The following is a 71,538-nucleotide window of genomic DNA, read 5'->3' on the forward strand; positions in this document are numbered from 1 at the left end:
GTTGTGACTAACGATGCTTCAGAAGTTGTCTTTGTGGGGCCACAGTGGGAGCCCTGGAGCTGAGTCCTTACTGGGGAACAGGGCTGGGCTCAGTGCCCAGAGCCCTTGCAGGGAGCGTGCTGTGTGCATTCCCACTTGCAGAAGCTGTGACTGTACAGGCATCCCCCACCTCCGAAGCATGCTAGTCTTTCCACCGTGGAAGGAAATCTCTGGAACTGTCAGAGCCCTGGGCAGTATCTGCGGGAATAGGTGATTAAATTTGGAACTTAATGAGCAGGCTGCAGGACTCCTGAGCAATAGCTTAATGTGCCCTTACAGGAGCTTTGCTGTTTTGTGTCTGAACTTGTTTAGAAGCCTGTGCACCATAGTGCAAAAGCAGGGGGTAAGTGGGATGGGGCCTATTTTTCCCTGCTCTTCCTCCCAGCTGTTGCTTGGTGCTCAGTTCAGCTGTTGCAGCTGATGCCTATCCACAAGTGTGAGAAGGGATACCAAGGTCTCAGCTATTTAAACTCTGACACCTGTCCTCCTCCTCTTGCAGCTGACATCAGCCTTGCGGACTGGGGTCGCAAGGCCATTGAGATTGCGGAGAATGAGATGCCGGGGCTGATGAAGATGCGGGAGATGTACGCTGCCTCGAAGCCGCTGAAAGGTGCGCGTATCGCCGGCTGCCTCCATATGACTGTGCAGACAGCAGTTCTCATAGAGACCCTTATAAAGCTGGGAGCTGAGGTAAAGTGTCTCTGAGTTTCTCCTTCAGCATGCTCTTAGGTAATGCTCTGCCTGGGGCACTGCTTCAGTTTATATAACTATCGCAGGGGATCCTGGCAAGTTTGTCTGCTTTTTTAGAAGAGACTGTTGCGGGTGGATGGATGGCCTCTTCTTCCCTTAAGCAAAAACCTCGTCAGCTGTAATGCACACCCCCGAGGATGTGGTATGTGTCTTTCCTCTGGACAGGCTGCAGCTTCATAAGTGCCAGTTCTGGGCTGGGGCGCTGGCTTCAGCAGCTCTGTTGGCTGTGTGCAGTGCCCCGAGCAGCAGTGCTAGGAGTGGCTCTTGTGCATTGTGTTGTGCTCGGGCATGCAGTGTTGGGGCTGGTAATGCTGAAGCTCTAGTGATTGCCTGCAGCATGGATTAGTTTGTGTTAAGATCTACACTGTGCACTCAAATTCAGCAAAAACTTATGAGGCTGCCTGAGAGCTCCTGCCAGCCCTTCAGCCATGCAGAGAACTCCGCAGAGGCAATGTGGATCAGTGATGGCAGGCGGGGACTCCACTGAGTTCAAGCTCACTGTGTGATTGTGGACCAATTACCCTGGTCGATCTTAAAGACTCAGATACCTGTAAGCCCATTATTACATCATGCTGTGTGCCTGGCTTGCAGAATGGAGTCCAAACATCACAGCTGAGTGATCACTACACAGGGCATCTCAGCACAATCCAAATAGCTTATGTGCTGAGCAGGGAGCTCAGTGGTGAATTATGTTAAGCATGATTTGTGATCTGAAATTCCTTTGTTCTGAAGTTTAGCTGCATGTACCCTGGCTGCCCAGAGATAGTCCTATATGGGATCTGTTCCTGGGAGTACATGCCTGGGAATGGTTAAAAGTATTGAGCATTGTCATACTGACCCAGAGGCACTGGAAAAAAGGGAAGCACTCTCTAACAGATAAAGCATTTCTTCAAAAAAAAAAAAAAAAAAAGTGGAAATTGGGGGAATAGATCTAGTCAGAATGCCAGGGCAGCATGTGCTGTTGTGTATGGAGATTGTCCTGGACAGAGAAGTTGTGCTAGTGCAGTGCTGAAGGAGAACTTTGATGTGGATATTGTCCTGGCGTTGTTCCTACTACTGTGTGTGTAACTTTGTCCCTTCTCAGGATTTAAAAGCAAGCAGTACTTGGTAAGTTTTAGGAAACTCCTTGCTGTTCCTGTTGGTTGCTGTGTCCCAGTATGACTGGCTTAGGCAGCATTGTGTCCTTTCTTAAATATAGCTGAACTCCTTTAGTCCGAATGCAGCCCAAATTTAATGTCATATGGGATTCATCTAAGTCATTCAGGGAGGTCCCTGCAGTGATTTTGTTCCTCTAAGCATAAGCTAGGCCTGTGCCTTGAAGATGTGTGCTGTCATATTAGTTTGGTGCTTGACTGTGAGCTCCTTTCTTGTCCTGATGCCCGCATGTTCAGACTGCTTTGAGTTTGGATTCAGCCCTGATTCATCTGTTCTATCACAGTCTGGCTACTTGGGAGGTAGGAAAGTAACTGCAGTGAAACTATATTCTACGTATACCCACCAGTCTCTTTGGGGGTGTGGGTTGGGGTGTCAGAACTAGATGATCTTTAAGGTCCTTTCCAACCCAAGCTATTCTATAATAGTGAGGATATAGCTCACTGCAGTGTAGTAGTCTTAGTATCCTTTTTTAATGGTTAGGCTAACAAAGGTGGAGTAAATTCTGTGTGCCTTCAGTCTATGTAAGTTCTAAAATTCTAGCATTGCATCCTCTTTGTGACTGGTGTGATGTGAATATTAGGCTCTGAACCCATCAGGTACACCAGTTATTCTTGGGTCTGTGCCATTGCTATGGACTGGTGTTACAGGTCTGAGGATGCAGAGTAGAAGTACTTAATACAAGCCACTTTTCAAGTGTGAATGGTGTGTAAGGTGTTCAGTATACTCTGAATTTCGTGATGTCTTCTGGCGTTGTCTCCACTGATATGGAGGGAAATCAGAAAAAGACAAGTGAGAAGGAAGTTGTCGTGCTTAACTTTGAATTCAGATTTCCAGTGCTCCTTCCAGGTCTGTTCTCACTAACAAGTATTGGTGGTGTAGGCTCCCATGGGAGAAAACAGGGCTTGCTACTGCAGCCCTTGGTTTGAAGTGTTAGTTCTTGAGACAGTGGGATGAGTGTCTGAGAACAGGTTAAAGAGTTGTACCTGATTGCTCTCTCTCTTTCCTTAAGGTCTGTTGCAAATCATCATGCAGATACCCACTGGATGGTCAGCTCTGTAAGGAACAGAGCGAGCGCACCAGTGCGCAGCTCCTGGTCACAGGGTGGACCTGGAAGCCACTACTGGGGAGCTGCAGTGGGTGTGCAGGCCCTTTTTAATGCAACTCAGTGACATGCTGTTGCTTTTCTAGGTGCCTGAGCCTAGTTATGAAATCTGTGCAAAGTGCTTAGCTCAGCTGGAAAAGCTTCCATGACTGGAGAACAGAGTGGGAGCTGTGTGAGCATAATCTCAAGAGAATGCCTGTTGATAGCATGCAGCATTTCAGCTGCATTTCTGACTTTCTTGAGTGCCAGCTGGTGTATTGCTGCATGGCCATGTCCTTTACTGGACGCTTGTTACGTGGCTGTTCTGAAAATCTGAACTTCACTGATGCAAACTGTCTAAACCCATCGTACTGTGCTTTTCCTGAAGATCTGTAGCTGAACGTATGCTTTGGCTATCTGGCACAAGTTCTCACGAGTAAAGAGGTGGCTGAATACGTGGCACAGCTGAAGCTCTGTTATCCTTCAGAGTGGCATTGCTCTCCCTGTCCTAGTCAAATACTTCGTTTCCCTATTAACTTTTACAGAGCTATGTAGGAAGGCAGGAATTTACACTAGTATACTTTTCTGCTCTTGTTCTCTTTGTGTCTGAATAGAGTTCCTGATATCTCAGAACTTTGTTCAGCAAATAAAACCTGAGTTTTTTTTTCAGGTACAATGGTCAAGCTGCAACATTTTCTCCACTCAGGACCATGCTGCTGCTGCTATTGCAAAAGCTGGCATCCCTGGTAAGTTTTCTGTGTTCTAATTGGGCTTTGAATTGGGGTAGAGAACCTGTTCTAGCTAAAAACTGTACAGATCAAGCTCTTCTGAGTAAGCTTCAGGATAGAAATAACTTGTGAAAGCCAGTGTTTTTTACAAAACAGGATGTATGATTCAAGCTGCATTGCACCAGACAGTCTACCGTGACTAACAATGGCTGATCTGGTGTTAGACTACAGAAGAGCTGGGCTGTATGTTACCAACTTTAAGCCTGGTTACTAAAATGATTGAATGGGCTGGATAATTAGAGATTGGTGCATAGGTGTGTATGGACAGGTGTTTGGTGCTTTCCAGCAAGCTTGATGCTAACAGGGTTTGGGGAAGGGAGCCTGGATGTTAGCAGAGGCAAAATCTATTTTCTGGCAGCCTGGTTCTTTGCTTTGGAAGATGTCTTCAGCTACTGATATAATTAGCTATTGCGACAAGTCTTTCCCCAACTGTCATCCATTCTAAAGTAGCAGAAGAAGGCGATTCCTTCCCTAGCTCCTGTGGTATTACTGCCTGCGGGCGTCACCGCCTGCCTGCCTTTACCATGTGATGTCAAAGGACCAGCAGGGACTTCCTAGATCTAGATGTTAGGATATTGCATCCCTCACTGCTTTCAACACTCAGATCTCAACTGAAGAGCAGTCTGTGGGTGGAGTGTTTATCTGACCTTTTGACTTCCATCCTTGGTATCCTTGCTTGGTGGAACTTGCTCTTTTTGTTAATATTACACTTCATGCAGTGAATCTGGAGACGTGGGAGGAATGCTGATCCTTTGTAGACAGCAAGGGATACTGATGCACACTTCTGCAGAAGGGGCAGCTGCGGGATTGTCTCTGCGTCTCAAAGCTGAAGTTTTCAGTATAAACAGCAGAAACATGGCAATTTATCAGGTGTCCAGTGTTAGGGTATGTAAGTCGTGCTCAGAATGTTTGAGTAGCTGAGTAACAGCAGGGCTTGAGCGTAGCATGGAGCAGGTACAAATGCCTGGAAAAGCAAAGGTACTGATAGACACATAATAGTTGTTGAGGCATGTTGTTGGTAGTGAATGTACTGATATAAACTATGCCCTTATAAGAGCAGAGGAAGCACAGCAGCATGGATTTTAGCACTGTGCTGGAAACTACAATTTAAAACTGCTGGAGACTTTCTGGTGTTGTGCTTTGTTCGTGTTAAAGCCCGGTGCATGTTTTCTGCTGTACTAGAAATGCTGTAGTTGTGTTTTCATTTGTTTGTATCAATATATCCTGTGGCTATTTGTAATTCCTGGTAATGTGGTGAATTAAGGGAGTACTTGGGACATTGTGGATGCGAGTCAGCTCTAGTTTGCTTTGATTTTTCTCTCTTAATGTGGAATAGTGAGGAGGGCAATGAAGTCTTAATTTTGATCAAGTTAATGGCCTGGAACAGAAGGCAAAATGATTTCACTTCTGCTCATTTTGAGATCTTGATCTTCTTTCCAATGAAAATGTCTCTTCTGGCCTGCAGGCACAGATAATCATGTGTCTGCCAGCTCTGTTGCTGAGTACTGCTGATGAAATCTTCATTTAGCTGCTTTGCTGTTTGCTCAGTAAGAAACTAATTGTGTGTATTTGTTCCTTTGCAGTGTTTGCCTGGAAAGGAGAAACAGACGAGGAGTATTTGTGGTGCATTGAGCAGACCCTGTACTTCAAGGACGGGCAGCCCCTCAACATGATTTTGGATGATGGTGGAGATCTTACCAACCTAGTTCATACCAAATACCCACAGCTCTTGAAAGGTATCTTGCAGTTTTTGTCAGGTGCAGGTCTACCTGGGAGGCCAGCTTGGCACTTCTACTGTGGGAATTCCCTGCCTGGGTAAAGGTTGGAAAGGCATGTGCAAACAGGCTATGGATGTGTCTGCGAAAACTGCTTACAGTCCAAGAGCAGAATCTCTTTCCTGCAGGAGCTGTTGTTTCCATCTCTGCTTTGTAGTATTTATACTACACTGACTGTCCTTCTGGCCTTCATTCACATATCCCTTACCTGAGTGACAAGTTGGGCTGCTGACCAGCCAAATGGTCTGGAAATGGGCTGGGTTTTAGAATTGCTTAATGTTTGCTGGCAATTCATATTTTTAATATTGGTGCTTTTTCATTCCCTGTCATTTCAGTGTACCTTTAGATGAATTCATGACAACATGTAGTTTTTCTTGGAAAGGGAATGGTTTTCCACAGTACATGGAACTGCAAGGCATTAACTCGTCCTATTTATCAGTAAAGATGCTGATAGAGTCAGGGCTGGGACTCTTGCTTTTTTGATTTACTACCTTTAGTATAAGCTAGTAAAACAGCATGGTGTGGCTAGCACATGTTATTTGTGAAAAGATTTATCTGAGAGGAATTTGGCGTGGTTTGCAGTAGCAGGCTGATTTGTGCTGGGCAGCTGTGGCAGCTTCTTTGCTCTGCCAGACTCTCATATATGCTGCTGCAAACCACAGAGGCCTATTGTTGCTGAAGGATGTGTTTGATCTAGGATTTGGAGATAATTGGATGGATATATGGAGGGGAAACTAAACTGTTTACTGTTGTGTGTTCTGCTGTTCATTCTTGGCCCTTACAGGTGAGGTTGCTGTAGAAACCCGCTGGATCAGCTTTTTTGAGCTGTACTGCCTTAGCAGGGAAAAATCAGAAGTAGTCAGGACGCGGGGCTGTGGGAAGGAAAGAGGCTGGGCCTACTGCCCATCTGTGTGCTTATATGGGTAGGGTGGCAAGGAAAAGAGGAAACTGCATCCGTGTGACAAGGTTTGCTTTCTCTTTGACCCTCAACTAATGTCATTAATTCTCCAGCAGTGAACTGTAATGCAATGGAAATTGGTGTCTGCTCACCAGAGGTCTCTTTTACTTTCTTCTGAGCTGCCTTTGTGTGAAATTCATGACTTGATGCTTTCCTGCCATTTAGTGGCAAGGAAGCCACAGCTAATCATGTCTCCCTGGAACTGTGACAGGCCCCAAAATGCATTTTTCCATACTTGTGTTCTATTTTAACAAGGTTGTTCCCTTATTAAGCACATGTAGCTAACATCTCATTTGTGTCTATTCCTGAGGGTGCTTGTGCTGAACTTTTCACACCTGCAGCCTTCTTGTGATCTGCCCTTTTGTGTCCTCTTACTTGTCTTGCACTGCTGTTATGCAAGGAGCTAGTATTATATGTTCCAGCAGGACAGTGGCTGTCTCCTGTATTGGCATCCATCTCTGGTCTGCCATCCCAATTCAGAGCAGTGGCTCTTCACCTGGGTTTTTAAAGGACCTCGATGGGATGTCATACCTGTCAGCATTTCCCTTGCCAAAATGTGCACTATCTGCACTGACTGTAGTTGAGAAGCCTCCTCGCAGAGTTCAGTAAATTGAGACTAATCTCTGTGGAAGGTGACAGAACTTGGTCTGGTTTATCACCCAGTCCCACGCTTCTCAGAAGCAGAAAGGCTTCCAGAATGGGACCCTGTGAGTAGAGCCTTGATTGCATTTAAGATCTGCACTTAGCTCTTTGTTGCAAAGACTGGTTCAAAGAAGCTCTACAGCATCCATTTTTTTTGTGCCTTGAAGATAACAGTGGCTAATAAATCTTAAGGGCCAGTGGTGTTATTTGAAAGTCACTGAAGATGAATTAATGTCACAGTCCAGTGGTCTCTTTGTGGGTAGAGGTAGGGCAAGAGCAACGTTAGAGTGTGCGCAGTATTTTGAAGGGCTAAATTGTGAGTGCAGGAGGTGTTGCAGCACAGTATTGCTCTCTCCCAGAGACACGGGGAAAGCTGAGAAGTGAGCAAAATGTTAGTGCATGGAGCTGAGCTATGCACGGCGATGAACAGCAGTGTATCACTTGCTACTTGAAGGTTGGGCAAGTGTCCTGACCTAATTTCAGAGGGAGCTGTCTTACGTGCTGCAGCCATATCTAATCTATACGGAAGTTAGTTCAGTCCTAGTGTGCAACGAACAGTTGAAAATAGGGCTCTGTAGTTCATTCAAGTCTACTTAAAATAGGAGCTGTGTTAAACTGCTGCTTGGAAATGCTCAGCAAGCTTCCCCTCACCCCTAAGCATGACTGCCGTTAGAGGGCAGAATGGCCTTTGTACTACTGCCTTGTTTTGCTAAGCTAAATGCCCTAAAACCAAGATAAATAAAGGTAGGAAGGGAAAGACTTCAGAACCGAACAAAGAAAGTCATCTGAACTCATGCAAAGATGATTTCTGGGGTTGAGAAGACTGTATTGTTTGTGATCCATTAGAGCAGACTTACTGACTGATCAGGTAGGAAATACAGGAGTGTGAAGCAGGTTGAAATGTTCTTCATATTGCTTTGGCTTTTTTCCACGCTCTAGGCCCTTCTCTGTTCTCGAGACACTTAGGAGGTCACTCAGGCAGTGGAATGAGGTGCTTCATCTGGCAGCTCGGACCAGCAGTGTATGTCACCTGGGGGCCGCGGGCAGGTGGTCTTTGGGGAAGGGAAGCTGCTGAGATATGTAACAGATACGTTCATTTAGCACAGTTTAAAAGGTGGTCTGCTAAGCTTCTCTTTAGCAGATGTCCAGAAGAGAGGGCAGTTTTGAACCTGAGGCTTCTGCCATCACCTCCCAGAGATTTCCTTTGAAATGGAGAAGTTGTTACTGATCTAGGCAATTGCACTGGGAAAACGCTGCTTTGGGGGAAAGGTGCTGTATTTCACCACGCACCAGATGACATTCTTTAGATTGTCCTTGCCCCCTACCAGTGAGCCTTCAACGTGCCAGACCTGAACTTAACCATCTCAGCAGGTCACCAGGTGAGGAGCGTGGCAGTCGGGGCCTGTCCGTGCTGACAGATTGCTGCTGGGGATGGGGACGCCTCACGAAACGCGCTCCCGCGCTATTCGCCGCGGAGCAGCCGGAGGTGGCGGCGGTGTCCGGGGCGCGGCGCTAGGGGGCGCCCTCGCTCCGCGGCGGCTCCGCCCGCGCTGATCGGGCCGGGGCGTGTCGCCCAGATGGGCCGCGCTTCCTGAGGGTGGAAGCCGTGAACTTTGAAGATGATTTTAACAAATTTTGTCTTTATGGCTGAATTCAGCTCTGCGGCCACGAGAAACCTCCCGGTGCCTGCGGGGCCCTCCGGTGTGCTGCTGTGCTTGGCCAGACCTGGATGTTTCAATCCCCAGAATTCATAACCTGCATAAGCGTTGGTGGATTGTTGGTGCCGTGCCCTCCCCTCCGCTGCTGCTGGTCATTGTGCTGTGCTGGGGAGCCCGGCTGCTGCCAGCGGTGGCCTTGTGGCGTGGGGCAAGTCCTCTGGGATCTCTACTTTGTGGTTGCTGTTTGTGAAGTAGGAAGGGCTGGCAAGCACCTTGCTGCAGCACCAGGAGCTCTGCGCGTAGGCCGTGGGTAAAAGCTACGTGGGATTTGGTTGCACGTTAAGGGAGAAGAATTGAGAAAAACAGTGTGGAAAGGATCAATCTATCTGTTCCCGATTACTTCCATAAGGGTGACCCTGGGCAGTCACCTTTTTCAGTTGGACATAACAATCTATGAGTGCTAGTTTTTCTCAAAGTTTTTCCTATTAAAATGCCTGTAAAATTATTCTGCTTACAAAGCGTCCCTTCAGTTTTATTCAGTGAGATCAACTTCAGTGGTTGCTTGCCTGGATAGGGATTACCTCCTCCTAACTCTCAGGTAAATGTCAAACTAGGTGTTCACTGTTTTCAAGTTTTCTCTTTGCTTATGGATCCAGTTTAGCTCCTCCAAGTGTTGTATGGATCTCTGCACAGAAACATTGTTCTTGGTGGTGGTTTCAGCTTGATTTAGCAGAACTCCTCTATTTTCCCCCGTTAGTTCATACATTGACAAAGTAGTTGACTTGTAGTATGCTTCCAGGTCTTAAGGAACAATCTTAGGCACCATAACCTCTGCAATGGATGTGCAGCTCAACTGCGTAGGTGAATTTCAGATTTATTGATTGTCACAAATCGTCACCGCTTCCTTTTGTGCAGATAGGCTTTGAGCAATGCCCTGAATACTTACAATATAACAATTAGACGATTTACGTGCAGTGAGGTATTACTGAGATGGGGAGGGAGAAATATCCAGAATTCATACTTATACGATGATGCCAGTTCTGGCCAAAACTGTCTGCTGACAAAAGGTCTGTGAAGAGTCAAGGCCCTTAAAGCGGGGGACACATTTACAAATTTGGCTTTTGGGTGTAATTTGAAGTGAGGTTATTTTGTGACAGTTACTGTCATATTGAGGTCTCGTTCCCTTATCTGATGTTTGTGTTTTTAGGCAGTCTCTGGCCTCTACCTCTGGGACTGTTTTCAAACAAGGACCTATTTGAAATGATACTTTGTGAATGTGCTAGTAGTACCCTTGAAACTGAATTTTCATGTAGTTCATGTCTAGATTTGGAGTGTGTAGAGGATGTTTGGAGGAGGATTACTGCCAGAGGATTACTGGCAGGGGGATTGGGAACAACAAACTGTGAATTTGAATTTTTCTTAGTTGTTTCAAGTGCTTTAGACTGAAGTGTGGTTATCTCTCATCTCCTTTCAAGCCACCTTGCCAGCGTGGAACAGGCTTTGGAAACATCACTGAAGTGTGAACATCCAACTCGTTTTGCAGTTTGCTCAGTTTGTGAGAGAAGAGATAGAACTGTCTTTCCTGACTTTCTGGTCTAGAATTGGCCCCTTCTATTTTTCCGAAGATTACTTTGTCCTGCTCTTCAATAACCATGTGGGGGAAAACTTGTTTGAAGCTTCAAAGTGCCGTTTGAGGATCCAAATGAGAGCTCTGATCTCGTCCCTGCTTCCTGCAAGGATTTTTATAACTTAGGCCTCTGGAAGATACTACTGTCACTTGGATGTGTTGGTTTGCAGTGGCATTAAATCTAGCCAAAGATAAATCATTTTACTCTCCCCGTAGGAATTAGAGGTATTTCAGAAGAGACAACCACTGGAGTTCACAACCTGTACAAGATGAAGGCCAACGGGACCCTGAAGGTGCCAGCTATCAATGTTAACGACTCTGTCACCAAGGTACTGCAGTTAAAGCACTTATGCTATGTTGTGCTAACTGGTTTGGTGCTGGGATGTTGTCATTCCCCTGCAGGTATCCTTTCTCTTGTCGAGATATTCTAGGTGTGAAACCGAACAGGTTTTCAGCATATCCCTGAAGTGAGTCCGTGATGCTTCTGGTGTGATGCGTCCTTGTAAATATCCCATTTTCAGAATGGTCAGGGCTAATTTGTGTGCAAGGATGTGTGCTATTTCTTTTGCATTTTAGTAATACGAAGACATCTGCGGAAATCATAGCTGTGTTAGGCTACAGTTCCTCTGTCAAGGAACAGATTGTCACTATGTGGCTTAAAGCCACAGGCAGGTAACAGCTGGAAAGGAGAGCGAATGACCTGCATGAGCTTGTGGCAGGTAAAGGTATTTCTGCTAGCAACCATTGCTAAGGATAGAGCAGTAAGTGCTTATATTCCTTGTTTAGCTGTATTTCTGCTTCCCATGGCAAGTCTTGATGAATTGAGGAAAGAGGAAGGGATGGTGTTGAGAGAATGATGATGATTTTGAATGCAGATGAATTATGGTGGGGTTTTCAGGTGTGCGTAAAGCTGATGTATCCAGATGTTTTTAAAACTAGTCACTAAGTATCTGTTGAGTTTCTGTGTTCAGTTCCAAACAGTTTTCATAGTGAAACATTGTGATAATGGTTCCTGCCTGTGGTGGTGCCTGTGAAAAATAGCACTTTAAGGCACAACTGTTTCACTTCCCTCTGGCGGTTTAATACTCTGACTAACCTCAGTCTCTAGTGTTATCCTATTGGGAATGGCATTTCTCAGTGGTTTGGCAGCTGGTTATTTGAAGGCTATCTTGTTTCTGTTCACAAAGATGCATCTGGCATCTTTATTCCATAGCTAATGGGCTGGAAGCCAGTTGATTTTGGAAGTTCCTCTGCATCCTTTTCGCCTAAATCTTTGCCTCCTGCACAATAACTACTAATACTGATAGTATCTGTAAATTCAGATGTCTATAAAAAAGCCTCTGAAATGGATATGAATTGAGCTAACTTTATTCTAGTGCCAAACAAGTGCTTATTTTCAAGTACTGCTGATTACTTCTGCAAAAGAAGATTTGTATGAACTATGGTTATGGACCTCTAGGAAGACATACAACTGAATGACACATTTTGCTCTTCCATTTTGATATTTTGACTCTATGCCAGCTTCCTATGGTACTAGTAGGAGAGAGAGAGAGATTTCCTTTATTTTCATTTATGAAATGTTTCTCACCAGGGGCATGCTGAAACCCATATGTGGCATAACTATATAGACTGAAAATGGACAGATGAAAAACATCAAGCCAAATTATTTCCTTCCTGTCCCTCAGTGTAGTTAATGTTTAGCTATCTGCCTCCTGATTATGTATGCACACATAAATCCATTTCGCTTCTCCAAGGAGTTTTTACTCGAGTGAATTTTCTTCTGTTCTGAAACTGTTCCTATTTCTTCTTCAGAGCAAATTTGATAACCTTTATGGTTGCCGAGAGTCCCTCATCGATGGTATCAAGCGTGCTACAGATGTCATGATTGCTGGAAAAGTAGCAGTGGTGGCAGGTTATGGTGATGTGGGCAAAGGCTGTGCTCAGGCCCTGCGGGGCTTCGGAGCAAGAGTCATCATCACTGAAATTGATCCCATCAATGCACTGCAGGCAGCTATGGAAGGTAAGAAGAGAAGATGTAGAAATTACTGCATCTGAAGAGGGTGTCTTTCTGTGTTGATGACGGAGTATCATTTATTGCTCTACAAGAAAGCTTCAGTGGGTTTCAGCCTCTGTGTTGTAGAGGTTCTCCCTTTGTTTAACTAAGGGCAATGAACTCTTTCCTTACAACTTCTATTTTTGTAGGCCTTGAAGATATGTTTGGAGTTTTAAAAAGACTATGGTGGGGAAAGCTATCTATTTCATAATGTTGTAAGTCTGGTTCTGAATGGGTTAATTATCTTCAAGTTGGGCAACTCTACCTTCAGTGTAGGTTAGGAATTCACTAGAATATTTCCACAGTAAAACAGCAGACTTTGCCTTCATTAGATGCTTTCGTAGATTAATGCCACTCTGCCTTTCCAACATGAAGCTGTGCTTGCAGGGCGCTCTGGAAGCTGTACTCCAGCTCTTTGGTGGCTGCTTCATTTAGCTCTTCTTAGTGTCAGTTTATCCTGTTTCTATTCATACACGATTAGAACCTGCAGATATTGTGGATGCAGTTTCCTTGGCAAACAAGCCCCTGAATCCAATTGAAGAGCTGTAGCATACATTACACCTTTGGATGCAGGGCATTGGATGCACAGATCCTCACACTGGAAGTCTGCTTTTAAATGAGGCCTAAGAGGGCTGGAGCCTGGCTCCACCCCTTCTGGTTGCACAGGTGAATTGCCTTCACCTGTGCTCCCAGGGCTGACTGGGTCTTTCCTCCAGGTGCTCAATCAGTGGTTCAGGCCATGACTCAGCAGTTCCCATACATACATCCACTAACATGCATTCTCCTTAGATTAAGCATTGGCACAGCCTTCTATTACTCATAACTTTTTCTTTATTCTTTACTCGATATTGCAGCCCATTTTTGAACAACATGTGGTGGTTGGGTAGGGGAATAATTTTTTTTCTCTCATTTTCAGGTTATGAAGTTACTACAATGGAGGAGGCTTGCAAGGAAGGCAATATATTTGTTACAACCACTGGATGCACTGACATTGTTCAGGGCAGGTATGATCTAGCCGTTTGCTTCACTGAAAACACACTAGTACAGTTAGATTTTTATATAGTCATAACTTGTCAGCAACATGGTGAGGGATAGCATTAATTTAATGAGAAATCGGGACTTCAGTTTTTCAACTCTGTTGGATGTTGCCAAGTTGCAGTTATTCCTGTCTTACAATGCCTAATGCTGGAGAAACAAGGCAAAGCTAGACAGAGAGACTTTTAAGAAAATGGGAGGGCGGGCATGAATTCTGTTATTAATTTTGAATTCTGTTATTCTGAATTCTGTTGATATATGTGAACAGAAGGGAAGGTAGGTGAAGATTGAAAGTGATTCCATCTGTGAATACACACAACAATCTTGAAACTAATCTGTTCTCAATAAACTACCCTGCAGGTTTTTTATTATCACTTCTTCAATCTCAGTTCATAGTCCCTGAAAAACTCATTCCTGTATTTGCCATTAGTACTGTATGTGTTGTAGTGTGAGGTCAGATTAAGTGGGAGGAGATGAAGCCATTAGTCTCCAGATATGTGAAACTGCTGGAAACTTTAAAGTAATGGAGAAAGAGATTCTTTCCATGTAGGAAGGAATCAAACAACTGCAGATACTTTAGTAGTGACCAACTAAAAAAGTTATTTTAACTTTCTATACTGGGACAACAATTTGTCTTCAATAACTGCTTCCATCCTTGGGAAGAGTCCTTTCCTAGGAGCTTGAAGCTTTTTCTAGTAGGTTTTACATGTCTAGAAAATTACCAGACCCATGCGTCATGTCTGTGAACATCAACTGCAGGAACTCTTCATTTCTCCTTGAGCAGAGCTGTGGACCAAAGCATCTCCTGGATTTGGAGAAGGAACATTTCTTTTGTGCATTAACGTTTGATACAACTTTTTTTTCCTTCCCTCAGGCACTTCGAGCAGATGAAGGATGATGCCATAGTGTGTAATATTGGTCATTTTGATGTGGAAGTTGATGCAAAGTGGCTGAATGAAAATGCAGTAGAGGTGGTGAATGTTAAACCTCAGGTGAGACAGCCCTTGTAGAAGGCATCTTGTTAGAAAGAAGTGATAGCAAGTCTGTCTGCTACCGGAGTGGGAGGCATGTCTCTTCAGATGCTTCTATTCTTTACATTCTAGCTTTTATTTCATTTGTTTTTTGGAAGACAGGTTTATTCTAGGCTAATCTTAATGCAAATTCTGCTCTGCTCTTGCCCTGTTAGTCTGGAACAAGCTGAATGTAATATTCTTGCATTGATATTAAAGCAACTGGTTCCAAGGAGTGCCCAGGACTTACAGCATGGACTCTGACAAGAGATGCCTAGTATGGATACGTCTTTGTGTATTCTTACTTTCTGGGCAAACAGGAGCCTATTCCTTTGTGATGATAATTGTAGTTGATTGCATCAAATTTATTACTTACAGGAGGTCAACCTTGATGTTTTGGGAATAGGCAAGATATGAAAATGTGCTTTTTGATAGCCACCATCTGAAAGTAATGCCGTAACTTGGTTTTAAAAAAACAAGCTAGACGATGAATACAGAACAGACCGTAAAAGACCATATGAAACTTCTTAGGAACAGAGTCTATGGATTCCATGATGGCTGATCTCAATTTTGTCAAAGGAAGCTGCTTGCTCATGTAGCTGCCCTGCACCAGAACAGTTTTAGGTCTAACACAGAGTGCTAATACTAAAATGAATCTCAAAGGAATGTCTCCTGGGATTCTGTCAAGGTTTGAAAAATTCACACCTTTGTTTTCAAAGCATTTTTTGTTTTGAAATTAAAGCATCAGGAAAGCCTATGTGGTGCTCTGCCAAATTCAGACTTTTCTTCCAGACTCAGGGGCTTCATTTTAGAAACCTGTGGAGACCAGAAGTCTATGAGCGGGCAGAGAAGGCAGGATGTTTTATCCTTGCTCAGCTTGCATTCCTGCCATGTATTTACTTCATACTACAGCTGTAGTCACACAGGAAAGTAGGGATCTAAAAAAAAAAAAACTCCAACTTTTCAGATGTGTCTTTAAGAGAAACAACTAAATAAAATAAATAAAGCTAAATAAAAACTTTTTTTGTAACACAAACTTTGAGGGAGAACATCACCTAAGGCTAACCAAGCTCTTTCTGACTTGGCATAGGACTTCTGGTTACCTTTTGAAGAGGTAAATTTTGCTCACAGTGGGATTCTGGGACAGGTTTTTTACTTTTTTTTTTTTAACCACACCTAGGTGTGTGTCTTATTAGGTCTGTCTGCCCTTCCAGTTTTCATAACCCTCCTGTGGCTTATTGGCCAGCCACATCAAACTCTTGCTAAGCAGCTGTGATTGTCTTTTCACTATCATGTTTGTTGTTGAGGCACTAAATGTGGATTGAACTAAGTATGAAGTTACGCTCTCAAGTTCTCACTATGTTCTTGCCTGATCTTGCCTGTGACAGTATAGAGCTGACTTCACCCTAGCTTCTGTCCTAGAAGAGTCTGTAGCTAGCTGCTTGCTTTTGGATAGCTTGGGTTTTAAAAGGTTTTAAAATTGGGACTGTTCATAAACATTGTCAAAGGCTAAAATGTTAATGTAGTAACATTCAAAATACCTGCCCATGACCATTAAGTGTGGCTCTTAAAATCCATGTGAAAAATTAAATGTTAGTGTTGGAGGAAGCAGTGGTCCCTTTTCCTGTCAGGAGCCGGGCCTGTCACAAATATATTAGGTGCCCTGAACAATGAGATGCAGTGTAGTCCAAAGCATGAAAACTATTAAAAGTGTCTAGTTCAAAACAAATGTTTTATTTTTAAAAGGCTGGAGTTAGGGTCAAAGTAGCCCATGTGGTTTAATGTTGAAGACTTGCCTCCTTCCTATCCTAAATCTCTGTTGTGTTCTGTAAACCATTGCTATTGCAAGCAGGAGGTTCAGGGTGACCCAAAGCAGGTACCTGTTAACACAGGATGTTGTTCAGGGTGCTGTAGGTGACACGAACATGTATGTTTAAAAGTATTTAGCTAAAGTTTGTATATATTTAAAAAACAAAAAACAAAAATGAACCGTCTCTGAATGGACCATCTCTGTCTCAGTTTGATCTAGAGATAGATGGAGCTGAGAGGATTTATGGGGAAATTTGGCTTTTGTTGTATTCTTCCTTATCTATCTACTGCTTACTGCTGGAGATGGGATATAACTTTGGGTTTAGGAACAAGGAAGTATCCTGCAGCTTCATTCCTTCACAACCAGCATGGGAATTCATCTGCGCTGGGACTGGAATTGGTACATCTGGTGGGTGGCAATCAGCCAACCCACAGGAGGGGTATTGGAACTAGATAGTCTTTAAGGTTCCTTCTAACCTAAGCCATTCTATTATTCTACAATTCTCTGCAAGCGTTTGGATCTTTCTCAGTCCCCACTATGGACTGGCTGCCTTCCCCCAGCTCAGGCTGCCCAGGGCACAGCCATGGCCTCGGGCATCTCCAGCGATGGGGCACACACAGCTCTGGGCAGCAGTGCCAGGGCTGCACCGCCTCTGGGTAAAGAACTTCCCTCTCACATCTGACCTAAATCTCCTCTCTTTTAGCTTAAAGCCATTTGTGATTGGTGGCGCAGAGTCTGGTTGAAGGCCTGTATCTAGTGGTGTTCCTCAAGGGTCACTGCTGGGTCCGGTCTTGTTCAACATCTCCATCAGTGACCTTGATGAGAGGATAGTGTCTGCCCTCAGCAAATTTGGTGATGCTACAAAGCTGGGAGGAATGGCTGACATGCCGGAAAGCTGTGCTGCCATTCAGCAAGACCTGGACAGGCTGGAGAGCTGGGCGGAGAGGAACCAGATAAGGTTTAACAAGAGCAAGTGTAGAGTCTTGCACCTAGGGAGGAACAACCGCGTGAACCAGTACAGGTTGGGAGACAAACTGCTGGAAAGGAGCTCTGCAGAGAGGGACCTGGATGTCCTGGTGGACAACAGGTTGGCCGTGAGCCAGCAGTGTGCCCTAGTGGCCAAGAAGGCCAGTGGCATCCTGGGGTGCATTAAAAAGAGCGTGGCCAGCAGGTCAAGGGTGGTGATCCTCGCCCTCTACTCTGCCCTGGTCAGGCCTCACCTGGAGTATCATGTTCAGTTCTGGGCTCCCCGGTACAAAAAAGACAGAGATCTCTTGGAGAGTCCAGCAGAGGACCACAGAGATGATAAAGGGCCTGGAGCACCTCTCTTATGAGGAAAGGTTGAGCAACCTGAATCTGTTCAGCCTTGAGAAAAGAAGACTCAGAGGTGATCTGATTTAGAAATATCTAAGGTGCAAGAGGCAAAGGGACAAGGCCAGACTGTTCAGTGGTGTGTGGCAATAGGACAAGGGGAAATGGCCACAAACTGAAGCACAGGAAGTTCCGCACAAATGTGTGTTAAGAACTTCTTCACAGTGAGGTGACGGAGCACTGGGACATGCTGCCCAGAGAGGTTGTGGAGTCTCCTTCTCTGGAGACATTCAAGACCCGCCTGGACGCCTGCCTGAGCAACCTGGTCTAGGGAGCCTGCTTTGGCAGGGGAGCTGGACTTGATGATCTCTTGAGGTCCATTCCAGCCCCTACAATTCTGTGATTCCCCCTTGTCCTGTTGCTATCAGACCATGTAAAAAGTCATTCATCACTCTCCCTCCTGCTTGTAAGTTCCCCTCTGGTACTGGAATGCTGCAATGAGGTCTCCTCGGGCCATTCTCTTCTCCAAGCTAAGCAAGCCCAACTCCCTTAACTTTTCTTCATAGGAGAGGTGCTCCAGCGCTCTGATCATATTCATGACCCTTCTCTGGACCCATTCCAACAGCTCTGCATCCTTCTTGTGCTGGGGGCTCCACGCCTGGACGCGCTCACAGGGACAGAGCAGAAGGGGACAGTTCCCTCCCTGCCTGCTGCCCCCCTCTGTTGATGCAGCCCAGGGTGCAGTTGGCCTTCCAGGCTGCAAGCACACACTGCTGGCTTACACCCAACTTTTCATCCACCAAAAAAAAAAATTTCCCCCTCATCTCCCACTAGTTATGCAATTGAATTTCCTGCTTTTGGGGAAATCACAGGGGTCAGCACGCGTGGAGTGCTGTAAATGAGTAAGTGAGCCTTGCCTGGGAAAAACCACCTTCCTGATCATGGTGTCTCCCATGCTAGGTAAATGTCCTGTCCCTAGTCTTACAGGGGGCCTCAAGCAGAGGTCAGTCCCTGTGTTAAAGGTGTGATATCTTGCACTAGCCCTTAGAATTTTTTCACTTCAAGTGAGTTGTCCAACATGCTTTTCTAAAACCAACTACTGGCTCTTTAAAGACTTGAATTTTTACTAATACTTGACAGCTTTTTCTATAGCCTGTAGCAAGGAGGGGAATATAAAGCAAGAGCAAAAATCTGTGATCAAAACCTCTTATGAAAGCATCTGTGTCTTGATCTTGAGGATTAATACCAGAGCTGAGTGCCTGGTTGGTAGATGTCAGCTGGAGGTAAAGCGTAATTGCAAAACAGTGTCCAACCTTGTAATTTTCAGTACCGTATGGTCCCTATTTACAAGTGATGAGCTGGCAGAAGAAATCTTTAACACCTGGGAAAGGAAAATGTCTTAATGTGCCATTCTAACTCATCTGCTTCTTTCAAAGGAGAAGGAGAAAACAGGCTTATTCCTGAAAAGCTGGTAGGTTATTTTGTGTATCTGCTTGCACTGGTTGCAGTCTCCCTCAGCTGCGTTCTGGTCCTAGAGTAATGTGTAGCATGAACCCAACTCTTGAGGGGAAAGAAAGGTCAGGATGTGCTTTGGCTCTGCAAATAAGTCACTTATGTCTATTTCATTCATGGTCTGGAGGGAAGTGCAAAGGAACCAGAAAGGCCAGAGTTAGCTAAATGCAGATAGGGAAAGAGAGGAGGTGATTGTATAAATATGAACAGTTGGATAACTTGAACTCTAATTCTCTAGTAGCTTCCTGAGCTTCCAAATCAGCTGGTTTGTCTGTCCATAGGTGAGGCTTGTTTTCACAGTACTGACTTAGACCGTTACTATTCTGCATTTCTGTCTGTACAAAGACATGAACTTGCATTTTTCTGCATTACCTTGTGCATTGATTTGATCATGTCAGCAGATGGCCAAAAGTATGTGGTTCCATGCACCAGCCAGCAGCTATCTGGGGATTTGCTGGGTCAGTATATGGATATAGTATCTTGACGCTTAAAGCACCAGATTCAAACCTCAAAACTTAATTATAGCAGTGTTAGCAGTAAACAGTGTTTACTAGCTATAGTGTTGTTGCAGTTTTCAGGTTATTTTTTTAGCATTCTGATTTGTCTGCTTCCTTCTTGGTTTTGTTTCTCCCTCCCATAGTCTTCTGATGGTGCCTGTGGTGTTTTTTGGGTGAACTGAGCACTGTTGCTAGTGATCCACACCGGAGAATCAGCATCTATAAGAAATACTGCAGCTGCTCAGTGACAGAAAATTCTTGCTAACCTTACCTTGCTGTACTGCTCTTGGGTGGGAGAAATAAAGAGTTTTATTTGGAGCTTCTATTTGAGATGGTTACTGTCTACATATATGCAAAAGCCAGTAATCTGTATTATACAAACCCCAGAAATAGAGTACTGCGATTGAAGCACAGCTGGGGAAGAAGAGTAGAGGCCCAGACCTCCTCTGAAGGTGAAGTACCTATTCTAGTAAAACAGTCCTTGTTAGTTTAAATTATCACATCTCTACTACCGAACTAAATAAAGATTTTTTTTGGAAGGCAATGTTGTTAAAAATAAAACTGAATTCAGCATGGCTTTTAACCTATAGGTTAAAGCTTTAAGAACAAAATTAAGTGGCTTGTATTTTGCTTCATATTCCCTTCTGAGACAAAAAGTATAAATACAATTGCAGGGAAATAACCCTTTTAAGCCTTGTAGAGTGTCAGTGCTATGACAGCAAAATTTGTCTAAAACATTGTTAACCTTTAACAGAGTTTGCTGTTACCTTTTCAGTCTTTTCAAAGGTTTAGTCTGCTTCCATGTGCTTGATGTAACAGATGAACAATAAATACCAGGGAATAACAAACATTCTTTTAATTTATAGTCCAGATTGCCGTTTCATTTTAGGCTTTAATATTTAATATAACAACTTTCTACAGGGTGAAGGCAAGAGAGAGAAGAGCTAGCAACTGGCAGAAAGGAGAAGCAAAGGTAGTATAGGCACTGCAGGATTCCAGTCTGGCCCAGACAGCTGAGGCACATGTGAAGTGACAGTCTCCCAAACTTTGGGACTCTTGTGTAACTGAGCACCTGTCTCCTTAGCCATGAGACCTGATTTTGTTTGCCTGTCCTTTTGTCCCAGCACAGCTTGGAAATAAGCCTGAATGGAAGACTGAGTCTTTCTCGCTGAGAGCAAAGGGGTTGCACCAGAGTCTAAGACAGCCATTTAATTTACTGCTTCTTTTCAGCTATGTGTATAACCTGTCTTGCTTGATAAGTGGCTAGGTCCCCTTGCATTTTGACTTTGGGACCTGTCTTGGTCTCACTTGCGCCTGCTGTCATTGTGGGAGGTGAGCTGTCAAACCACAAGAGTTTTCAGGACTCCTAGAAGCTGGTGCCAAAGAGTTGGAAGATATCTACAGCAGCCTGTACCTGGGAGACAAACTGTGCATGCCTTGACCGTAAATCAAGGTCTTACTGAAGTGGGAGTATTCACTGGGGAGTAATTTCAGAAGGCTGAGCCATCTGGCCCTTAGTTGTGTGTTAGATGCAAATGCTCTGGGCTGCTGCACATGAAAGTGCTGGTTCTCTTGTCTCTCCACACCAGCTGTTACAATTACATGTATACGAATCACATCTTACTGCAGGCAGCATGTTCCCTGCCACAGAAACCGGAGATGATATGCGTGTGAAAGAACCAGAAGAACAGAATAACTGATTAAATGTGAAGCAGATGCTAATATCCATGTTGTGTGAAGTCCAGAGGAGTTACAGCTTTTACCGAACTCTGGCTGGGAATTGTGAGGGGTGTCTTGATGGTAATGGAAGTCTGCATTGTAAACCCATTGCTGAATTGCTGATGTGGGAAGGGAGCCCACCAAGTTTTGCATGACTTCTATGGGGATATTCAAAACCCATTTGGACGCCTGTGTGACCTATTGTAGGGTACCTGCATTAGCAGGTGGTTGGACTCGATGATCTCTTGAGGTCCCTTCTGACCCCTGTGATTCTATGACTTAAAATGCTGTCTGTGCCCTCACCTTTCACTGCTCTTTTCCCCACCCAGGTGGATCGCTATAAATTGAGGAATGGCCGTCATATTATACTGCTAGCAGAAGGCAGGCTGGTCAATTTGGGCTGTGCCATGGGTCACCCTAGCTTCGTTATGAGCAACTCCTTCACCAACCAGGTGCTGGCACAGATTGAGCTGTGGACAAATAGTGACAAATATTCTGTTGGAGTCCATTTCCTGCCAAAGAAGGTGAGTTGGAATAGCAGAAAGTGCAAGCTTACGGGGAAAGCAACTTCATATGTGATAATACAGTTTTTTGTTTGTGCTAGAGTTCATTTTCGTACTGAATGTCATCACAAAGAGCTTCTGCCCTTCAGTAAGTGCTTGCCATGGTCACACCAAATCTGAAGTGAGGTTTTTTTTTTGTGGCTAGGACATTGTGAAGAACTAGAACTTGTTTGTGATGGGAATGTCCAGTCTTTTTTTTTTTTTTCCCCCTTGACCTGCGGCTCTTTACTGAGGTGGTGGGAAAGCCTTTGCTGTCTGAGGATGGTCAGGAAACTCCTTCCTGAAGGGTTGGAGATGGTGAAGATTTCTAGTTTCACTCTGTGGTTGAGAGAATCTGGGTCCCATTTGCACCTGAGCAGAGCTTATCAGAATCTGGTCCTAATAGCTTCACCAAATATTAATGTCACAAATTCCCTTGTGTTTCCCTTTAATCTTATCTGTGGATTCTTTGTTCTTGAAGAAACCTGGGTTGTGTCATAAATAAATTCCTTTATAAAACTAACCTGGTTTTATTTTTGCAAAACAAGCATGAGAATTTGAGTTGGTCGTTGAAAAGGATACTGGAGTTAAATTCCATCGCTTTGAAATAGAACCAGGTGTGAGACTAAATGTGAAAATACTTTTCATCTGGGAAGTATAAAGTGTATTTTTGGGCTTATTTATGAAGTGTTTGCTGAAGAACTTAAGCTTCCAAAACTGCCCATTAATGATCAAGCAAAGTGTACCAGCAATATGATGCAGGAGTTGATCAGCCAGCTCTCTGACACACAGTCATCTTCAGAGAAATATTTTTGTTGACAATTCCCAGAAAAAAGAGAGAGCCTGATGTTGCTAATAAAATGTGGCTTCATACTCTTCCAGAGTAACAGTTTTTTTTGTGAGAAATAACACCCAGATCTGTTACTTACAAATGGAATTGCACGTTTGTGCAGTGTGTAGCAATGATGCGTTCAGGTTCATGTACTGTGACAAAATGATCTTTACCAACTGTGCTCCACAGATAATTTCAATGAACAAAGCTGTCTTTTTGTCAGAACCAACAAAAAATGGATAAAGAGCTTTCTTTCCTAATTTTTGGGCTAGTACCTTTCCTTGTTCTGTGTAGTAGCTTTGAGATCTAAGTGTAAATTTAAGAACTGCCAAGTACCTTACATTTCATTTTCTTTGCAAGACTATCCCCTTGGTGATTAGCTATTACAAACATGCCCACATTTCTGCAATGTTTTCCCTGGAAATCAAGGCAAACTATTGCATCCGTGTTCTTGGTGTCAAATCTGACCTTCCTTATGCTCAGCTTCCTGATTCTAAGAGTGCAGTAGGTAAGAATATCAGTTTGCCTTTCTCTAAATCTTGAAGTCCATAAGCTGAAGCATCTGTGAAACAGCTTCTCTCTGCTGCAGTTTGAGAACCTCATTTGGGAAATACTGGTGACTCAGTAACAGCTCCTTTTCAAGTAGATGTCATCTGCCTCAATTGTGCTGGAAATGCACCTGTCAGATCTCAGTATATTGCTACAGTTCGACCAGATATGTATTCAATTTTTAACCTTTTTTTCTTCTGCCATGATCTACTAAGCTTAAATATTTGTTTCCCATTCTAAACACAGTCCTTCCAGCTAGGTTTCATTTCTTGGTTTTCTTGATTCTTATGTAGTATCCTATAGCTTTCATGGTTTGCTTCCACATTCTTCAACTGCTTCATCTATTCATTTATTTGTATGCATTTGATTATCATAGAGGAGATATCACCAGTTTTTTCTCTGCTGCTGCAGTTTAGACTTGTCTGTATTTCCTTAGCAGTGATCATTTGTATCTCACAGGAGTTGCAGATGATACGATAACTTATCTTTCTATTATATGCAACTCATCCCTTCCTAGTGCTGTCCTGTCTCCTTGAATGTCTTTCATGGCTCTGCCTTCCTGTTTGACATAGCAGCTAGTTTGCCATGTTACTGTCTGTTTTCAGACTCTTTTGTACTTACTTCTTGTGGTACTTAAATGTCTTCTAACTTTCTCCTCGTTTTTCAGTCCCTTGAGTTTGCATGTCTGTCTAACACTCCTGGAATAAAGAAAAGCTCAAAGTGGGATATAAAGTATGTTGATACACTTGCTATCTTGGCTTTATTATTCACGAAGACCAAAGCAGTAGATAATAGTGTTCTTGATGAATTAGTGATTCGTGAATGAATGTTCTTAACACACATACCTCGGAGAAAGTATACCTGGAAAGGAGATGTATCTTTTTTGTCCACATTAGAGTTTCTCTAAAATATTTAGATGATAGTCTAGTATGTCCATGTCCAGGTGTTTTCATAGCAGAAACATGACTGGGGCTTTTCCATTCTACCAAGCTGGGCATTCTTATCTTTGAATAGTTTGATATCTGTTCTTTACCTGTGGATGGATGTGAATGTGTAAATGGGATTGAAACGGGCTTGATTATATATTTGTCAGTCTCTTACATTTGAGGGAGTCAAAATAAGTTGGGACTTTCCCATCTGAGGATGATTCTGTGCTCAAGGTGGGTGCTTCTGCACTCAAGCAGTTGGTGTATATTGACAGGGAAAGAGCTGTGTCAGTCTGTTAAATTCTCCTTGGAGCTGCTACTGGTTTTCAGGTATTCATTTCTCACTGTCAGCCATGATTTCCTGAACTGAAGCTACTAATATTTTTGTTTCAATGCTTTGTTTTCCAGCTGGATGAAGCTGTGGCTGCTGCTCATCTGGACAAACTGTGCGTGAAGCTGACAAAACTGAGTGAGAAGCAGGCCAAATACCTAGGCTTGTCAAAGGATGGGCCCTTCAAGCCAGACCACTACCGATACTGAGCAGGTGGCAGTACTCAAAGACCAAAGTGCAGGGATGCAACCTTCCAAAGCTCTAGTGTGTGCTGGGTTTCTGAGAACAAGCCCTTTGCCATCATCCTCTCAGTGCTGCAGGACTCATGCCCTTACCAATGGAGCTTCAGAGCCTTTTTAGTCTTCTTTTTTAATAAGAATCTTGGAATTAGAATTGGATACTTAGTTCAATTCACAGTGAAAAGGATCCTCTGCACCTTTAATTGGCTCCTAATGTCCCAGTAAGAGCTGGACAAAAGTGAATACTAGATTAAATGCCTGCTCTTGTTGAACGTGTGGCCAGCTGTCTGTCTGAACAGACTAATCAATGAAATGCAGAACTGTTTCTGCACAGAGGTGCTTTCTGCCATGCTCTGTTGGAATTAGCTGAATTCTATTACAAGGCTGGTGGTGTCAGGCTTCTCTCCATGAAGGTGCACTAACTGAAATATATTTTGTGAAACTGGGGGAACTAAGGAGGAGTATTTCTGCAGGTTGCTTGATCTGCCTCCTGTAGAATCAATGTCATCTCCTATGCAGAGATGAGAGCTGGCATTTTCTCTGGATTAGTCTATTCCAGTGATTTTAATCAGAATCAAGACCCTTGTATGCTGCTTCCATAGCAACAATAGAAGGGGTGTGAGGCAAAGGTGACTTACTTTAGCAGTCTTCTAGTGTTGTTGAATGGCTGAGAAGCCACTGAGGGGATGGTTAGGTTTAGGGATTTTGACCCTATGAAAACACCGGCAGCACACTTTTTACCCCCAGGTTGATTTTCAGAGTTGTCATATCTGCTGTATCTTTTCTGTCACTGACTCAAAGTGCTTTTATTAAAGATGCGACTGTGGCCTGACTTGTTTTGTGTAGTAAGATGCTTTGGGCTTTGCCGTGAATCTATTTGGTCCTGTGTATTCACTGAGTCAGTGAAAACTTTTTGTGTATCCACTTGTGGTTTTCTGGCAAAAGCCAGTGCTGTGGCTAGCCTATGTCATATATACTTGAGACGAGAAATGCTGTTCCTGAAGTTATTCAGTTACATTTGAAGGGCTGTGAGTGTTGCAAGATGGGGTGGGGTGTTGGGAGGAGGAGAGAGCGGGGGACAAAAGAACCCAACCAAGCAAAGACAACAAACCCTCGCACCTCTACCTATACAGATTCATCTCCATATGTCATGAAACACCTTTCTTTCCACTGCCCCCTTCAGTCAGTAGTATACAGCAGGCTGCTTCTGTTTCTGAATGCAAGAAAATGAGAAATGTGGTAGGATGTATTAAAAAAACAAAACAAAAAACAACAGCTGAAATGCTCTGAGATTCATGTTCAAGCTACAGGTGTGGATTTGTGTTCAAGCAACAAGTGTCAGTAAGCAATTAAAACAGATGGTGTGGAGTATGGACTACAGATAAGTTAAAAAAAGAAATGAGTAACCAAGTGTTGCTTGGTGTGTGCAGCTTGTTTTATTGCTTTCCATTCTGCAAGCAATCTGTTGTCAGCCTCTGAAGAGCATCAATTTTTGAGTCTCACAAAGGTAGCCTCAACAAATGAATCTGTATTCAGTCTGAGTTAACCTTTAAATATTCATGTATACAGAGTTCCACCCCAGTGTGCGTGCCTGCATCTGAATGTAGATGACAGGAGATGATCACCCTACACCATACATAGCTCTGTGTGTCAGAATAAAGATGATATATCAAGCCGGTAAAACAAATGCAATAGGGAAATGAGAACTAGATATTGTCCTGTTTGTTGCCCTTCAAATTCCTTGTTAGTCTCTTCTCCTCTTCAAAGTCAGACTTTGTCTTCCCTAAGCCCATCCCTCAGCTGAAAGTCTGCTGTTATGAAGTCTAGGGTTGTAATTGTGTTTTGGATGTCATTGCCTCTCTTTGGTCCATGGATTCATCAAATAGTTCAGGTAGGAAGGGCTGTCTGGGGGACTTTTAAGGCAGAGCTAGTGAGGTCAAGTTGCTGATCAGCTTGCACAGGTGAGTTTTGGTCTTCTCTAGGGTTTGAGATCACCCAACCTCCTTATGCTTGTCAACCAGTATGTGACTGCCCTCTAGATTAACCTTTTTCTGTACATCTAACTAAAATTTCCTGTGTTGCAATTTATGCTCATTGCTTCTTGTTTTATTCCTGTGCACCTGAGAATGGTCTAGCTCCATCTTTGCTACGTGCTCCCATTAGGTACTCAAAGGCAGCAGTAAATCTCCCTCTGCCTTGTCCAGGTGCAAACCCAGCTCTTAGTCTCCTTGTGCATCCTTTCTTCAGTCCTCTGAGCATCTCAGGTGCATTGATGTTGTTTATACTGGGGAGTAAAGCTGGGTGCGGATGCCCTTAATGTGCTCAAAAGGAGGTAAAGTTTCTTTCCTTTGACCCGTGGCTCCATTTTTGCTGGTACAGTGCTGGATAAAGCTGTTGCAGTCTGCAGGCGTACCTCTCCTCACCCCTTTGACCAGTTTATTTCTTTAAGTAACAGATCCAGCAGAACATTCCCTCTAGTTTGGTCACTGACCACTGGTACTGATGAATTGTGCTTGCTGCTCTCTAACCCCTGCTGCCTTTCCAGGCTGCCTTACTGGGGTAGCTGGGATGAAGACTCCCTGGGAGCCAGAGTTTCAATCAAGAATGTTCTTCTATCCATCTAAAGAAGCTGCCAGCTACTTTGTTGGCTGGTCTTTATCCAGTGCCCACCATGCTGTCACCTGTGTTGGTCTGTCTCTTACACTTGATCCACACATTTCTAACTCAGTTCTCACAGTCTCACAGAAGTTAAAGACAACGGGGCTAGGTGACACTCAGAGTTCATGTGAAGCATATACTACCCAGGTGTCCAGTGCACAGGGTTTTATGATGGTGTGCTTTCTTGCCCAAAAGAGTATGTATATATATTTAGGAAGATCTGTCAGGTTTTTTTTTGTGTGGGGACTAGCAGCCAGTTCTGTGCTGATGTTGCTTTGTTGTCGTTTCACATGCTGGGTGTCAGGACTCATTTCTCATTGCTGTTTGCTAGTTATAGACTGCCTACAGAAATGGTTTAATATAGAGAAGAAATTATTTGCGTGTGTGTATATATGTGCGTGTGTTTTATTTTCCAAAGAAAGACTTGAAATCTTGCATTTCCTGGTTGGTGGAGCCCTAAGGAAGTCTAGTACACGTTATTAGATTCAGGGGCTGCAGCTGCTGACTTTCAGAAAACGTCTCGAGGGAGAGTTTGTGTGCAAAACTAAGCCTGGAAAGCCCAGTGCAGACCCCTGACGTTCAGCTCCTGCTGGGACTCAGTCTCCAGAGGACATGAAATTGTGACTCCCTTAGTGGGTCAGGGAGGTGTCCATGCACCAGCAGCTCGACCAGATCTGAAATGTCTGCTTTGCAGAGCTGTATTCCAGTGCACCAGAGCTTTGCTGCCAAGAGGGAAGAGAACAGCCTGGTGGCTTCCTACTGCAGCGCTTTCACTGACTGATCCCAAACACTTTTGCTTTGCTATTGAAAGTACAGTAGTCTGAGCAAGTTAACAATGTGGGAATTTGACTCAAAACATCGTTTCAGTTGATAACATTCCAAATATGATTTTTATATTTTTTCTGCTAGATCTTCTGTTTTATTGGTTGAAGAAGGCTAGATCAAACACAGACCCTAATAAAACCACTGTAGAATTTCTCTTCCTCCCTCCCACCTCCTGTAATGCCATTACAGTTTACTGCTGCCTGGAGAGGAAATGCTGTGCTCAATACCTGTCAACAGCACGATGTGTGAATCAGCAGCATTATTGCAAGGGGATATTTTGTATTTCCGTTCAGCTGTTGTTGTGTGCTGTGTGGCTGTTGTTCAGGTACAGCTCAGCAGCTTCCCTTCCTAAAGGCAGTCTTGTTCTCTCTTGCTGCGGTACAAGTGTGATCTTTGGCCAAACTTAGACGTTGCTCTGATCTGAGCTCTTCTTCAGGGACAGTTTTGCATAATGTTCACAGTAAAATGTGCAGAATTCACTTCTGCTTTAGAAGCCTTTGTCATGGCGTTATCTATGGAGCTGTGGCCGTGACAGGGGGACGGCAGGCCCACAGGCCCACAGGCCCGGAAAAGAGAGAAAGGAAGAAAAAAAAAGTGTTGGCGGTTTAGGGGCCGGCTCAGACATGTCCCGTAGCTAATGCGGCAGGGGACCCACGGACCCACAGCCTGGGGAAAACAAAGGGAAAAGGGGAAAGGTAGAGAAAGATAGAAAGGTAGACGGATCTAAAGAAAAACAGCGGCAACAATCTGAGGAGGAACGTTAATTTACTAAGTATGATATCCAAATTGAGGCCAACAAATCAAAACAGAGAGAGTTCAAAGCTGAGATTCTTACTCCGCAAACTGCAGGGGGACCACGCGCTTCTCCGCCCCATCCGTAGAGAAAGACTCCTCGTCCGCCAGGCGGCTTCAACACCCCTCCAGACACAAACACCCCTGGGGAGTGCAGCTTCTCCCCTCCCCTCAGAGAACCAAAACCCCAAAAAAGGCAGTCCACAGAAACCAGGACATTAACTCTATAACTGCCAGGGCTTTACATGATGTTATGATGTGGAATACCGACAACAAAAAAAAGTCACAGAACCGTGATGGCTTTCCAGAGCAGATGGAAGGCTTTGAAATGTGACTTTTGGTGTAGTAGCTGGTTTCCTTTTGTTTGCTGTTATAATTTCTTAAAGAAGAACATATTGTCTCGTGTCCTGACCCCCTGCTACTTTCTCAGAAGGTGCCTGATTCATAGTGAAGGAAATTGCACAGACTAATTGCTGGATTGCTTCCTATTGTCAAGAGTAAGTCTGCTGTTGCTGAGTTGTGCTAAATCACCTGCAATTTTTTTTAAACAGCTTTCTCCTTTTTTTTTTTTTTTTTTTAATCTACATACAATGAATTCAGTATTCAGTCTGGTCTGAACTTGAGCATTTTGATTCTCTCAACACAGATGTCCGTTGCACTGTAATTCGTTTACAATGGTGTCATGGTTTTATGATCTTTGGTTATTGGTATTCCACATCATAGCATCATGTAGTGTACTGGGAGTTAAAGAGTTAATGCTCCAATTGGATCGTGGATAGTTCCGGGTACCTAGTTCTCAGAAGAGGAGAACTACTACATTCCCCAGGGGACTTTCTGACGCTGTTACTGTTTTCTGGTCAGAGGGAAAGATAAAAACTGGCAGATCACAAGACCTTGTTCTCTTTCCACCCGTCTCTTGTCCCAGCAGCACCTCGCTCCTCAGCCGTCTGACCGTTGGTACTAGAGTAAGGCCTATCTTAACTTTGGACACTCTCTCTCATTTTTATTGGATTTATCAGCTTAAATTGTAATTATATTGTATTATAGTGTGTTATTTTGCATTCCGATATCTTATTTAGTAAATTAGTTTGTTTCTCCTCAGATCGTTGCCGCTGTTTTGTTTCTAGGCCCATCCCCCTACCCTTTTTCCCTTTCCCAGGGCGTGGGTCTGTGGGCCCCCCATCCCATTTGTCATGGAACCGGGCCAAACGCCCGTAAACCATTAACAAATGGTTTGAGCTGGAAGCAGTGACTGACAAACATTAGCACCAATGAGCGCAGCATCTGTAGGTACTGAGGCTTGCAAGTCCCCCTCCCCAGTGCTGATGCCCTGTGCATGGTATTCCACATCTGGCCTGCTGAGTCATTTGGCAGTGATGGACTACAACCTCTTGCATTTTTGTGACTGCACAGCAGATGTCACAGACGTGGGATGAAATGTGAGCCACAGGCTCCCTGGGTCTGGATCCCAAAAGAAGTGGGACGTGGTTCATTGCACCACGTTGCACTTGGAAAGACCTTCCCATGTGCAGGGGTGGGAGTGCAAGGTGGGGAACAAAGGAGATCTTTGTGCTCAGCTTGTGAAACAACAGGTCTGGTAGATGGGTGAGCAGGGTGATGCACTTAGCTGTACGCCTGCATGTGCTCTCTCTGATAGGGGGAATGAAGAACTTGGCTGCAGCATTCGAGGGGCTCAGTGCTTGCCCGGGCTGGACGTGTGCAGTGCGCCTTGGGGAGCTCAGCCTTGTTGGCAGGCTCATCTTAAAAGGCAAAAAGAAAAGAAGTGAGGTTCCTGACCATGCCTAATGGAGGTCTACTTTGGGAAAGTGTGTACAATATGTCAGAGGAATGTGGAGAGCGCGAGGAAGAAGATCTAAAAATAAATTTAGAGTATGGTGTGTGATGTCGTTTATAAAATAAGAATTGACTCAGATTTACAACTTCCTCTCCTCCCCCAAATGCTGGCAATTGTGGGCTGAGAAGTGGGAAATGCCCAACGACCACTGTAGTTAATCGCTGTTCCTCAAATTTAGCTATTCCTGCCTGCTGCATTCACTGGGATTTTTAAGTAGGTCAGGAATTAAAAAAGAACCCAAACAAACAGTAAGAAAGTAGTGCTCGAATGAACCTCATTCCACACTGGGAGAAATTCTCATTTCTATGCTATATCCAATGTCTGTCTGTTTCTTAATGCCTCCAGCTCCTCCCACCTGCCCACTACATGTGGCAGCGCTGAGCCCCGCACTCGTGGCAGCTGCTCCTGCAGTGGGTGAACCTGGTGGTAGAATGGAGCTGATGATGAAGGATTGTACTCCTAACTTTTAGACAAGTCTCCAATTTGGCCAGGAGGAGTGATAACATGTTTCCTTAAATGGCTGTCAGATTTATTTTCTGTTAATAATTTCCTTGTTGCTACCAGTAGAAATGCTATTCTTCCCAAAGTGGTGAGTGGTGTAGTATTTATTCCTCCAGCACTGAATCAGAAGTAGTGTGAGAGAACCCATGTATTTTTTTCTCAATTTCTCTCAACCAGATAATGCTGGAGCCTGTGATTTATAAAAGCAGCTGGTTTGCAGTAAGGCTTGGGTAGGTCCTGCTCTTTGTTTATGGTACAGCCTTAGGAAACAGAGATCACCTCTGTCTGAGAAGGGGCACATGGAAGTTCCACTGATGGCTGCATGACTCGTGGCTGTGCCTGTTCTTATGGTTCTTCTGGAGGATGATCTGAAGTTTCTCAGAGGCCAAATATGTTTTTTTTTGTTGGTGGTGTGGTTTTTTGTTTTTTTTTTTTGCCTTTGAGGCTTTTTTGTTAAGGTAAATCAGTTGCAGTGCACGTACGCTGTAAAGCCCCAGTCATTTCTTCAGTTGCGCAGTTTGCCCCTGGACAACTTTGCACAACTGTAAGAAGCACCAACTACAATGACCTGTAGAAATCACTAATCCTTCAACAAAAGCACCTGTTCAAAAAGTCAAAATAAAAAAGGACAAATATTTCCAGGAGGTAAGAATACTTCCAGAATGAAATCAAAACGCGTTAACGATATTGCAGCATTCCTTTGGGCTGCATGGGGACTGCCATCCCTCCCTGCCATTCTCTTACAAGTGGTTAAACTTTTGAGGGTATTTAGAAAATCCGTAGCAAAGTTTTTAAGCTTTGTTCCATTCTGTGGAGTGCAGAGACACTCCTCGGCAAACCTGCAGCTTTTCTGTAGCTCTTTGGTTTTTGTTTCATAACTGGGATCATTTCTGTAATAGAGTATTAGTGGGCTTTAGGTTCATAGCCACGTCGTCTCTTCCCTTGAGCAGTTGTCCCGATGCACACATTGGGAGCACCTTTTGAAACATTTAAAGCAGCAGTGAGGCTGACACCTAGAGTTTTGTTTCTCGTTGGTGCTCTTTGTAGGTATCTGCTTCGCATTAGCTTGACTTCCAGTCAGAACAACCATCTGCTGGTTCTGTTTTTCTTCCTTTCTGAAATTGCTTCCTATATGTGTATGTTTTTTTAAAGAGCAGAATTCAAACTCTTTTTGACCCGTCTTGGCAGTGAAGCCTTTGCTTGAAATAGTGTCTAACCCCCCACCACGATGTTGTTGTGTAGATGAAGAATGACTCCTTTGAGCAAATGGGCTTAGAAGAAGTTGTTAGTGATGGAGGGAGATTAACAAGCTGAAGAGAATAAGGGGAAGGAAACCATCTGGTGTGCTCATTTAGCACTGCAAATATTTGCTTCCCAAATGGAGAAGTCATCACTATGAACCTTCAGTAGGGGAAAGACCATTAGTCTTTAATGATTTGTACCTTTTACAAATGCTGTGCTTGCTATGGAACACAAAGAATGATGCTGTGTGTTCTCATGGCTGACTTCTGCCCATTACTGCTATAACTGGTGTGTTGCTGCTGTTTAGCTACTTGAGGCAGCTGTGCAGTGATGGGAAGCCCATATGAAGTCATGAATGACATTTGGCTGAAGAGCCTACCAAAAATAAGAAGCGTACCACAAGAACAGTTATTGGCTAAACCCACCAGATGCTAAAGAGAGTGACGAAGGTATTTATTTAAGTTTATTAAAGTCAATTAAAGCCATAGAAGTCAATTAAAGCCAATAGAAGATTTCCACTGATTTGAAGGGGCTGGAACTGCCCTGAGGGGACAAGCACAACTGGTGGGAGATGTCCCTGCCCACAGAAGGGATTGGAACTGGAAGTTGCTTAATGTCATTTCCAACCCAAAATGTTCTATGATATTTTTGTCTTTTCCTGACTTTATCTGTATTAACACAATTTACACGTGGCATTTATTTATGACACTGTTACAGCCATTTTAGGGCTCCCGTGTTTCAGGCCAGGATTTCATCATCTCAGGATTTCCTGGTCAGAAATACACTTGCATATGTCATGCAGCAATTGTATTATTATTATTATTATTATTGTTATTATTCATTTTATTCAGAAGTCTTGCAGAAATGTTTAAAACCTCATTTTTTCTTTTGGGAGAGGTTGGACTTGGCCATATGTTGACCTTCTGTATATCATCTGAGAAGCCTGCCAATAAAAACTTCATATTACCTCAGAAAGTAATCTGCAGGCACCAAAAATTTAGGAAGGGCACTTTGATTAGTTGCTCTTTTAGAAGCCCAGTGTGTCCCTCTGGCCTCGTGCTGCTGCTCCAGATGGGGATGGTCTCCTCTAGGCCGCATGTCACGTCTGCCAGCCTGGAGCAGTGCCCCTACGTGTCTGAAATGGTACTGGGCACCGATGCTGCTGAACTGCTCCTTCTGTGGAAGTCTGTTACAGAGGGGGAGGAAGGCAAGGGGATACATTTTCATATCTCTCTTAGCTCCTTCAGGTCATAAGGACTCATGGATGTTCATGACATCCCCATGCGGACACCCAGGCCTCAGTCTGTGATGCTGCCCCAAGATGGAGGGTGAGAGCACACACAGTGTGCCCAGGGAGATGAGCTGATCTGCCTGGTGGCCAAGCTCCAGGAAGCAGCGGGGAGACTGAGAAGCATATGGGAGCCTGAAAAGGTGACAGATTGATCAGGGGAGCCACGCTCTGCCTCTGCCACTGCTGCGGCAGGCCCAGCATCTGGACTGCACCAGGGTAATGGCAGCAGCCTGGGGAGCCTGAGTGGTGGAAGCAAGTTTCTGCAGAGCTGTGAGCAGAGCGCCTGTCTGCCTGCTCAGGTTATGCTGCTGAGTAGGTACAAGGCTCTGGGGGTGGCAGATGGGGGATATGAAAAGAGGGAGGAAGAGGCATCTGTGTGGGTTCTCCCTCCAAGGTGCAACTGACTGAGGCCTTGTAGCAAGTGCAGCATCAAAACCAATGCCAGGAAGAAGCGGCGGCGTGTTGTTCTCATAGGTGACTTCCTCCCTCCTCTGGGGAATGAGGGCTCCCATCTGCAGGCCAGACCTCATCAGGCTCGGGTCAGGGATGTTACCATGAAGCTTTCAAGCATGAAACAGCCTTCAGGCTATTATCCATTCCTCTTTCAAGTGGGTACCAATGATGTAGCTGCAGGAAGCCTGAGGTATATCAAAAGAGATTTCAAGGGTCAAGATCTCTCCTTAGGGAGAGAGCTGAAGGACTCTGGAGCACAGTGTTTTCCTCAGTCCTCCACTAATGAAGACAGATAGGGAAAGAAACAGGCAAGCCCAGGTCATCAGTGCCTGGCTCCAAGACTGGTGCCAGAACTTTGAGTTGTATAACCCTGGAAAAGGCTTTGGCGTGAGAGGTCTGCAGGGACCCTCCTGTCTCAATGGGCAAAACGCTTCTTGGCCTGCAACCTGTCAAGGTGGATGGAGAGGGCTTTAAACTAGGATCGACTGGGGAAGGGGGTACTGTTAAGAACACTGAGGTTATGCCAACGGATGGTGCAATACTGTCAGAGAGTGGAAAGGCAAGTGGGAACATCTGTGCTGATCCAGACAGTGCTGCAGGTTCAGGAGCTTCTATACCAACATATTGTCCTGGTTTTAGTTGGGCTAGACTTAATTTTCCTTATCAGTGTTGTATGATTTGGATTTAGGAAAAAACACTGTGTTGATAACACAGTGTTGTTTTAGTTTTTGCTGAATGGTGCTGCACAGAGCCAATAAAGTTTCTGCTCTTTGTACTGTCCAGCGAGTGAGGGGGCTGGGGTGGTATGAGGAGCTGGGAGGGGCAGAACCAGGACAGCTGACCTGAAATGGCCAAAGGGACATTCCATGCCACACGGCATCATTCAGAACGATAAAAATGGGGACATTTACTGGGGGTGTGGCCACTGCTCAGGGACTGACTGGGTATTGGTCAGTGGTGGATGAAGGGAAGGCAGCAGATGTCACTGTTCTGGATTTTGGTAAGGCCTTTGATACAGTTCTTCACGGCACCCTTCTGGACATATTGTTCTACTGTGAGACAAACGAGTTCATACTATGCTGGGTGATGAACTGGCTCAATGGTAGAGCTCCAGGGGTAAACAAGGCTACATCTGGCTGTGGACGGTTACCAGCGTTGTTCTCTGGGGATCAACTCTAGGGCCAGTTCTGTTCAACATTTCTATCAGCTAACTGGATACAGACATGCATCCCCGGCAAGTGTGATGATGGCACTGATCTGAGAGGTGCTGCTGATCCCCTGGAGGGACGAGAGGGGGATCCCACTCTCACAGGGGGATCTGTATTGATGGGAGCATTGGGAAATCATCAGTGGCGTGAAGTTCAGCAAAGCTGGTGGCATGCCCGTCATGTAGGACATAGGACTGTCTCATCTGTATCTTTAGAAAAGCAAACAGGGGCAGTAGTAAAGGCAATTTGCATCTCATGCAAGGGTCAGATATCTCTTGTAAACTACTAAATAAAACACAGAAAATCAAAGATTGTTTCTGTTTGGAAAGAAGTAGCTGATAAACTTGCAATTTTAGTTTTGGAAATTGTCTTTGTGATAGATCTGCTCCAGTTATAATAATGACAATTTGATTTTGCAATGCTGTAACCATAGCAGGTAATTGTATACCTTTTATTCTGACCCAGAGATCTTTGTGTGGGGGAGGCTGCCCACAAGGGTGGCTGTTTGAAGTTAAGTAGTAGAAAAAAAGTTGAAATGCTTATGTGTTTGTTAGCAGAATTTTTAATAATGTTTAGTCCTGATTCTACAACTCACAGTCCTAGGTGTCTGAATTAAACAGGGCTTGGGATGTGAACAAATCTTGAATTTGTCTATTTAATGTTCACAGAGTCAATTCTGGCCATAGAGTGGTCTAATTCAGCTTGAAATGCTTTGATGAAAAATCTTATGATTTAGTATTGTTTTGCATTGGCTTTAGACGTTGTTTAATGCCTGCACCCACCCTCAACGTGACTGCAAGGCTGTGTTTTCACAAGCAGTCACTCTCACAGTACTCTGAGAAGCATGTTCCTTAGGACTAACAATGATGTAATTTTTGCACCACAAAATAGAGCTTCTACAGAGCCAGCTTTGGGCATGGCACATACAAGTACCTCTTGGCTCCCTACTTTGATCACAATCTCCATCGTGTTCTCTTATTTTATCTCTAATTTTACCATGAAGTTAGCCTCATTTCTCATCACGCTCAGCTGCTGTAGTGTCACAGATACTGTTGGCTCATGTATAGACAACTTGGAAAAGGTTTTATTGAGAAGATCCTAAAGACTGACGTGAGGAGCTGTTTATTTTCCTTTTTGGGGTCTCCCTATACTTTCACTGTTTCCCAAGCTAATTACTGAGGTGTTGGAGCTGGTAGTCATTAAGATGTGAATTCTAGCACTTGTTTTACTGACCCAGACCATCTTGGATTTTCTGGTCTTTGAACGTGACAGTAAGAAATCAAGTTGGAACTTGAGATGGGAAAACACAGTATCTGTTTTAAATTCCCACAAGACAGGCAATATTTGGAAAAGCTAATAATGATTTATTTGTACTTAATGCTACTCAGTTGTAATCAAGATAACATTTCCATTGGTCTCTAGGAGTGAGATTTCTCTGTGTCTTGGAGCATTACTGGATCTGTTTCTAAACTTGAATTTCAGTAAGTTTTTCATGAAGACATTTTGGTATGCAACAATTAAAATTAAACACTCCATGTTAGTCCTGCATATGTGTTATCATCTCTGTGCTGATGAGATCTCCCTTAGGCGCTCTTACACATAAAACCAACTCCTTAGCATAACTACTTGTTGAAACTAAATACAGGAAGCAAATAGTAGATGTACATATCTTACTGATTTCTGTATTCTACCCTCATGCAATGTGATCTTTAGCCAGAAAAGTAGGCTAATAACAATTTCAGAGTACTTGATTATATGTATTATTTGGTGTGATAGATGAATGGCAAAGAAAGCATAATCTCTTTTTAATTAATTTCAGTAACAAAAAGAAGGCTTATTAATAAACCAAATCTGTCAAAACACACTATGCATAAATGCTATATTATAAAGTATGTGCTATATGTTTAAAAACAAATCTTGTTATTCTCATGTGGAAGAATCTTTCTTTTTCTTTCACGCCCTGGACGTGCTGGTTCAGGTTATATGTCTCTCGCTCCTCACTCTGGGTGTCAGTGCTGCTCACTTCCTCAGCATACAGCCAAGCTGAAGTGGGAGCTCTTGTTGAGAGAACAGCACAAGTTGTTTGATTTTTGGCTCTCCTTCCTTCCATTTTCTCCACAGCTTCCATTCACCCTGTTAAAACACGGTTTCTGTGGCCTGTTGTGATTAGACAGTACTTGTTTCCATGGTAGAAACTGCTGTGTGATTACGGATATCATTTTAGTATCAACTGAGGACACTTTCTTATGAAAATTGTGAAACAACTTGTCAAGATTCTACAGCTTCCCTAGTAAAAGAAGGGGCCAAATTCTGTTCCCAAAGCCCACCACCATGTTATATTTCTTCTCATCCTCTTTTTACCACAACTCATGGATTCCTGAGCCAGGATATCTGATTAAAAGAAGTAGTTACATACGTTTAAAAGAATTCAAGCTTGCATCATATATGATAGCTGGATAAGGAACACAACGGCATCCTGTCATCATTTAGGCTCTTTCTTAGACAAAACTCTGTCAACTGCATATCTCTCTAAGAAGGTGAACAGACATTTCTGTCAACACCCAGCCTATATTTAAAGATCTGGGCTTTGGATTGATGTTAGAAGGCGTGAACCACTTTAGAGACAATTTATCATCTATATTGTCTTTGCCTGCCTGAACGATATTGTAGTCCTCAAGTGCTCTCAGAAATAAATCAGCTGAGAAATTTCCTTCAAATTAGACCTGCAGAGCATTAGAAAATTCAGTGACTGACCATAGCGGTGGGAGGAAGGGAAAAGACTAAAATCGAGAAAGTCCCATGGGAGGAAAAAGAGCATACGAGAGCTGGAGAAAGAGAGGAACATGGTAGATGCAGAACAGAGAAGGTGAAAAGCAAGAGAGCTGGAGTCTGGAAGATGAATTTTCTTCAGTGTTGGGCACTGCTAGGTCTGCTCCCTCCTTGCTCTCCTATGACCTACCACCTCTCTCCTGGTAGCTTAGCCAGGGAAGGTTCTCTGCTGTTATCTGGGATAACTCAGTATTAAGGCAAAGAACTTCAAGAGCAAGAGGAAGATGTCTTGTTTCTAGCAAACAGTTTGCTGCTACTGTCTTCAGCTAGAGTAACCTACAAAGATTCTAGTCCTAATTTTTGTGGACTATGTGAGGGGGGAGTTAACCACGAAACCTGCTTTTTTAGCTTTACATATTGGATCTGCTGGAAGCTGGTGCTGTTCTGTCCTTGAGGGCAAACCTGAGCTCTGGTCTCACCCAAGACTGACAAGTCCTATTTCAGTGTGGCAGATTGTGGGCAGGTTTTGCAGTGCTGGTTATACAATACTGAAATCTTTGGTTAATAAAACCCTTCTCAAACAAACCAAGAAAAAAACAAATTACAACCCTAAAAATCCCCAAACAACAAGAACCCAGGATTCTTCTTAAATACAAGTTAGTTTTGCTAAAAATGCCTGTTCAAAGTCAATCTTCCTGGTTGTCAGCTTCCTAAAAACCCATTTTGTTTATGACAGCTTTAACCCCATGAAGAAAATCATTGTCTATTGAAGAGTGGCAAATCCAACCTATCAGCTTCAAAGCTCTCTACCTTGATTGCTACGTGCCTTAGAAGTTTGACATATACACTCGAGAAGCTAATGAAAGACAGCAGCCTTAATGTGTTCCTGGTTTGGTTTAGCACTTCGGGTTTAACAATAGACACTGGCAGATCGTCTGAAAAATTCGGCATTTGCACAAGGCACAATAGTTACAACATGAATTCAAGTGTGGTTTGCAGGTTTTGAAGTTTGGCACGCAGTCAGCTGCAGGTGTGGGCCTTGGTTTCGGAGGCGTCTTCAGTTCAGCATTTTTCTAGAACAAAAACGTGAAAATTCATACAAATGTAGAACAATTATGAGCCAGAATGAAGGACAGATGCAAAGAAAGTGAACTATGGGAACTTCTGGCTTGAGATGAGTAGGTGATTGCTGGCAATGAGACCTATATTAAGTAGCAATATAGGGTTGATGTGGAGGGACTGGGTCATAGCAATTGCTGGATTACCTATGGAGCAAAATGGTACACTGCATAAACCCCCTATTATGAGTGCCTAAAAATGTGACTGAATAGACCTTTCAAATATACTGTGTGGAAGAATGTAGCAGCAGCAAAGAAGAAGATGCAAGAATCTTCAAAGATGACATTATTATAGGTTAAACAAGGTATTGAATTACTCTTGGATCCCCAGCTGGTTTCTCAAGCTGCTTTTGGAGCTCGGTGATCATTTGTGCATTAGATTTGCATGTGGGAATCCTTAACTGCAGACACAGGTGAGTGAGCTGAAGAAGATCTAGCCTACCTGAGGAGTGCTGCTTCTCTGTGATTTGGAAAGAGGGAAAAGCTGGGGTTGGTCAGCATGTGCCTGGCACCTAGGCCAGGTCTCTGGAGCCTTCCACAAGTGCTCCAGGCAATCTTTTAAAACTGGTAAGTTTACCAGAAGTTTCATTTGTAAAGCAAAAATTGATGTGGTCTCTAAGTGACTTAGAAGGTTTCAAGACCAAGTACTTAGAATCTGATTGCAAGAATGACCTGCTGCGAGCTGCAGGGAAACAGCAGGACTTCCTGTGGCCTTTTTCAACCTGAGTCATCCTGGGGTTGTAGGAAGTGTTTCAGAGAAGACTGACCATGCAAAATGCTGATTAGAAAGGAAAAGAAGGACCTCTAAATGTTGCTGGTTGTAGCAATGACTGGTTTAGCTTAAAAAAACTGTCATGTCAAACTGAAAAATGAAGTAAAAATGCTATTTTGTATTTTCTTAGAGATTCTTAATACCAATCTGAATCCATTGATGGGATAAAATTCCTAGGTCATATTTTCAACTGAATACCAAATTCTTTGGATGCTTCTGCTTCAGTGTTTTGGCACCCACAGTTAAAAATTAGCAGATAGTGACTTTATGCCTCTGGGATGCAGTGCTTGGACAGTTAACCCACATGGTGTGATTGGGAACGGGATCTTTTTTTGGCCAATACCTAAATAGAGTTGCAAATACTTAGAGCATCTCAAGTCTTAGGCACATTTTCTGTAAGAGGATTGTAAAATAAAACAAAACAAACTACAAAACCAAAACCCTATAACCTGTAACTAATATAAAATCATGCTATTTTTCCTGTCATTTGTGTTTTCCATCTGTTTCTACAATATTAAGCTTCAAACTTTATGTAAGTTATTTAAGCCAGGGAAGAGCTGTAAAAGCTGTTTGGATAAGTGCACTGGGGAAAAATATAGAAATAATAAACCATTCTAATTTGACAGTATTTTCTGAACAGCTGCCTACCTTGGAAGATTTCTTATTCTCTGCCTCTTTCCTGCTGACTTTCTGGGATCTTTTAGTTAAATCTTCAAAGAGAAAAGCAAAACATAACATTAGATCAGTCTTACAGCAAATATTATTTAACAGCTGTGCTTGATAGTATTTTTATGCAAGAGAAAGCAGGTAGCCTGCATTGCTACCGCATCACTGCATGTTTCCACAGCAGAACGATGAAGTTCCTCTCCAGGAACTGTCCTCATTTAAAAATAGCATCTAAACTTGTGTTGTTGCTCATACAAAACTGAAGAGTACTGTTATTTGCATTTTAGGAGCGTGTTTTGTTGTTGTGGTTGAACATTATTTGGTCCTATGTGAACAAGAAAAATGGTTTCACAAAAGAATATTCAAGGGCTGTGTGTAAGTGCCCTCTCCTAGGGTATTTATGCACATTAATCATATGGGAAAAAAAAATGGAAAAAACCTTCAGAATTCCATATTTTCTTCTGTAGAAGTGATGTTACCTACATAAATTTGGCAGGAATTATTATTCTGGTTTCATCAGCAAAAAACTCTTTGCTGTTTCGGCATAAAACAACTTCAATTCTTCACTTCTTTGTTCCTCTTTTACCTACCATCTTGTTTCACAAAATGCTGCTTGCAAAGGCATTTCATCAATGTACATATAGCTTTTAAATGTTTGTGCCTATTGGTGGAGTTGATTCTTGAATTTGGTAAATAGTAGAGGGGGGATTTCAGACTATGCGTGAAGTTTTTCAAGTTTCTTTCGTTTTTTTTTCTTAGATCAAAAACTAATATTGTGAAATTTCTTATAATATCCTTTGAGGAATGTTAGCTTTATTATTAAATCATCTCTTATATTAATTACGACTATTTATTAACTCCATAACTCAGACTTGTCTTGGGATCTAATGCAGCAAGACTTTTCTGTTAAAGTGTGAACACTTCCTTTCTTGCTAATCTATCACAGTATTTTCTATACTCTGGAAATTTGTGAGTTTTGGATTAAGTATAAGATCCATGATTAATCAGCATAAATTTACTTATGCCTACTTATGAATAGTGGCTTCTTGTCTGTTCCTGAATTTGCTACCCAAATCTTTTTGAATGCTTAATAATTACCAGCATTTGCAGAGTTATGTAATTAAGAATACACTACTTGGCAGTTTCATTTATTACCGTTGCATCATTACAAAGTTAGGGTTACACATCCATCTTCAAAAGACAGTGGAAGGGAAAAAGAATTTCAGGCCACTCAAGAAGAGCATGGCTTGCACCAGCTAGTGTTGGTTGGTCAGATCCAGTTTCATCTGGCAAATTACGCTGGCTTTGATATGCTGTCCCTTGAAATTTTCTGGTGGCAGCTGAAATACCTCAAGGACATTCAACTCTGCACTAGTTTAATTTATATGTTATGTCTGCAACTGTTCTGAAATGCTTTGCTTATAAAATTGTTTTGGTAACGTTCAGTTAAAGATAGAATGATATAATTAAACTGAAATTTAAACACTGGTGTAACATAAATGTGCATTAGTTATTCTAGAGAATTGTGTAAAGATAACGTTGCCCAGTGGGCAGATAAGAGGGAAATATAGAATTTTTTTTTTTTTTTTAAATAGGTGAGTACTGTAGTTGCCTTTTCCTTTTGTATTAGATAAGACTCCTTTTCCACTTGGCCAGTAATTTCATATTCCTCATGTTTTATTTACCAAGTTTTCAACTGCTGTCTAATTGACCAGCTCCTTACAAATCTTTGAAGTTATTCTTTCATTTTGGATGTTAAATGTTCATTCTCTTTGTATGCATATGGGAGAAGGATGAATGCTGATTGCTTTAGGGTTACCACCTTAGTTTGCTGTGGATCTCTTGTTTCTTTTCCCTATTGGCTCTACAATGGGAAAGTGGCAAAACTGGGCTTTCCTGCAGCATGATGGGATGATGTGGCTCTTGCAGACAACCAAAGTGTGCTAAGACGGAGGTATGCTTTTTGTGAGGCATTTCAGAGCCATCCAAAACAAAAAGGCCTGATAGCATTAGGAGATTTTTGTTGTATTGGGTGTATGTTGGCAAAACAATATGGCATGATAGCCTATCTGATATGTCCAAGGCGTGGCCCCTTTTTTGCAAGGAGACTGAGAAGTTAGCCAAAGGGGATGTGTTTTATATCTGTGTTTTTAGTTGTAATGAAAAAAAAATACTGGAAATGTGAGGAGTCTAGGATTAGAAGCAACATGGAATGATGTGGCACAAGCTTAACAAATGTGCTCTTAAACCAACTTGATTAACTAGGGGATAAAGAGGTTTGGATTTCTTTGGAGAGACTTGTGTGGGACAACTGGCTCACCTAAAAGATACATTGTCCTTGAGTAAAAGTGCAGAGAAAATAAGAGGTAAGAAACCAATTTGGTTTGAGAACAACTGCTAGAATGGAAGGGAAATGAACAATGAAAGTTTTATTTTTCAAATAACGAAACTTTTACAGAATTCTGAATGACATTCTTCAGCTAACTAACCCAAATAACCAAAAGTTTCTCAAAAGAGGTAACTGAACGTTGACTTAAATTACATTGAAAGAGACAGGGTTGACATTAAGAAAAAATATTTGCAAGGGAAAATGTTAAGCATTGCTTGACAAAGTACTTCACAGGACCTGCCATCAATGGTAGGGGCATGGCCTGTCCTGCCTTGGGTAAATGGATGACTTCTAGCTCCCTTGTAGTCCTCTTCTCTCTTGGTTAAAGATCTCTTGGCATTGAGATTATATTAATACTTTAGCAGAGAAATCAACAGCTTTCTACAAGAGATGATTTAAAAAAAAAAAAGTTTATGTTCACTTTTTCTATTTGCATGGGACTTTCAAAGGAAGACTGATGCTCATATTAATGGAATAACCTTGCTCTTGAATATAAAAAGAATTACAGTATGATAGGAACCGCAGCGCAAACTGCAAAACTAAAGGCAGATTTTCTGTTGTTGTTCTTTTCACACTAAATTGTGGTTTGCCACGTTGCCATTCTTGAATGCTGTGGCTGCACTGCCACTGCAGTTCTGTGTAGCACTAAAGCATTTGTGTGAAATTGCACTGTTATAGTAAGCTATCTAAGTCCATATTAAACAACAGCTGCATTTTCTTCAAGTCCTGTCTATTTGGCATCAAATGGCAAATTTTACTAACCTACGATGGAGATGGGTGGGAGATCTGGGAGGTTCATTTTGTTGTTCTTTGACAGGTTGCATTCTGTCTTCTCCTCGATTATCAGGTGAGAACTGGCAGCTCTGAGCAAACTGTAGCAGAGCAACAGGCTTAGGAAGAGGTTCTTACTTTCCATCCTGGGGAGAAAAAATCCCACTGTCATGAAAACCAAGATCAGTCAAAACCTGCGTGTAGAAGAGAAGTATAGAGATGAGTCTCAGCAAGTCTGTCACATTAAGCAGTTTTATCAACGTATCTTTGACAATTGCTTCTACTACTTAGCCTCTGATCCTTGAATACCTAGGATTGCAGTTGACTTACTGAGGGGTAAAAAAAGGTCTCTTAAATATAATCCTCTAGAGAATCTTTTTTTCTTTTCTCCTGATTCCTTTCTCAAAAGATTTATTTCCTCCGAAACCCCCCGCCCCCCCCCCCAAAAAAGAAAAGCTGAGAAATGAGTTCTCTCCTCTGAGTTTTACAGTGTTGTGTATTGAACAATCAAGGGGAGAGCAATTTCTGCATTCACTTTTGACTGGCTCAGTCACACGGTGGTATTTTTCCCAGAAAGCTGCGTTTACAAATTTGTGCCATAAAACCTATAGTAATAATAATAATAATAGTAATAAAAACAAATCATGTTTCCTCTTACTTTTTTCTGTTGACAAACAAGTCATGAAGAAATACCTTATTTTATTATGTCCTGGATGTCACTGCTGTGCTTCCATATTAATAGACATAATTTAAACAAATTATAAAAGCCTCAGTGCTGCCATAGGATTTAGTATATACTTAATAATTTTTTCAGATTAGTGAAGTCTATAGGATTTGAGCATACTTACAGAGAAACCTGAGCTTTGCTCAGTCTGGCCATGTACTTTGGATGAAAGCCACTGGCCCTGGGCAACCTCTGTGCAGCAGCACAGAATATACAAAATAATTACCATTCTGCTCTCATTTTCTTCTAGATTTTTAATGATTTTGAAATTCAAAGTTAATTATTATTTCCATGTGCAGTAGTTTTATGCTGTGTCAGAGTTATGGGATGTTCCTTGCGGACGTCCTGCCAGCCCTCAGATTTATAGGTAGCCTTTTGACAGTGAAAAGCTACTAGCAGTATTAAAAACAGGGAGTGAAACCAAATATTTCAATAAATTACTCTAGTTGTAACAACTTACTAGAGACAAAAGATGAAGAGCATCTGCTTTAGAAGTAGAGCATTTACACATTACTAGAGCGGCATCACCTCGAGCCCCGCGAGCAGTTTTGGGCACCATGACAAGAAGAACATAAAGTATTAAAGTCCAAAGAAGGGCTACAAAGATGAGCAGGAAGGATTAACCTACCAGGAACCAAGTGCTGCTATGTCCCATCTCCAATGGGATGCAGCTGGTAGAGTTCAAAGCTCTATGGAAGTTGAGACCCAAGCTGGATTAAAGTAATGGCTCTGGATAGATGTATCCTTTAAATGATTTGATGAAAATCTTGTAATAGGCAGTGGGAGGAGTCTTTAATTTGATTACAGGCATACGTAGGTCACTCTGAAATTAATGCCTCCTATTTATTTTCATGAAAATTTCAACAGATGCAAAGAGCACAACAACACTGTTAAATAGAGCAAAATCTCAGCTACAAAGCAGTATTTTTCAATATAGTCACCACCATTAGCTCTGCATTTTTGTTAGTGATGAACAACAGCCTGCATAAAATCTTCAAAATCTGCACCAACAGAGGTCATTGTCACCACTGCTGAAACATGCCACCCACCACCTCACTGTGCTCACATCCACTGTTTGACTTCCATAAGAGTTCAGAAAGCATTGATGAATGTCACTGGGTACCATTTTTTCTGCATGAAGGAACTGATTTCCACACTTTTGCTCCATTCACACTCCCATGTCAGACACCATTTTGTCAGACTGCTCCTCTGCTGCCATCTGTCACACGGTAAAACAATGGAATGGAATGTTGGTGGGAAGATTCAACTTCTGCTGCCATCCCACCAATATCTGCCTCTGATGTTGTGGGCCAACACCATAAATTAGGAGGCATTACTTTCAGAGCAGCCCTTGTATTTTGATCACAAAATCTACACTGCTTGAGTGTTATGTCTAATAGCACAGCCTGCTAGACGCATGCAAGCAGAGCTCACAGAAAGACAAAATGTGCAGAAAGTGGAGTCAGAAGTGAAAATGAGATGAAGGTACTGGTAGGCTTGATACTCTTATTCTTTTCCATCATATCACATAACTCTTGAGTATTTCCCCCCCCCCTTTTTTTTTTTTTTGCATTACAGGAGAGTTTTACTTTCCAGTTTTGCTCATTATTTTCCTAATTCTCCTTCTGGGTCTCATTAGAGACTGCTTAAGGTAATCAAACTATTTTCCTTAGCTTCGGCAAGCTGCACTTCTGCTTTTCTATGAAGATTTTTTTTAAAGGGATTTATTTTCCTAGTGGATTCCTAGCAATTAAAAATCACATTACTGTAGTATCTTGACAGGGTTGCCATTTATTGATTTAATTAGACTACAGTGTACTACGATATATTTAATATATGTTTTTTTTGTTTGTTTACATGGAGTTAGTCTTGCAAGCAGAGAAGTAACAACTGAACTTCAACCACGGTTCAGCAAATTATTTAAGTAAATGGTTAACATGTGGTAGTACCCTTTACTGTCAAGGGAATGACAGAAGTACACATAAAACCAAAAACAAAGCAAACAATAAAAACTTAAAAGAAATCAATTTGACTGCTATCGGAGATTGCAGTGCCCTTTTCTGTGACATTTCCTCTGCAGTTTAGATTATAATATTCAGTATCTAAAGAACATACTTTATACTTCCCCCAGCCGTTAGGTCTCATTAGCATTCTTTCCAAATAGAAATTGGCAAATGGCGTAGGATGTGAAAGAGATTTGTCTTTTCTAATTCATTCTGTTTTGTGAGTTGGAATTAAAAGTCTTCATAAAATAATTTTATTTCCTCAGTAGCACCCTGTAAACTCAACACTTCTGAGAGAAGCTTGTTTCCTGCCACAACTGATGTCACTCTACTCTGAGATTTATCCTCATGCTACAGCAGAGTAAGTAGTTGGAAACTTTGATTGCCTTAAACACTGAAATGGATTAGTTTATATTTTCTTGTGATGTCTGATCTATTCAGACCAACTCATAAATAAACTGGGATCACTCTAAATAGCTGGCTGAAAACTGTTCCTTAGAAATATGATATGTTAAGATGGGCAAACAAAGGAATATAAAGTACTGAAAACTGTGTTAAATCACAGAGTAACTCACAAATCTTCACCTATGTTCTTCCCTGCTGCTGTATTTCCATTTTGAAAAGGATAGAACAGAAAAAAAGGGAATGCAAGGAAAAGAAAATGACCAACAACCAAACAAAACCCAAACCACACGGATTAGCAAATTCCTTGAAAAATTTCAAGATTTTAAGATGGAGAAACTCTGAAGTATTTAGGAAAAAATTGAATGTAAAGTACAGCAAAATGACTGTGTAGCTCCCCCTGATGTTCTGGTTGGCTATTTTATTACTACACAGTGCTATCCTGTCTCAGCCATCAGGTATAAGTAAAGGAGTTGCAATGAAAATGTGTTGGGAGGGAACGGAATGAATCCACCTGAGACAAACAGGAATCATCAGTGCTACAGGCAGGCCTCTGCTGGCTCTGCTCTGCAGCATTAAGAGCAGATTTATTTGCAACGGACTACAAAGACTGCAACTGTTGTACTTTTTCGAGATTTCGGAGGCCGTTATTAACACCTAAAAACTCATGAGTTAACTAAGTACAAGCAATATCTGCTACTCATCCTCGAACCACAAAAGAATTTAGAATAAAATCAACACAAAGCTTTCCTCAGACCTAACCCGAATCTCAGTGCACTTGAGCTTTTTCATTTAGTGTTGTGAGAATGGGCTCAAAATCTGTCTCTGATTATTTCCAAGGTAAGGACAAATTTCCCATTCCAATGAGCTTCCCTTTTCCACCGGAAAACTAAAAAAAAAAAAAAAATCCCAACACATATACCTTTGTTTTGCAATTGAAATACAGGAAAGATTGATCTAGCTTGGGAATAGCTGCTTGATGAAAATGTGGGCATGCAGTATGTTTATGCACTTAACATGTGTTGAATTCTTGTTACTTTAGAGCGGTTTCTAGCCCTTGTGTGTTTTGAAGTGAGACTTTAGATATACGAGAATGAAAATAACAGCACACTATTCCTCTCTTGTGTTCTGGTGTTTGAGTTTTAGGGATCATGTTTCATGCTTTTCAATTGCAACAGCAAAGGCCAAATACTTGAGCAAAACAACATAAAACCAAGAAAGGTTTAATAACATTGCTCCAGGAACAGGGATACAAGGAAACATGTTTTCCTCGGTGTCCTCATCTATTAATATTTTGCTTTGGGTACAACTTGGTGGTTGTGATACTCTGATCAAATTGGAGGAGGACTAATAGGAGTTGTTTTATGTCCTGTGCTTCAGACTGAGGTGAAGGGATTCCCTGGGATTGACAGGAAAGTTCGCTATCCAGATGCCTTTTAATCTTTATCACTTTCATAAACTCTGCTTGGTGTTGATGCTATTTAAGTGTCCAGCTGCTAAGAAATGATTAATTAGATAAGGTGTAAGTGAAAGTAAAGTTATAGAGAAATGGTAAAGGAAATAGTCTGTGGCAAATATTTTAACATGTTATCTTGAACAAAATGACAGCTGTTGGGAAAAGCTGTCAAGAAATCCTAAGTCTGAAACTGCCTTAACAAATATCATTTAATCTCCCACTCCAACAGAGAAATCTGTGTTTCAAGGACTTAACAGAACTTTGAAATTCCTGAAGATAAAACAAACACACATACAAAATCCATAGAAAAATATACAAAAAATACAAAAAAACCCAGCCAGGCAGTGGACCAAAAGTGACTAAAAGAGACTGAAAGTTTGACATGAGGGAAAGCCAGTTTTCTGCCATTCTGAAGGAGTATCATTGCTTCTGTTTTCAAAAGATTTAAATCACTTCTGTTACTCGTTGTACCAGCCGGGTTTTGGACACACTCTCAAGACTTTCACACACGACAAGGCTCAGTATCAACAACAAACCAACACTGCAGTTGGAGATCATCTCTAGTTCACAACTACTTCATGATTAATGATAATTCCAGGCTTAACAGTCCCTTAGCAATGGGAGTTTGCCATTGCTGACACTGAGAATGATGATGTTAAGGCAGAAAATGATTGGATGAATATCTAAATTGGGTCTAATATGAAAGGCTTATAACTGGAGGCACACTTTTTTCTCATAGCATAGATGTACCACTAAGAGCAAGTGACAGAGTTCCATTTTCAGAAAAAAACAAAAGAGAAAGGATAGCGAACTATAACAGTGGACTTCAAGAAAGCAGATTTCTGTAGGTTAAGAAATGAGAGGTAAAATTCCACGAGAAAAAAATCCAAAGTAAAAATGAAAACCAAAAGTAACAAACAAGACCAAAATAAACAAAAAATAACAAAACCAAAGCAAATGAAAATGACAGCAATGCTAGTTTTAACAAAACAGACAAATAAAATCAACCAACCCAAGGAAAAAAAAAACCAAAAACAGAGTTCAAAAAATTAATTTGTGGTTAGAAAGCTAGAAGAAAACCGAATCAAATGATTGAGAAGATATATATGACAATCTGTTGGAAAAAAAATCTTAGAGAAAGTGACACAAGTTTGGTCTCCTTGCTGTCTTTGAAACAATGGGATTGCAAAGCTTTTTGGCTTGAATTTTTTGCAATTTAATTTTATTTTTTATCTTAGCAGATAGTTGATGTGTTTTTAACCCTCTACCTCCTGAAACTAGAGGAACTAAAACAGATTGGAATTTCTTAAACTGATGAGTCTAATACACTTATCAGCACAAGTTAACCTCTTCATAGGTTCAAAACTAGGTAGACTCCTTTGGTTGGGAGACTGTTCCATATGTCCCTCCTTAATTTCTATATAGAAATTAAATCTCTTAATTTTCAGCCTGAATTTAGTCTTCCGTATCTATTTATGGATGCTGTGGCACCATTATCCTTCGATATTGAATGATTTCTTCTTCCTTTCTTTCTCAGCTATCAGAGAAAACTATGCGCTCCTTTGTCTTTATTCTATTACATCATATACATTTTAATCTCTATGGTGCTATGGGATTCTGTTGCTTATATCAGCTTTGACATACTGTTTGCCATTGAGCCATAGAGCAATTTAAGCTGTGAAGGACTTACGGATGTCTGTGGCCCTACCTCCTGCTCAGTCCAGTGCCAATGCAGATCAAACTGACTGACATCTCCTCCACTTGAGACCTGAATATCTCTAAGGATAGAGTACCCCAAAATGTCTAATTGGATCAACTCCATAGGAAAATTTGTTTTATCATCTCCGTTTAGCAGGAATGTTCATTGTTCCAAATGGTGCCTGTTGCTCCCCAGTTTATCAGCTGTACTTCCCATGCTGGTATGACCAGCAAACATGCTGAGAATGCACCCTATCTCATCAAATAAATCATTAATAGAGATGCTAAGAAGTACTGGCCTCAGTTTCAACCCTTGAGAGGCTCCATTAGTAACTGGTCACCAGCTGACCTTCATACCAGTGATCACGATCCTTTAAGTACATGCTCTAGATAATTTTCCGCATCAGTTATTGTCCACTCATCTAGTCCATACTTTACTGGCTTGGCTGTTGGAAGAGTATGGGAAACTGTGTAGAAGTCCTAGTTGAATTCAAGGTATATAGCAGTATGCTGTCCTTTCCATTTAGGGACACATGCAGTTAGTCACGCTTCCAGTCACTTCAGTAAGACGACAGTCAGCATGGTCGGGCATGATTTGCCTTTGATATATCCATCCTTCCTGCTCCCAATTACTTGCCTTCAAGGAATATTTTCTCTACCTCTTCCCAGGGACTGAGGTCAGCCTGATTGACCTGTAGTTCCCTGGTTCACCTCCTTGCCCTTTTTGAGGATGGGTGTGATATTTTCCTGCTTTCTAGGCATAACGAATCTCCTCCAGTTGCCACAACCTTTTAAAGATGTCAGCAGGCAGCCTGATGCCCTGGGATGCACCCTACCTCGTCCTGCAGACTTTACCATGTCCAGCTGATCTAAATGCCCTTTGACTGCATCTTTCTCCACAGTGGGTAGTGCATGCATTCCTGGAGGATTTGCCTCTAGGCTCAGGTGCCTGGGAGGCCCAAAGCAGACCTGACTAGCGGAAGCTGAGAAAGATGTTGAGTACCTCGAATTTATATATATCCCTGCAACACAGAGAACTTGAGTTGCTCTTGATGGGGCCAAGGCCTCCCTTGGCAGTGCTGGGGCTGACTGTGTGGATGGGCAGCAAGAGGGCACAGAGGAGCCTTGGCAGTCCCTGCAACTTCACAAATCCCAGACCCCAGCAAACAATAACCTTTGCAGGTGTCAAGTTAAGTTGGCCAGTAGGGTCCCCTATCTCCTGGTGGGTGTCTCCAGTGACTATTTCTCACTGCTTCCTCTGGATGTGGACACTGGCCTCAGCCACAGACTCCTGAATGTTACCCAGTCTGCTGCTCCCCTCCTGCAGCTTCTTCCCTGTTGATGCAGCACTTCAACCAGTGTGCACTTCCCAGGGGTACCAGCCACATACCACAATAATTTTCTGCCTAAATATCAATAACTATTATAGCAAAATTACTTTTGTGGACTTGCTATCACACAGTCTGCCTGCGACAAAGAAGGAGTTGAGCACAGTGGGTGTCTTTGTGTGCATATCCATCTCCTTTGGCCCTAAGTGCAATATGGGTGTTAAAGGCTTTTTCCTCTGGGAAGTATTGTATATGTTGCCCATCTGCCACTGACCATAAGCAGAAACCCTTAAAATACTCCGAGTTTTCTTATTTTCTTCAGTACAATGAGATGTAGTATAACAAATATTGCTGCACTGCCAGGAGATAAATTCTTTTGCTACTGCTAGCCCTATTGTTTGCATGGGCATCATCTTTGCAGAGTTTGCTCTTCACTAATTTGACATACCTTTTTATTGCAGATGCCAACTTCAGCTGTTCTGGAAGCCATGAGATACTCTCAGGCAATGTTTAAAATAATGCAAAGCATGCAGTTGTGGTGCTTAAGTCTAAATATATCCTCAGTTTGGTTAAAAAAAATAATCCATGTGCTGTGTATGAAAATAAACATATGTCTGTAGCTGAAAAGCAAGCTTATTTTTTCAGATTTTAAGCAAATTTGGATCCAAGGTTTTGTTTTGTTTATTTGTTTTCTTTTGAGAGTATTTTCAGGAAATATCCTGGGACTATTTTTATAGTTCTCCTTTAATACTTATTGCTATCAGCTCTGTTTCTTCTCCTGCCTACACATTTTCCCTTAGTCTTTCCAGAAGTTACCCTGAAGGCAGAACTGCAAGTGAAGCTCAGGGGTTACATATCTGCACCTGCAGCTTGGGAATTTCATTGATCTGCCCAAAGTGCTCCCAGATGGGCACGTCTTCCTGCTGCCTCTGCCATGCAGGACACCAATCCACTCCCTGCTGTGGCCAGGTAGCAGCAAGAACTCAGTTTTTCCTTTTTATAAAATGGGTTTCAGGAAATCCTTATTCACCTGCAGAAAACTGTGCAATTCTTAATCTGTTTTTAACCAAAAGAATGACTTGAACTTCTAGGATTAGAATACTCATAGGGTAACAGGGTGATGAATCTGAATTTCTGCTTCATTTCTCTTTTAAATTGAAGAAAGGCTATGAAATGCTACTGAGTAAAGTCAGACTGGCATGTGGAACTGCAGGGTTTCTCTCAGTTCATTATTGTTCCTTTTGTTCTTCCTTCCAGACTCTTTCCTCCTGTTGTGTATTTTTTCCTCTCTTTTTCCTTTCCAAGTATGGAGGCCCAGCAGAAGAGGCACTGCCTATTCTCTGGTCTTTCTCTACCATAACCACAATCAGTTTACTAAAACAAATTGCGCATGTTGTACCGAGACGAGTGTACTGGAGAGAATTCTTTAGCATTTGAAGCTGTACATTAAATTTTGGTGTGATTTTAACTTAAATGTTTTTCTGAAGTAATCAAACTCATTCTACCCTTCTTGCTCTCCTACTCCTTTTATACCTACTTTCTCTTTCCTGGTTCTACCTCCTATTTCTTTTCATTTACAATGATCCACTGTCTCCTCTTGCCTTTGACACAGGGGTTTATTTTGCCTTTCACACATATAGTTCTTTTCCATTTGTACTCTTTCATTGTTGCCCTGGCTTCTTCTCATCATCCCCAGCTGGCTATTCCTGAGGAACGAAGCAATGAAATTGAATGAGATGCCACGGTACGCAGACCAAAGCTTGACTGCAAGAAAAGTTCTGAACCTAATGGTTTTTGGATATCAAATAATAGAAGGGGAAAAACTGGGCATATTGATCGCAGCATGACCAAGAATGACAATGTGATACAGCTGTGGAAAAATCAAATGCAGTCCTAGGATGTATTTAGAGAAGCATTTGTAACAGAAATATGAAAGCACTTAATACTGTTATATGCAGGACGCTGGTATTCATTTAGAATATTGAGTTCAATTCTGGTCACTCGTGGAGTAAAAATGCATTTAAATTAGAATGAATATCACCAAAGAGTAATAAGTGACTTGAAAATTTTGAGATACCACCTGATCTAGCAGATGTCTTGTCCTATACACCCAATTTATTCATGTTCCACCTGACTTTTAAAACGGAAGTGGGCTGCTGCCAGCACAGGCTTCCTTAAACATTTCAAAGATAGCTGATCCCCCCCAAACCCACATTGGTTCTAGATCCTGAACAAGATTAATCATTCTCAGGTTTGTCACGACTGTAAATAAAATGTTCTTATATTTGGCATCATCATGGAGGAGGATGTGGAGGGCAGCACCACTTCTGTGCCTGGAGGATGGGCCCTGTGGCATGGACGGGTGTTGGAGTGGTGTTCAAGCAGCCCTAGCAACACCTTGAACAGGCTCTAGCCTGTGGGAAGGCCACGTGGGATCAGCTCAGGGTAACCCACAGCACCTAGGCACTGTTATTACATTCTCAAACTGTACAGTTTTAAGAGTGTTCTGTGGATTTTCAGCTCAGCCTCACGTGCCATGAGTGCATCATAGAATAGGGTGAGAATCACTCTTAACAGCAGCTGGAATCCATAACGCATTGGGGCACAGAGGACAGCTGTGTTAGGATAAAAAATGCAGAGTCTTACTTATTTAGAAGAAGAAGTTGTCCACCACACTTGCCATAGGTTGCTATACATTTCACTGCTTGTTCTCTCTGCTATTGCTCCTTCAGAGCCTACTAGACCCATAGACCCTGCCTGGATTTCACAGCTTAATTCTTTGTTAAACCAACTGTTAATGATTACAGTAATCTGTTAATCCGAATTGGTCCTATTCCATTTTCTAGGAACGGAATCCTTTGAAACCTTTCTTTTCCCTGTCAGAAATTCTTTTGTTTTCATTCTTTTTCCTCCTGAGAGATGGCTGGACGAGCAGGTAACTTCCTAATATTCTCCTAGCACAGCAGAACAGGTTGAGCCCATTGAATTTATAAGTTACAGTTCTCCCAGTCTTCACGGTTTTTCTGTTCAGTTATCAGTTATCTAATTTTTCATTAGAAGTAGAGGCAGTGTTCCTTTACTGACCTTGTTGATGACAAGTGATCTCCTTTCTCTGCACTAGTTTTTAAAAAATCAAGTTCTCTAAGTCCTGTTCCAAAGTTTTTCTAGGATCTGCGTCAAACCAACACCAATATAATAGCCTTATTACCCATGTAGTCCATTAAGCTATGGGCAGTTATTGAGCTGTTCCGTGACTTACTGAAGTTGTTTCCCACCCAACTTCCCCAGTTTAAGAGATAACACCTGCCTTACAGTGGTTATCTCGCCTTCCTTCAACAAGGCACTGCTTCCACCAGTAAAGGGATGAAACTGTGGGAGTGTGGGGAGATGAGGGAGTGTGAGAGTGGATCAACCAGTTGATGCACTGACTACAGAAGGAATTCCAGATTTCTGCCTTATCCACTGTGGAGAAGGAGAGCTCCTTGCTGCTGAGTCCTCCTCTCGGTGATGAGAAACTTTCTGCACGTAAGCTGGCACAGTAAAAGCTTTGTGGCAGACTATTTAGACTGGTTGATTTAAAATAACTTAAAATAGCTATTGAAAGATTGTGTTTTAATACCTGTATTAAAACAGGTATTAAATACCCTAATATTGAATCATTTTTATTAAGAAAAAAAAATTGCCTTTTCCATATTGTTATTTTTGGCTTTAATTGAAGTTGTGTTCTCTCATGTAAGAGATGCATCGTACTGGGGGGTTGCGGGCTTTTCTCCAGTGCCTCCTACAAGCCCCATGTGGGATATAATCTGCCTATCACAGATTATAACTTTGCTTCCTGTTTGTAAGCAATTTTAATCTTCTGCTTTATTTTTACAAGCATCAATTTTTAATAATATTTTATGCTTTTAAAATTATTGTAAAGCAACAGTCTGGTTCTTAGTTTGAATTTCAGGGGCAAGGACTCTATCTGAGAACGTTCTCCTCTCTCAGCACTGGAGCACAGGTCATTTTATAAAATGTTCTTAATGCTTTCCGGGCTGTCATTTTCTGTGTGTTTAACTGCGTTGCCTAGCTCATTTGAGAGAAACATAACTCTTTACATTTCTATGGAACTGCATCTAGGAGGTACATTTCTTCTGAGAACAGGAAATGGACAAAGTTACCTGTCTTTGAAGAATGGAGGAAAGCAGAAGCTGTGAAACCGTGGTTGCTGCTATGTTCCCTTTCTAGAGAAACTACTACACGAAGTACTCATTCCCTTATTATATTCTAAGAGTTTTACATGTTGTTTTGATCAAGAGATGTGATGTTTTTGACAAATCCCTCTATTCTTTTCCTGTGCTATTAAAGAGGCCGTACAGGTTTGGGCATGGGGGATTTCTTGTATTCTCTTATGTTTGTATATGGGAACAAATTGTTCTTTTTACTGCCAGTACATTTACGAAGTGATTTATTTTATTTTTAGGGATCTGAGCAATGAGATACTTGATCCATTGCTGGCAGTGGATTAGCTTCAGGAATTGCTGGGGCAGTTTCAGTTCTCCTGGAGGTGATGGCAAAGTGGTAAATCAGAGCAACGGTCTAATTATATCTGATAGTAAAAATGACATAAAATAGCTCTCTGGCTTTTCCTGTTGATTAATTTTTAGATAGTTGCTTGAAAATCAGAGGACAAAGAGGTTCCATAGGGAACATAACAGAACTGGAAGAAGTGCTCTGTGTCATGTGATACCTATTTGCAGTGAATGCAAAGCAAAGTGAGCACTAGGAGATGTACTGCTAGTAGAGGTTCCTTTTGTGTAGTACATGCATAGAAGCTGGGGTTTCTAGATATTCCTTACACAACAGGTCAAGTTCATGTTACTGGGGCTGTGGTCTGGACAAGTAATGACAGCAGGGGCTGTTGAAGTTTGCTGCTATTTAAGGTAAATCAGTTTGTTACAGTTATGGACCCTTTTAGAAATGAATAAATAGAAAATAAGATGAATTGCTTTGCTTTCGTCTCTGTGTGCAGAAACCTGGCATCATTGACTCAAACACAGTGTACCGTATGGAAGGAAGACATTGGAACAATCCTTGGTATCTACACAAGATCAATGAGAGTTCTGGACTGCCTCTACAAAATGCTGCAAGGCACAGCTTTTTTTTTTTTAATCGAAGAAGGGAAATCCATGTGTGGCCCAGAAGTGGTAAATAAGTATGAAGTCAAATGGCGGAAATATGTGTTAATTGATAAACTACACATAGGAAAACAATATGTGTTTTAAGAATGGAAAAAAATTATGGCCAAACATCTAAGGAAAACCAAGTATCATACATTCAGATGGGGAAATTTTGTTCTAGAAAGCAGCGAATTGAAAGGTTTGGGGAGTTATGCTGGAAATCAGTTCCTAGTTTAACACTGCTGTCAAAAGTGATGATGTAGCCCTTGAATGAGAAAACAGGACTGACTTCAATAGGAGAGAATATTTATTTAACATTGGTATGAGTATTACTGGAAGATACTCCTTGAAGAACACTCATTGAATGGAAGGAGTTTGGATAAAACATAAAAATGATCAAAGGAATGGAAAAGTACATCTGAAAAGAGCTCTTGAAGCTCAATCTGTTTAATATCAAAGAGGAACTGTAGAATGTCTCAATAACTGAACCTGCTTGGTGGAGGTGGGGGGAGGGAATGACAGAAGACTTTTCAAGCAAAGCTGCAAAGATATATTGAGATGAAGTCACAAGAATTAGAAGCCAGATCTAAAAAATTTCCAAGATCTTGACTATTCTGGTTCATTAGCAATTACACTTTAAAACAACCACCCCAAAGGTGAAATCTTTCTTTCCTTTTTTCTTATTTTCTTTTTTACTACAATGACTTGAAACGATGGATTTTATTTATTTATTTTTAAAGTGGGGAATGCAAATTGTAAGCAAAACCACCGCTCATGACATCATTGTCTGTATTATTGCAGTAACTAATAGCTAGACCTTCATTTTAGTTTGTCATTTTGTAAGTGTCTGAATGTGCGCCAGGAATGTGTTCAGCTCAGGTGTGTGAGGAGTGCACCTCTCACTAGCAGTCCTGGAGAGAAAGATGCTGGATTTACTGGTATTGCACTACCACACCTGGGTTTTCCTACCATATTCACCTATCACTTATTTTGAAGTGTTTCAAAGCTTTTGAGGTTTTTTGAGGCATTGTTTCAAAATGTTTTTTGAATCTTGAACCCCTAAAACCCCTTTAACTCCAGGAAAATTGATCGTATTCATCTTGAGCATCAGGCTTTGAGTCAGGCATACTGAAGCAGCCCATTCCTGAGTCCTACAGGATACACGCTGAGGAAACAGGCTAAACAAACTTTGAAATTCAGCATGGAAAAGTCAAAAAGCTGAGGATGAATCTGCAAATAGCATTTGCGTATCGATTAACTGCAACGTTATTTCTTTTTTTACGCATTGTGTTCCCTCAAATGTGGTCTATATTGCTTTCAGACCATTTGTACAGAGCTGATTCTATACTACTTAGTATAAAAGGGATAGGATATAATTTGCTGCAGACCCAGCGTGGTTTGGGCTCAGAAAGGTGTCAGTACGCATTCTTTCTAACTTCCTAAAATTGGTTACAGGTGTCACCTGGGTTTCGCCAGAGCAGAGCTGCAACCATGTTTTATCAAATATCACAGCTGATGATTTCAGTTTCAGATGATTCCTCTCAGTGCAATTTGTCACCTTTAACAACTTTTTTTTTAAGGCACATCTATTACTGCCAGCTCCAAGCATGGTCTTGTTACCTGCTGGCTGCAGAGAGCCTGAGGGGCTCTGCCCAGGAAGAGCATTCCTGCTGCCATCAGCAGCTGGCTCCTGCGCCCGCAGCCTGCTCGGAGCGCGGTGCTGTATGTCAGGAGTGCTCTACACAGTGCAGGGAATGCATCAGCGGTGGACACATGGCAAACCCCATTTGGGGAGTATGCTCTGCAATTAGTAACAAGTTTATATGGGTGCACTCAGACCACTGAAAATGGAACGCTTCAGTGGATGGGACGAAAGCATGCTTAATATTTTGCTGAATGGTGAAAAGGACTGTGTTGGATACATTAGAAATTATTATTTAAATGCTATTAATAATATAATGGCTTCCTTGAAACTTACAGATGAGAGTGATTTTCGGAGACTTTTTTACAGAATGAGTAATTAGAAATGCACAGAGAGGTGAGTGAAAGAGGTGCCAGAGCAGCACATTTCTCCTTACTGCCTTCTCCTTCCTTAGAACTTAATTCAAATTACGTATGTTTAAATCAAATCTGACTTTAACCCACATCTCCAAGTCAAAAATGTTGAAAAGACAGTGTGACTTGAAAAACAAATTGCAAATGCAAGAAGTCAGTGGCTTTTCCCATTAACACATTTCTTAAGCAGCAAAGTTAAAATGTAACAAGAAAAATAAACAATGCAATAACTTTTCTGTGCAATGTGCATTCCACATGAGCATATACGCTTAATTAACAAGGTGTTAATTATCTCAACAAAGCTTTTAGTAGATCTTAACCTTGCAATGTACTGAGAACCAATTTATGCATGTGGCTGTACATGAGTTTGAGTATATTGAGTTTTGTCACTCATAAAAGATCAAAGGAAATACTAACGAGAAAAACCTATACTGAAGTTGGCATTTTTTTCCAGTTTTCAGAAGAGAAAGGTAGAGGTTTTTTCCATGTACAAGAATTGTGATTCTTTTCTCTCGTATCTTCCCTAGGTGTGATTATTTCCCCCTTTTTACAGTTGGGGTGCAACACTTGCGAAAGCTTTCTGAGGCTGTTTCAATACAGAAGAAAAAACCAAATTGCATAAAGCAGGAGATGTATAGGGAAGCACAACTTCAACATATGGAAGCCCAAACAAGAGACATGATTTAAAAAAAAAAAAAAAAATTAACCAAACCAAACACAACAGAGGAACCACACAAAGCATGCCTATTAGCCTCAAGATTGCTTTTTGAGAAAGACCATGAAAACAACTGTCCAGAATTTGGTAAGGGGATTCAAGTTATCCAAATAAGATACAGGTTGCAATCTCTCTATATATTTAAAGTCAAAGTCTACAGTCAAGTGCCTCTAAAGATCTCATCCTACCTCAGTCAGAATTGTTTCTGATATTAAGAAGATGGTCCAGAAAATATGAAAATGCTGGTGAAGGAGCAAAGTCACTTTTGAATGTGATAAGGTACCACTTCCATCATGGGACTGAGCCAAAAGAAAAGCGTGATGCCCAGAGAGAAATGAAAGGGGAGGGGGGGAGTGAAAAACCCAGACACAGAGAACTCTCTCTCACACACACAAAATAAAATCTACCAGGACAGCACTAAGAAATGCATCCATTTAGGGCAATAAGAAATGTAGTGAAATGAACAAATAAGATGAAGTCGCTATAAAAATCGACATAAGTGCTCCAAATTAGAATATAGATTGGGAGAAAAATGCTGATATTGCAAATGGCAATTGTAAATTATCTCTACATTCAAGTACGTAAAGCAATTATTGTTCACTTAATTCACATACAATTATGTATGAACTTTATGAATATGAATGGTGGATTTGCCACTTGAATGTGTTTAATATAAAATGATTTCTAATGACATATTGTAGAGCAAATTAGAAAAGGAATTACAGTCCATAATGTGAGGAGAAACACGACCAACCCACAAAATAAAATCGAAACCCCTAAAATCATTCAGGAATTATAAAAGCTTCAGGAAGATAAAGATTTACATTTTATACAGCGAATTTCTTTACCTTGGAGAACAGAAGATCAAATTCTAGCCAACTACTTCAAGCAACAGAAAAACACATAGGAGCTCTACTTTGTTAACACAGTAATCACAGAACTGCGGCGCATAGAGATGACATAGCATTTAAAATAATTAGTTGCAGAGAAAGCGTTGGTAAGTGTTGATTAAAGTGAAAAGCAAAACTTCACCAAAACTCAAGACCCATACAGATCAAACAGAATCAAAGCACTCTGAGTCCCAGGCAATGCTGAAAAGAAGAGTTTGAAGGCAAGCACAGAACTGGAGCCAATAAACGTGAAAGAACAAAGAGGTAAAACATCAAAAAAAGATAATTTTAAAACTTCACCGCTTTCCACACCACAAAGATAGGTTTGTGCGATTAATCAGAATGCAAAGGAAGGCAAATCTTTCCGGTGCCGCATAGCAGTAAGATGTGATCTTTTCCATCCAAGCAACGCAGTGCCCTGCCGAAGAGGTTAAATGTTTTGGTCCTACTGCAACAGCAAGCTGTTATTCTACTTCTCAGGCTCTAACAGAAACCAAAGCAGCTGGTCTCCCTTGTTCTGTTGAACTGCGGAGAATATAGGCAAAGCTTTGGAGCTGCTTTCAGTCCCCTTTGACTGCTCAGCAGCCTGCTTTTAACTATCACCTCCTCCCAGAACAGTGCAGAAGTGTTTCCTATGCATTAGCTGACAAAATTATAACTATGGCGAACCGCCTTTCCTACGTGGATTTTTGTTTCTTCTCTCTCTCTCTCTTTTTTTTTTTTTTTATCCTTCCTTTCTAACTGTTGCTCTGAAAAAATCTGGCACCAAGTTGACCCTCATCTCCTCTTTTTTTCTCCCCAGTTGAAAACCGAGGGGGAGCTCCTGTCACAGCAATCTTCTGGCAGAAAGGTTTGCAGCTGATGGCAGCAGATGGAAGGCAGCTAGGGGTTATTCTGTCACCCAGGTAGAAAAAGGTGTGCCATGGGAACAAGTGAAAAGATCTCCCGGTAGAAATCACGCACCTCAGTCCTCACTCAGGGCCCACTCCTGCAAGTGTCTGTGTCGGGCAGCTCCGCTCCCTGCAGGGATCGTTGCAAATGCTGGGTATGTGCAGGAGCAGATCTGCAGCAGATGCCTAAGAGCGGTAATAGCGGTGTTTTAAGCCCCGCTGCAATGAGATAATTATAGCTGGAGCAACAAAAGGGAGAGACCTAGAGGAGGAAAGGTGGTTGCTGCTGTTGTTTTTTAAAATGTACTAACTGCTTGTACAAAAACCAGATGACTTCACCAAAACTGGGACACTGTATTTGAAATGTATCACGTGCCCCTTTATAATTTCAAGGGTACTATGGTACTTTGCATACATTACATTGCTACCGTGCATTGTAATGGAATATTAATAATTTTTGCTGGCTATTTTACAGCCATGTGTGTGTCATGTGTGCCACGAGATGGGTTGTTTCTTTTTTTATACCTACTTGGTTGAGCTCTGTGCAGCAAAAATAGTTGCTTGTGAAGCTGCTTGGCCACTGCTGCAGCCTAGGGCACCAAATGTTTCGGACTGGAGCAAGTGACAAACCAAATGATCCTATTTGATTTAACAGCTTAAGAGGATTTATGTGAAAAAGATGATAGGTGGAGGGAGGCCCTGGTACGAAACAAAACTGCATCCCCTTTGTCTCCCTGTGTGATTAACATGCCTTTTATGAAGGCTGCCTTTCAGTGTTCCCTCCAGATCTCATAATACAGCCAGGATTACTCTTGGGTAGGAAAAATACCTCCTTTGGCAGCCTGGCATTTACTTCTTTTTTTCTTTTCCTTGATATTTCTCCTTAAATGAGGTAGTTTCAGTGAGCACGAGGGCACTGAGATAACATGGACCGAGGGTGTGATGCAGGTTTATAACATTTTAAGCATTTGTGGCAATCATGGGGAGATGGCAAATGCTGGTTTGGCGCTGGAACAGCTCCACACAACCCGTATATTGGAAAACTTTGTACAAATCAGCAGGTTGGAAGAACTCTTGTCTGACTGCAGCCCTTTATTTGCTGGGTTTAAGATACTGCAGTCTTATGCTTCTCCTGGCTATCTGTCACAGCTGATTTCCTACGAAACCCCTGCTCCCAGCAGTGTGGGATGTGTATTGATGTATATCCCACATCAGACTACTTGTTTTCTAAGGATCTTGACAATCTATTAGAGTGAGTGAGGTTATTTAAACACTTAAAAGTGACTATGGGTCATCTTATTTCGCAAAGACAGATGTCAGAGCAGTTAAGTCGTAATGCAACAATTCCAGATTTACATGGGGATGATTAGAGCCAGAGAATAAAATCTGAATAAATACCAGCTTTTCACAGAAAACATATAAACTTTTAATGTCACTATGAAAATACAGCACTAAGGAGTATCACTGTTTGCAGCACGCTGATAGCACTGCTGTAACCTCTCAGCATTTAAATTAAATCCCATGGATGGGGGGATGAGGGGAGACTGCTCTTAACATCTTGCTTCAAACCGAATATGTCTCTCTTGGAAGAGAAGTTGAGGAAATGTGTTTTCCTAGGCTTTGCCCTGATATTGTCAAACTAAAATCTCTCAATGCTTTCAGAGGAGGAGTAGTTAAGAAGTCAGTACTTATATCAAAAAAAGAGTAAGAGAGGCAGTTATGCCTTGCTCTTATAACATAATTTTAATGCTTTTCACTAAAATCTGTGCTGCTTCAGTACGGAAGTAATAGTTCCCATCAAATTTTTCCCAAAGTTTTCTTTTAGTTGTTGTTGTTGGTGGTGTTTTGTTTGTTTTTTTTTTTTAATGTGAAACCTGCTTCTTGTGGGCAAACTTCGGTGCTTTGCAAGCTGGTGGAGGCAGACAAGCAGTCAGCCAGCCAATAGATAGCCAGCTGCTTGCCCAAGCTTGTGTAGGATGGCATGCCTTGCACCGTGGAAACCAGGGTATGTGGGACAATCTCATTTGTGTAGGCTGTTCTGCTTGCAATCTTTTGGACACCAAATGCAAAGTTAGTTTCCCCACTTTGAATTGGAAATGTGCATACGTAACTTTGCATCGCTTTTGTGTCATCAGTCTAGGGTAGTAAGTCCAGTTTGAATGTTGCTTAGCTGCTTTTACAGTGAAAGAGCAAAAGGTTTTCAGTAGACATTGTGTTTGGCATTACAATATTAACAAAATGAAATTGCAGAATGTTTGGAAATGATTCTGTTCCCACTAAAGGAAATGCACACTGCGCCGTCTCCGCTTTTCCAAAAAGCATCCGCAGCGTTAGCTTGTCCTGGAGCACTTAGGGATTAGCTCCATCAATACCTGCATGAAGCGAAAATGTGTCCAGTGAGCAAAAACGCAGGCAGAAGTGTCTTTGGTGGGGCATTGGAATGAGTCTGAGGTGCTTGAGAAGCCATGTTTGAGATGAAGGCAATGAGCAAGTGTGAGGCATGGTTACGAGTAGCTCTGGGGAGAAGCCTGGGACAGCGGGAGGAAAACAGACTGATGTGAGAGCAATGTATTGCTGAGGTTTTGAAAGGGCAGATAGATGTTTTCCTTCATCCTTCTCTACTCACATTGCTGCAGCGTCGTTGAGGGATGAATAAGAAGTGACACAGTGGTGGAATTGGTTGGGTTTTACCAGCTGGGCCATTCTCAGTTGTTAAAATTGACAAATGAAAAATGGCAAAAAGAACCAAATATTTCCAGAGGAAATAATTACAATTAAGACTTTATGCTGATATCTGCAGGGAGAATTTGTAGTACAAACAATTTCCTTCCTTTTGAAGATGCTGTTCTTATTTTCCTATTTCAAAACTTCAGAACGCTCTGATTTTTTAATTCATTTGAATTGAAAAAGAGCACAGTCAAAACCTTTCCTAAAGGAAAACTACTTTTCAGACACTGCTGTTACCTGAATTATGGCATAATCCTTCTCTTAGCTTCTATTCCAGCCTTGAGGCACCAAATTTACATCTTCTTTGTCTACATTTATGGTATGACATTCATTTTCTCCTTTTAAAAAGAAAGAAATCCCAGGAATCTGCTTGTGTTGCTTTGAAATAAAGCTTAGTTTTAGTGCTAAAACTGCAGAACAGTTTTTATTGGCAGATGTGATGCAGGGATGCTGGTTTACATTCACAGTACCAGCCATGCAGCCTTGGGAAGAACTTGCGCGGTGGGGGTTGCATTTGTGTGCCCATTTCTCTGTTTTGTCTCTGTTTGATCACAATCAGTGTTTTATTCTCTCCCTGTCTGACTTATGTTTTCTACTGTTGAAAGTTTCAAGACAAATATATACACATTTTTTTTTCCTTTCCTTTCCTTTTCTTTCCTTCTTTCTTCCTTCTTTCCATAGTCGGATTTTCTTTCTCTCCTCCTGTGCTATCACATGAGCCTACTTTTCTATGACATTTATTTTTCAACACATTTTCCTACCCAACCTTTTCCCTTTTTCCTTGGCTCTCCAGAGCTCTTTCCCCTGACTTTCTCCAGGCTCCCTTCTCTTTTGTTTATTCACCTATTTTTTTTATTTGATTAATTTTATTTGTTATTAATTTTTATTTCATGATTTCATTCCCATTTTTATTTTCTATTACTTTTTAATTTTAATCATTGTTTATTATTTTTTTTTAATTTCATTTTTAAAATTTAATTCTCTGTAAGTTTTGCTCTCATTAACTCTCCCCCCATTTTAGCTTCCCCTCAATACACTCGGGATTTCTCCTGACTCCCTCACCATGCCCTTTATCATTGTTTGTTATCTTTGTCATTATGGTAAAGGTGACGGAGCACTGGAACAGGCTGCCCTGAGAGGTGGTGGAGTCTCCTTCTCTGGAGATATTCAAGACCCATCTGGACGCCTGCCTGTGCATCTTGCTGTAGGGAGCCTGCTTTGCAGGGGGGGTTGGGCTCGATGATCTCTAGACGTCCCTTCCAACCCCTACAATTTTGTGATTCTGTGATACAGCACTGCACTGCTTGCTGACTCCTTCCTACCTCCCTCAAACCTGTACCTGGCACCCACCTCACAGGCACCTTGGTTGCGTTAGGACAGGGATGAGATAAGAGATAGAGCTTTTCCCCAGTTCCCATAAGGATATGGAAACAAGGTCGATCTGCTGGCCACCCAGACCAGGATCAGTGTGCATCTGCAAAGTCTGCTGAGCAGTTTGTGGATAATTACACATCACATTTTTTAACTGCCCCATACAACCCCAGAACAGTGTTTCATTTTTTTCATGATCTCACGAGACCAGACTCAGCTACCTCGCTTTGATTTTAAGATTGTGCTTATGTGAGAGAGAGCAGCCTGATCCATCCTTGTCAGGTCACGTTTATACAATACCAGAAACAATTTTTTTTTCTCAATTGGAACTGCTTTTATCAGGGAAATACTGCTGTTCTGAATATCTTTGCAACTCGGCTAGAAGTAGGGTGGGTCTTTTTTTTTTGTTTTTTTTTTGAGTACGTGATGGAGAAAGAAGCCGATGAGAAAGCCAGGTTGCTATCACTTACAGGGCTCAGTAATTGTACCAAGAAGACTGTGTGCTTCTGTGACAGTAACACTGGCAGGGGATCTAAGCACACTGGGTGGAAGGACAATCTCAAGGGAGAAATACGGAATTCACACAAATAGGACTATTTGGAATTGCTGCCCATCTCCAAGAGGAGAAATGAATTTGTCTTTTGGGAGCAATACAGTGTAAGGATGGGAAAAGCCACCTGGGGAAAATCAGATTTCTGACTTTCTGTACTCTGAAACACTTAGAAGCTTTTCAAATTGATAAGTCAAAGACACATCTAATCAAACATTTTCTGATTAGAAACCTTTATGTTTTTCAGATACAGTGATCTGGGAATGCAAATACCAGTAGCTGGCAACTAGCAAAAATATACAATCTTTGAAAATAGTGGAAATCTGCAGCTTTTGCACCTAGTATTTTAAAAAGGGAACAGGCAAATAAATCCTTATCGATGCATGACAAAATAATTAGAATTATTAACATTCTGAAAAATGGAGCAATGATGCATCTGAAACACTGGGATAGGATGACGTTGGAACAACGAAATCAGCCATCAAGGAGCTCCTTTGCTGAAGGATCTCTGAGCAGCACTTCTCCTTCACTTAAACATGAGGTCCTGATCTCTGAAACTGGATTGCTTTGTTAAAGAAATAATTTCTGATCTAGTTGTTATATTTTCTGTGTCAACAGATGCAACAGAAATACAAGAAATAGCACTTCAGGCACATCTAGCTTTGCAAAAAGTCAGTGGAAGGCAGTTCAGGGTGATTTCATTGGTGCACCTCCCACTGCAACTTCTGCGGCATTGCACTGATATAAAATCAGAGTTCCTCCTGTAATAAGCAGTGAAGAAGCCAGGTGTATCTGGGGAACACTCGAGAATCCTCAGCCTTTGCAGGAGCAATATGTGAAATGATCCTTACAAGTGAAACAAATCTGACTTAACGTTTTTAAGTAAAATGTTATGAATAGTTGCAGAACATTTTGGCAAAGAAATACTACATCTATTCCAAAGAATGCCTTTTCCTTAGGTTGAGAGGTCTGACATTTCATAGTTTGTCCTCAAAGCTGAGAAATCAAAGAATATAATTTCAGTGGAAGTGGTCAGAACAGCAGCAACGCACAGCCACAGGCTCGGGCTAGTTTTACTACTGTGTTTACACCACACAAAAAAATAAACAGCATTAGAAGTCAGTAATGTTGCTCAGCTGATGCCATGGTTGTTATTACCACAAATTCAGACATTTCCTTCTCATTTCTATGAAATTAATAACGTAGGTTGTCTTTCGCCTTCTTGACCTGAAGTCTTCCAGCCAGATTTCACCTGATTTCTTTACTTGTCCTGTCTTTCAGAATTTACACACCAGTGTGCCTAAGCTGAGATACGATTTTTGCTTTGCAATTTAAATGCTTTATTATTCAGAGCAAATGAATATAGAGTTTCTGACAAATATAGAATACATTTGTCACAGAAATATTGAAAATGTCAAAACATTCAGACTGGAAGAGTATTAGGCATTTGGTATCAATTGACGAGCTTATAAGTAATTCCATACCATCCCTCATGATGTTCATCTGATTATGGTATTTACCTATCAAGAGTTAATCCTACCCTTTTTGTTTCGTATTTAATCAGAAAAGCGTTTAACTGAGAGCTAAATATTTCAAATTTATTTTATAAATGTATTCATCTTGTTCCTGCTTTCATTGAAACCAGTGGGAAAACTCTCGAGCATGTGTCCTTAGTTAAAATTTGTTCCACTTGCCTGATGAGTGGAGGCTATGTGCTGCATTCATAGCAGTGCAGCAAGAGGACATCGAGTAGAGCAGGGAAGTTGGGATAATACAGGGAACAAAGAGGCAGCAGTGAAATAAACATAAAGCTAGCAGAGAGACATTAACTATTGCCACTAATATTCTATGCTTATGGTTCTCAGTGCAGCTTGTTTCAGGTCTTACACGCTTTTAGGATTGAATCTTTGAGCTGTAAATTTTTGGGAAAAGGGCTTTTTGTTGCTCGTTGGAGTACCTGCTGTATTTCTGGCCATTGCATAACCGACATGTGGCACATCACTGTGCCTCAAAGCATCTAGTGCAGGCACGGTGTACATCCCATGTGTAAAATGAGGTTTAGAAGATGCTTTGCTTCCTATATTAATTACATTCCTTGAATTTTAAATTGAAAACTCCAGTGATATTCGTGACCAGCACCAGGTAAGGAAAAATACTATTTTAATTAAAGAGCTAATTTATGTTCATAAATTTGTTTATTTGAGTTACAGTCACAGCACATCACATTTTAGCAACGTGGTGTGTTCTGAAGGGTGTTTTCAAGCATTAAACCAGGCTCTAACATTAATGTCTTGGAACCTCTGAAACTCATCTTAATTGTTCTGCTACATCTTCTAACTTAACACAGAAAATGATTTTAAGTACCCCATAGCATTCAAGTAACATTCCCTCATTTATTTCTGCTGCATCAACATTTTGTATCGGACAGTTCTCAGCAGTTCTACTCTGCTTTCAGAATAAATCTGATATACTTTTGGTTACGAGGGGATACGAAAGGAAGGAAAAAAACTCCAAACCCGACTTTACCACAAACTCTTCTTGTTTCTCTCTCTACAGTTTAAAGCTTAAAGCTAGTTTAAGTGAGTTGTTGATCTAATTGCACCACAAAAAACAATCTGAACTTGCCATTATCCACCAACAAACAGAATTAAATTATTGGGACCTTGGTAGAATAAGTCGTAAATCATAAAACTGCCCGAGATACACAAAACAGTGCACATATGAAACTGAGCATCACATTTAAAGATATATAAATTCTTCAAATATTCAGAACTCCTACCTTGTTTTCTATATGAGAAAGGCAACTGAGATCTGGTCCTTGTTAATGCCATCAATGTGTTTATAGGGTTCAGAACCCTATGTGTACCATGAAAATATCTTGTATAAATCTCAACATATACGCTGTATAACATTTATAAGTAAGAGCTGCTGGTTCTGAAAGGGGCAACAGCTCAGAAAAAAACCAACCAACCAACAAACAAACAAGAAAAAGATCCCAACAGCAAACAACCCAGCATTCAATGAAATCAGTCCTGAAATGGACAACAAAGGTTTAACTCTGAGCTCACTATGAAGAAACTTTCTTTTTGCCCCAAAATGCAGAGTTTGAGGCCAGTACAAGACAAAACTCTGAGCACACTAAAGCACAGTGAATACCAAACAACTGTCCCATTTCTGAAGGCAAAGTGATAATCTGAAAAATGGATAGAAAACACTATCTTGCACAAAAAAGGACACTTGCAGAAATTGCTTTCATTTAACTAAAACTTATTCTCTCTATCTCAATGTACTCACTTTTGGTTTCACAAAACTGGTGAACTCTTATTACGCTTCATATTTGTACTGACTCACGCTATTACTTTCAAAGTAGATGATGTATTTCCATGTATACATAAATATAAGCAGAGTGTTTAAACCACAGATTTCTCTGGTCTCTGTATTTTCATTCTGGATTGCTAAACAACTCCGTAATGCATGGAGAGTTCTGCCGGAACTATATATCTTCCTAAAATATTTCATTCTCATTCAGAAAAATAATGTGGAAGTTTAAATTTATAACAAAATTATGAATAAAACTTCTGCTCAGATAACAAAACATTTACTCACCTCAGCCATGTAGCCGAGGAGAATGCACTTCCAGCCAGATCTGAAAATCATAGCTGAATGCTGTACATTGACCGGCAGTTCTGGCTTTCCTCATTGCAGGAGATATCACTGGTAGTCAAGTGTAATCCTGCTAAACCCTTTAATTCAGCTAGAGCTTCACAGGCACCTAAGGGTTTAAGGCCTGTCTTTCTCTTAAAAATAAGCCACTGATTAATAGGTAACTGTAAAAGAACAGCTGCAGCACTGAGGCATCCTGGCATTGCAGTAGTGCCTAAGGGCGGCAAGGACAGCAGGATCTGCTGAATAAATGTTGTTTAGCTACATTAGAAATGAAACTCCAAAACTGTTTACTACATACCTTTCTTACAGGTCTTCAGCTGTCTGTATTTTCAATGCTCCGGTTCTGCTTTCTTTTCATATAAATCAGAAGTTTACTTTCAGTCAGTGAACTAAAGACGTGAGAGGTGTTGCTTATATTGAATATTCAAGACACGCTGGCAGGGATGGTACTTTGACAGGGCTGTATTTTTTTTTCCCTCCCTCTCCAATGCAAATGTCAAATAGGACTGGTGTTGTCCATTCAAGGGGTCCTTTGTATGTAGACAATAAACATTCGTATATCAGGTATGCAGGATGCAGAAGACCCAGCGTGCAATTCTAGAGGATCAAACAACTGATAAGTAAGGCTGCAGCGTAGTTCTCATACAGTTACGTTGGTGCAGCTGTGACCTGTTGGTTATGTGTTTGTTATCCTGTTCTTCACAGCTACAAAATGGATGTGGTATTGATGAGAAAGAAGGGACGGATGTTGAGACAAGGCAAGGATGAGGTTTGGAGTTAAAGAATCCGAACAATTTCCTTTTCCCTACTGGCTGGGGATAGGACATTTTGGTTTCATGAGTTATGTTCTGCAAGTCCTGCTTGGTTTAAGTTCCTTCTGCCTCTGTAATGGAGCCCAGAGTAAGTTCTCTTGCATTTGCCTTTCTGCAGCTCTGCCTCTCTAACATGTGGGGTATTAATTTAAGAGGAAATTTTTATTTAGCAATTACTAAGCACAAATAAACATTATGCAGGCTTAGGAAAAAAAAACAAACAAACCTTCTCTTTGGTTGATTCTCATTTTTTGCTAAAGGCATGACAGCAATGCTGGGCATTGCACATGGAGGGCTGTGCTTTCTCACAGTTCAGAACGTGCCATGCACAGGCTGTGGAAGCATGCCCTTCCTTGCTCCATGCAGGGACTGATCTGCACATATAAGCAATCTATTTGCTCAAGTTTTAGGTGAGTGTTCTGGAACAACCTCAGTTGTAACTGAACAGAACTAAGAACTGTTAATACTAGATTTACTCTTTATCTGAGCTTTAGTTTTGAAATGTAACCATGTAAAACTCCTATTTCACTTTAAAAGGGAAGCCATACATCTTGTTTCCCATTTCTCTCTTTTCCTGGCTTTTTGCTCTTGTTTCAGTTTGTCTGGCTTGCATCAGGCTGAACCTGGCCTAACATACAGCCAGCATATAGCCCTGCCAGAACCAGCTGGAGGCTCCTCGCATTTGCCTGAAAACTCTGATTATTTCAGCTTCCTTTGACTGTGATTATACCGGGAATTTTCCCTAGGTAAGTTGGTTGTGGATTCACCAAACATACCTCTTCAGTTGTATAGTGGAAGAAAAATAGGCTGAGAAATACACAGTCATGTTTTTGTAACTGAGACTATTTTAAGCGAAACCTCAATTTTACTCTTTTATTCTGACTGTATAAGATAACATCTTTCTTCTCTCCACAGGCTATATATTATTCTGTTGTCTCTT

General features: G+C 41.7%; 2 protein-coding genes and 1 long non-coding RNA gene across 3 annotated transcripts in view; 2 read left to right on the plus strand and 1 right to left on the minus strand.

Annotated features, from left to right (window-relative positions):
• Nucleotides 1-25,671, plus strand: part of AHCY (adenosylhomocysteinase) — a 26,808-nt gene extending 1,137 nt beyond the window's left edge. Inside the window, exons 2-10 of the mRNA XM_021416748.1 lie at nt 539-729; nt 3,696-3,771; nt 5,397-5,549; nt 10,690-10,802; nt 12,286-12,493; nt 13,443-13,530; nt 14,436-14,553; nt 21,750-21,944; nt 24,678-25,671. Of these exons, the coding sequence (XP_021272423.1) occupies nt 539-729; nt 3,696-3,771; nt 5,397-5,549; nt 10,690-10,802; nt 12,286-12,493; nt 13,443-13,530; nt 14,436-14,553; nt 21,750-21,944; nt 24,678-24,809 (1,274 nt within the window). The 3' untranslated portion in view covers nt 24,810-25,671. The remainder of the gene's footprint in view (nt 1-538; nt 730-3,695; nt 3,772-5,396; nt 5,550-10,689; nt 10,803-12,285; nt 12,494-13,442; nt 13,531-14,435; nt 14,554-21,749; nt 21,945-24,677) is intronic.
• Nucleotides 30,238-44,359, minus strand: ASIP (agouti signaling protein). Its single transcript, XM_021416995.1, has 3 exons — nt 44,141-44,359; nt 40,972-41,033; nt 30,238-39,506 (listed from the first exon to the last, which is right to left on the minus strand). The coding sequence occupies exons 1-3, from the start codon at nt 44,319-44,321 to the stop codon at nt 39,330-39,332; spliced, it is 420 nt and encodes a 139-aa protein (XP_021272670.1). The 5' UTR covers nt 44,322-44,359; the 3' UTR covers nt 30,238-39,329.
• On the plus strand, nt 39,502-52,381 carry LOC110408369. The gene is made up of 3 exons (XR_002444296.1): nt 39,502-40,118; nt 47,143-47,237; nt 52,222-52,381. It is a non-coding gene; the product is annotated as an uncharacterized LOC110408369 (long non-coding RNA).

Source organism: Numida meleagris, chromosome 19 (assembly GCF_002078875.1).
Source record: "Numida meleagris isolate 19003 breed g44 Domestic line chromosome 19, NumMel1.0, whole genome shotgun sequence".
NCBI lineage: Eukaryota > Metazoa > Chordata > Aves > Galliformes > Numididae > Numida > Numida meleagris.

Excerpts from the sequence above, each read along its gene's own strand:
- ASIP (XM_021416995.1), bottom strand. The coding sequence starts at position 44,321 with ATGACAGTGGGATTTTTTCTCCCCAGGATGGAAAGTAAGAACCTCTTC. Across the intron at positions 41,034-44,140 it reads CCCACCCATCTCCATCGTAG|ATTTAACTAAAAGATCCCAG; the intron begins GTTAGTAAAATT and ends TTCTCTTTGAAG. Across the intron at positions 39,507-40,971 it reads AGAATAAGAAATCTTCCAAG|AAAAATGCTGAACTGAAGAC; the intron begins GTAGGCAGCTGT and ends TTTTTGTTCTAG.